Source organism: Perca fluviatilis, chromosome 10 (genome assembly GCF_010015445.1).
Source record: "Perca fluviatilis chromosome 10, GENO_Pfluv_1.0, whole genome shotgun sequence".
NCBI lineage: Eukaryota > Metazoa > Chordata > Actinopteri > Perciformes > Percidae > Perca > Perca fluviatilis.
In genome coordinates, this window is record NC_053121.1 from 17,723,317 (window position 1) to 17,795,405 (window position 72,089).

The 72,089-nt window shown below is 40.1% G+C and overlaps 3 protein-coding genes across 4 annotated transcripts; all 3 read right to left on the reverse strand.

Annotated features, from left to right (window-relative positions):
- Window positions 1–6,236: 6,236 nt before the first annotated feature.
- kif3a (kinesin family member 3A) lies at window positions 6,237–25,231 on the reverse strand. The gene is made up of 20 exons (XM_039813689.1): window positions 25,042–25,231; window positions 23,963–24,245; window positions 23,606–23,750; window positions 22,832–22,916; window positions 22,527–22,632; window positions 21,796–21,935; window positions 21,460–21,657; window positions 21,082–21,256; window positions 20,878–20,976; window positions 20,080–20,172; window positions 14,719–14,727; window positions 12,385–12,541; window positions 12,063–12,243; window positions 10,735–10,845; window positions 10,338–10,463; window positions 8,950–9,003; window positions 8,746–8,814; window positions 8,556–8,614; window positions 8,435–8,496; window positions 6,237–7,382 (listed from the first exon to the last, which is right to left on the reverse strand). The coding sequence occupies exons 1-20, from the start codon at window positions 25,045–25,047 to the stop codon at window positions 7,324–7,326; spliced, it is 2,217 nt and encodes a 738-aa protein (XP_039669623.1). The 5' UTR covers window positions 25,048–25,231; the 3' UTR covers window positions 6,237–7,323.
- Window positions 25,232–26,346: 1,115 nt separating this feature from the next.
- On the reverse strand, window positions 26,347–45,951 carry sh3rf2 (SH3 domain containing ring finger 2). 2 transcript variants are annotated; one of them, XM_039813834.1, is made up of 11 exons: window positions 45,722–45,951; window positions 44,944–45,391; window positions 40,159–40,449; window positions 38,653–38,748; window positions 37,195–37,590; window positions 28,715–28,833; window positions 28,360–28,530; window positions 27,862–28,136; window positions 27,463–27,767; window positions 27,056–27,351; window positions 26,347–26,938 (listed from the first exon to the last, which is right to left on the reverse strand). In XM_039813834.1, exons 2-11 carry the CDS (start codon window positions 45,322–45,324, stop codon window positions 26,758–26,760), a joined length of 2,511 nt encoding a protein of 836 aa, XP_039669768.1. In that variant the 5' UTR covers window positions 45,325–45,391; window positions 45,722–45,951; the 3' UTR covers window positions 26,347–26,757. The 2 variants fall into 2 exon arrangements, with proteins under 2 accessions (XP_039669768.1, XP_039669769.1); XM_039813835.1 differs by lacking the exon at window positions 44,944–45,391 and having other exon boundaries at window positions 45,722–45,948.
- A 14,292-nt stretch (window positions 45,952–60,243) lies between these two features.
- Window positions 60,244–72,075, reverse strand: LOC120567448 (BTB/POZ domain-containing protein KCTD16-like). Its single transcript, XM_039814419.1, has 2 exons — window positions 70,258–72,075; window positions 60,244–61,486 (listed from the first exon to the last, which is right to left on the reverse strand). The coding sequence occupies exons 1-2, from the start codon at window positions 71,066–71,068 to the stop codon at window positions 61,035–61,037; spliced, it is 1,263 nt and encodes a 420-aa protein (XP_039670353.1). The 5' UTR covers window positions 71,069–72,075; the 3' UTR covers window positions 60,244–61,034.
- Window positions 72,076–72,089: the final 14 nt, after the last annotated feature.

Genomic DNA, 72,089 nt, shown 5'->3' on the forward strand with positions numbered 1-72,089 from the left:
ATTATCTAAACAAAATGTCTCTGTTTCTTAAAGTATAGTTGGGCAGTCGCAGCTTCAGTAAAGTTTCTCAACGTGATGTAGCAAAATTGATAAATAGATTTAAAAAAAAAAAAAAAAAAAACAAAAATAATCAGTGGTGGAAGAAGTATTCAAATAATTTTAAGTATGAACACAACATTGTAAAGAAAAAAAATTAATTAATTAATAAAAAAAATCATCAGATGTATTGCCAAAGTAAGTTTTCACTTGCAAGGAATTTCCCTTGGTGTGTTTGTGCATACAATAAACATATTAAAAAAGAAATAATCAATAAAGCAAAGTAGAACATAAATAGGCATATAGAATAAAAATATTGCAATATAAAATATCTAAAAGACACAATAACAACTGTTTTAGAAAGGAAAAGAAGGCTGTTCTGTTTTGTGCAGGGTGTGCAAAAATATTGCTGATGTGCAAAAGTTCACAGTATATATAGGCCTACTGTATATAATATGCAATGGTCAGGGATATTGATGTGCGTTATTGTCACATTTGGTTAAGAGTCCGTGTCATCGGGGGTTCCGGGCCTTATTGATGGGGCTCACTGCAGTCGGCAAGAAAGTGTTTTTGTGACATGAGGTTATGGTCCCTCTTGCCGGAGGGGAAAAGTTATTTCAAAAAGTGTGTCCAGGGTGGGAGGGGGCGGCCACAATCTTTCCTGCCAACCTCAAGGTCCTGGAGGGCCGGCAGATTGCAGCCAATCACCTTGTCAGCGGAGCGAATGATATGCTGCAGTCTGCCCTTGTCCTTGTCAGTGGCAGCAGCGTATCAGATGGTGATGGAGGAGGAGGTGAGAACGGACTCGATGGTGGCAGTGTAGAAGTGCACCATCATGGTCTTTGGTAGGATGACCTTCTGCAGCTGCCGCAGGAAGAACATCTGAAGAACCGCTGTTGTGCTTTAGATGAGAGAGCTGATGTCCAGCTCCCACTTGGGGCACTGGGAGATGATGGAGCCCAGGAAGTGGAAGGACAACAGCCTTGACTTGGGAGTCATCTAGTATTAAAGTATCAAAAGTACTCATTATGCAGAAAAATGGCACTATATGACTGATAGCCTGTATACTATATGCAATTATTAGATTGTTAATACTTATGTATCAGTGTGTAAACAGCAGTGGTGGAAAGTAAGTTTACTCAAATACTGTAGGCCTACTGAAGTACAATTTTGAGGTAGGCTACTTTCACTTTACTTGAGTATTTCTGTTTTCTGCTACTTTATTGACCCATCCACTTTTAGTGGAACTGCTAACAACTCGTGGTAGACATGACAAGTGGCCTCCGCCAAACAGCTTTTTCGTAAGGACTCACAAGCCAAAACGTTTGGGAACCTCTGGTTTTATTTTATTTATGTATTTCATTAGGTTATACATTTTTATGAACATTTGTATTATAAAGTTTACCATTACAACTTTCTAATTGCAAAGAACATAATTATTTGGAGCATAGATAAACTGCACTGTGAATGTTGTGAATAAGTTACAAATATCACCTAAAGATGGAGCTCTTCTTCAAAGGTTGTCAGTGTATGCAGAGATGTGGAGATGTGATTATGAAGTTCAGCTAAAACTGCCAGTCACTTTCCTACTCTGCAATCTTATCTTATTAACAATTAGTGTTCAAACTGAGCTTCTGACTTGTCTAATGACCAGTTTTATTAGACAGTTAACTAAATATGCTGCAATTTCAATTAAGTACTCTTCAACTGGTCTGTCTTTGAAATTATTGGTATGATGCTGGCAGCCATCACCTGTACTAGTTTACTTAAATTATTTTATGCAATATTATCTTGATAAAGTAATCGTCTTTTTTTATTATGTTACTGTTTCATTTGTTTTATTTCAATAACAACACAATTCTTCTGTATTTTAAGAATGACAGACGAGCAGGCGTAACTTAAACAGCTGTTTTGGGGTCTTGTCACCCAGAGTAAAAAGGAAACGAAAGCTGGCAGGATAACAGTCAGTCACATTTTCCTCTCCCTGATGTGTGGGATAATGCTAAAAGCTTGACTCAAACTATTTTCCTTGTGCCTACTCACCACAGTCATTTTGACATGTTGGAACAGAAAAAGCACAGCTTATTTCTAAATATATTAATGATAATGACTGCCTGCAAGCTCACTGTCACACACTTTAATATCTCAATATATTGACTAAGTATCCCAGAATATTGACTAAGAATCTCCAAGTAATGAGAAACTTTAAAATATTGACTTAGTATCTTAAAATATGGACTTAATATCTCAAAATATTGACATAGAATCTCAATATATTGACTATGTCAGAACATTGACTAAGAATCATAAAGTAATGACATACTTTAAAATATTGACTTATATCGTAATAAGAAACTTTAATCATCATTTCCACCTGTGCTTTTCTGATGCAACAAGTAAAAAAATATCCAGAGTAATATCTCTGTTTCCCAGCAGGCTGTTCAATTCAGCTTTAAGGACACAGCCATTATAAAATACACTTGATAAAACTTGAATAGAACAGTTGAAATGATAGTATTTGATCAGATTTGGTTAGATGTTCTGTGCCATTTTCCTTACACATTAGGACATTCATAGGATGTTAACACAAGGTGATGACCATGGCGCGAGTTTTGCTGATAAAGGATTAGCAGGTAATTGCTTAGTCATAGACAACTCCATGCACCTAGTGGAAATTTGATAGTAAAGTTGATACACATCAAACCTTATTTGGTTTCTTCCTCCTCTGACGTGTTTGTATACTGTGGTCTTAGAGTGTTAAGAGTGTCAGCATGATGACAAGTATAAGTAGCAACAGTAGCGTATGTAGGTTATTATTCTGCTCAACCTGACAGTGCTCGCTCGCGGTCTCTTTTAACGACATGAAGAACTTTCAAATTCTCACACTGATGATCATGTGTGTGATGGTCTACGCAGCATCCCTACATTGTAAGGAGCCCTCCCATGAAAAGAAAAATGAGCTGAAACAGCTACTAGATGATATTCTTGAACGTGCCACGTCCCTGGAGATACTGGCCAAAGAATCGGTAAGAAAACCACAAAAATACATGTGGTGTGCTTGTTTCTTTGATTGTTTTATGATATACTGACTTATATTTCTTATCTTGTCAGAAGAGTAGTGGAACAGTGATCAAGATATCAGATAGTGGCTCAACATGTGTGGTATGTTGGACATCTTTTTCTGATTATTGTTATTATTGTACATTAAGTTTGTCTGACATAGTAGATGCACAACTTGTGAACTTCGCAAGATGATGTTAAGCCTGTTTCTCTAAACTGATTAAATCATAACTTCAGCTTATTAAATAACATTCATAATTGTGCCTTTCTCTACACAGAAGGGCTTCTTCTGTTTGGCTGAGAAGGCTCTGGAGCATTACAATAATACACAAGCCAACAATAAACTACATGCAGAATACCTCATCCGTGTGTTGCATCAATTCAACAAAGAGGTAAAGAGGAATTCAATGTTATTGAACATGCTTATTAGTCCTGAACTAAACCAAAAATGAATGAATGAAATTTCAAATTGCTTACAGTGACTCTAAAAGGCATCTGTTCTAACAATGAATACGCTCTTTAATGTAAAACATATTCTCTATCACTTTGTGTGTTCAGATCTTTGTGCGCTTAAAACTAAAATTGTCATCATGATTTTGTTTCAGTGTGGGAATAACAACAATTGTTCCCTGCCCACAACTGGATCCAACCAAACCCTATTAGAATTTCTCAGAGACATCAACCACTGCACACCGCTATGCAAGATCCATCTCAGCCAATGTTTGAATCATTAGGAGTGATCATATGTATTATTTAACACATGTCATATATATGTAACTTATTTCTATTTATTGTAAATGTAATATTTATTTTCCTACATATCTTATTTTTGTAGTGTTTGTATTTATACATCAATAAATTATAATGGCACATTGGTTTGTCGTTTGGAGTCAATATTGTTCACAGCATGCCTGCTGGTGTTTTAGGTATCAGCGATCTATCCTCATCTTTCAAATAAAACAGTAACAGCTGTTTCACACTGAAGAATGTTTTAACATGACTATTTTTTCATTTTTTTGAACATGATTTTACTTTTTAAGACACCAATTACTTACTGGGTTTACAGATTCTCCAACAGTAGGACATGCAATTAAAAAGTATATTTGTATGGCTCTTATTTGCCATCATAACCTTTTTATTTATTTAAATCCGACCAATAAACATGAAACCAAGAAAGAGCAACAAAAATGTGAGATAAAATGTGTAAAATCAATTAATAAATAGAAAATCCCGGGGTTTGGTGGATGTAAACATTTGACATAAATTATGATACAAAATAAAACTCCACTACAGAATATCATAAAATGAAATCATCGCTCTCAACATCATACTAGTGCATTAAACTAAGGCATACAGTATGTATAGTGTAAATTAATGTAACAGTTGAAATGATAGTATTTGATCAGATTTGGTTAGATGTTCTGTGCCATTTTCCTTACACATTAGGACAACCTTCATAGGATGTTAACACAAGGTGATGACCATGGCGCGAGTTTTGCTGATAAAGGGTTAGCAGGTAATTGCTTAGTCATAGACAACTCCATGCACCTAGTGGAACTTTGATAGTAAAGTTGATACACATCAAACCTTATTTGGTTTCTTCCTCCTCTGACGTGTTTGTATACTGTGGTCTTAGAGTGTTAAGAGTGTCAGCATGATGACAAGTATAAGTAGCAACAGTAGCGTATGTAGGTTATTCAGCTATTCTGCTCAACCTGACAGTGCTCGCTCGCGATCTCATTTAACGACATGAAGAACTTTCAAATTCAAACACTGATGATCATGTGTGTGATGGTCTACGCAGCATCCCTACATTGTAAGGAGCCCTCCCATGAAAAGAAAAATGAGCTGATACAGCTACTAGATGATATTCGTGATCATGCCTCGTCCCTGGAGCGACTGGCCAAAGAATCGGTAAGAAAACCACAAAAATACATGTGGTTTGCTTGTTTTTTTTGTTTTATGATATACTGACTTATATTTCTTATCTCGTCAGAAGAGTAGTGGAACAGTGACCAAGACATCAGATAGTGGCCCAACATGTGTGGTATGTTGGACATCTTTTTCGGATTATTGTTATTATTGTACATTAAGTTTGTCTGACATAGTAGATGCACAACTTGTGAACTTCTCAAGATGATGTTAAGCCTGTTTCTCTAAACTGATTTAAGTCATAACTTCAGCTTGTTAAATAACATTCATAATTGTGCCTTTCTCTACACAGAAGGGCTTCTTCTGTTTGGCTGAGAAGGCTCTGAAGCATGCTACTATATCAGCCAATACAAAACCAGCTGCACAAAACCTCAGCCGTGTGTTGCATCAATTCAACAAAGAGGTAAAGAGGAATTCAATGTTATTGAACATGCTTATTAGTCCTAAACTAAACCAAAAATTAATGAATGCAATTTCAAATTGCTTACAGTGACTCTAAAAGGCATCTGTTCTAACAATGAATACGCTCTTTAATGTAAAACATATTCTCTATCACTTTGTGTGTTCAGATCTTTGTGCGATTAAAACTAAAATTGTCATCATGATTTTGTTTCAGTGTGGGAATAACAACAATTGTTCCCTGCCCACAACTGGATCCAACCAAACCCTATTAGAATTTCTCAGAGACATCAAGCGCTGCATACCGCTGTGCAAGATCCATCTCAGCCAATGTTTGAATCATTAGGAGTGATCATATGTATTATTTAACACGTCATATATATATATATATATGTAACTTATTTCTATTTATTGCAAATGTAATATTTATTTTCCTACATATCTTATTTTTGTAGTGTTTGTATTTATACATCAATAAATTATAATGGCACATTGGTTTGTCGTTTGGAGTCAATATTGTTCACAGCATGCCTGCTGGTGTTTTAGGTATCAGCGATCTATCCTCATCTTTCAAATAAAACAGTAACAGCTGTTTCACACTGAAGAATGTTTTAACATGACTATTTTTTCATTTTTTGAACATGATTTTACTTTTTAAGACACCAATTACTTACTGGGTTTACATATTCTCCAACAGTAGGACATGCAATTAAAAAGTATATTTTTATGGCTCTTATTTGCCATCATAACCTTTTTATTTATTTAAATCCGAGCAATAAACATGAAACCAAGAAAGAGCAACAAAAATGTGAGATAAAATGTGTAAAATAATTTAATAAATAGAATATCCAGGGGTTTGGTGGATGTAAACATTTGACATAAATTATGATACAAAATAAAACTCCACTACAGTTTGCCTCCACTACAGAATATCATAAAATGAAATCATCACCCACAAAAACCTCATACTAGTGCATTAAACTAAGGCATACAGTATGTTTAGTGGAAATGAATGTAACACAAAGGGTTCGGATATTTGACAATAAATAAAAAGACTTGCTTAGAATAGCGAATGGCACTAACATAAGAGCTGGCTGGCATGCATGCCCCTATGCTTCATAAGGGAGAAAAAGTATAAAATGCATTATTCAGTTACATACTTGATACTACATATCCCCCTCTACTTGTTCCCTCCACATTAGTGTTTGTATCTTTTTTCCGCTTTCATGTTAATGATTTCTTTTATTTAATACCACTAAGGCTACAACTCGTGCTCAGAGTATAATCATTTCCTGTAATTTAAGTGAAAATAAACCATTAATTAGAATTCAATTATAATGTGTTCATATCAGAATGGGCTGTTTAGTATGAAAGCAGGAAATCAGTAATACAGAAGTTACAACTTAACTAAAGTGGTGTTCATTGCGAAACACTTAGTGTGTTCAATACACTCAACCCATTTCAGAGCATATGAACGCAGTTTATAGGTCCACAATTTCTATTTTCAACATCTTATTTCAGAGTGTTGCTCATTTGAAAAACCAATGAATTTGCAAGTGAAATGTTTATGCTTGATTCCTCCTTAATGCTAGAGGTGCTAAGGTAAAAGAGCTTTATTCGAACAGAAGCTGCTGCCACCGAAATGCGTTCCAGAGCGACATTAAAATGACATCCAGTCTTACACTATAATACAAATAACAGGTCCCCTTGGCCAAGAGGTCTTAATCCTATCATAGGTGCAGCTCATTCACATTTAAAACCATACCAGCTATACAGTGTATTCAGTTAATCTTTTAAATAATGTTGAACAATAAATTCTTCAGACTCGACTAATGAATTTGTTTCCTAAAGTAACATGGAAGTTGCAGTGAAACCAAGGTGTCCTCTGCGCTGTCTTCACTGCAGAAGGGATTCGATCACAGCATCTGGCTTTGCAGATCTTTTCCTGTGAGGAGATTAAGTCTTATCAACTTCAGAGAACTTTCAGCGCTCTCATTTCTCAGAATAACAGTATATCACGATAACAGCAAATACCATCATGTTCACGCTTCATATCGACAGTCTATAAAGAGACTAATAATACAGAGCAGCCAAACATCCACAGCCAATAACTTTTCTCTTTACTCATTGGAGCAGGATCTGAAATGAACTTTCTTCACTGCCTGCCACTGGGGAAGGGCACGTATTTCTTTTGTCTGCCACTCTGAAATTGTATCTGTCACTTTTGAAATGTATGGGCAGATGAAAGACGAAAGAATGATGCCAGTCAATGTTCAAAGCATAGTAAATTCACAGTGTTTTAATAACACTGAGGCTTTGGGGAAGCCCTATTTTCCAGGGGTGGGCTGTACACATGCGTTTACATGAATGCATGAATTGATGTGTCACTAAAGTGCAGATGAAAAACTGTTAAACAACAAGCTGAAATGGCAAAAGGGCTAAACTTTTATGAACAAGTTGCAGATTACCAGCTAAGAGTGTGAACAAATTACCACAGAATCAGGGTTATCAGATCAAGATCTGATGTGAGAAAGGCAGAGTGAAAATGCAAACCAAGAAGCATTAGAGATGGATTGGAATTGATGTTGAAAAGGTGTAAATGCAGCAGTGTCTCCAAGACCCATATACAATCATTCCTCCCAATAGTAACTAACTAACTGCCGGTGAACAGTCAGTGGAACTGGACATTCGCAAGATGCCTACTAAACTGTTATTGTTGCAACTTAACTGCTAAGCTGCACAAGTTGCTGTGCTTGCATTTTTCAGGTGCATAACCACCACCCTCTGGGCTGACCTCAATCTAGCACGTAGACCGGGGAAACCAAAATAGAAAAAAAAAAAAAAAAAAAAAAAAAAAAAAAAAAAAGGAAAAAAAAAAAAAAAAAAAAAAAAAAAACAAAAAAAAAAAAGAAAAAAAAAAAAAAAAAAAAAAAAAAAAAAAAAACAAAAAAAAAAGAAGAAGGGGGGGGGGGGTGTGGGGTGTTTATTAAAAAGACCTCCTTTTCCTTTTTTTGGGGGGCCCCTTTTCCCTTTTTTTGGGTTCTTTGTTTTTTGAGTTTCATCAGTGACTACATGCTTTTTTTTTTTTTTTTTTTTTCTTTTTTCTCTTTTTTTTTTTATTTTTTTTAAATCCCATGCTTTCCTCTGTGTAGGCCAGATACACATGGGACAAATCCACCTCAAATGGCTACAGCAGGCAGGGACAGAAGACAAGAGAAGTCAACAATACATTGTCAAGAGAGAAAATATCAGGAACATTATTCATTACACAAAACCATCACATGAAGGAACAAAAAAAAAAACATGCAAAAAACTCACATCTTTTTCTTTTTTGTCTGGAGCAGGGGTCTGTTTTCTCATATTGTTGCCAGTGTATGCCACACATTTCTGAAAGTTATAAAGATACAGTACAAAGACACACATTACTAAGAAGTGTTCCTTAACTCAAGAGTCTGAACCTTGACAGTGATGTCGATCAAACTGCAAACCACAGAGTGTGCTTGAAATAAGCAGTGAGCTCACCAGCTGCCATTCTCCAATGTCTTCATTCCAGTGCACGTAATTCTCTATCATCTCCTACACAGGAAACATGAGAAAATATAAAAACTGGAAGCAAAGACAGACATTATTACTGATGCAAAGCTCCCTAAACTAGCTAAGCTACCAGCAGGTTTATGCAGGTGGAGAAACCTAAAAGGTAAAGACAAGTAACAGTTTATGCACTTCTTATGTTTTGTTTAAACCAAATGCAAAGCACATTTTTGCCTCGCCTTACTTGGGAAAAGTCTGAATTCATGCTTTGTCAGGTCTGTTGAAGCAGACAGCTTTTGAAATGCTTGTTTTCTGAATGGAGTTCAGATTGATCAGGGCAATGCTGTGCAGGATATTCTCAACACTGATAGGCCTTCGCCCCACGCCAATTTCGCGCCCAAGGTAAAAAAAATTACCTACCGTAATTTGCATCGCCCGGCACAAATTCAAGTCTTTGCTTTGACTTTGTTAGAGCATCAAAGATTAATCAAATAAAAGTGAACTATTAAATTAATCGCCAACTATTTTTTAAATTGATTAATTGGTTTGGGACATTTTTTTATTGAAAAAATTCTCAGTTTTCAGCTTTTTAAATGTGAATATTTTCTAGTTTCTTCACTCCTCTATGACAGGAAACTGAATATCTTTGAGTTGTGGACAAAACAAGACTTGAGGTTTTTATCTTAGGCTTTGGATAACACTGATCAACATTTTCTGACATTTTATAGACCAAACAACTAATGGATGAATCGAGAAAATAATTGACAATGAAAATAATCGTTAGTTGCAGCCCTAGACTTTGTATGTAATGGTGCTGTGCGAAAAGTTTGCATCAAGTTTGTTGTGTAGAGCTGTTTTTTATAGTTTGTTTGTGTGTGCATTTTGAGCTCTTCTTATTTACATTTAAACCCTGCAAAATCTCAACATGGTGTTAACTGAAGCATATTCTGTGTCACTGTGTGCCTTCTCTGCCTCTTCTCTGTTCATGATTCGGTAGGTTTGTGAGGTTGTGAGCTTTGTACACGCCAGGTCCATGAGGTTCTTCACTTAGAAGAAAAAAACCTAAGCATATGTTACTACATGAATCTCATAATGCATTAATAATAATAAATGCATCTTCTGTATTGGCTGATTTTCTGCTTGTGTCAGGTTATTATACACAGAATAGATAAAACAGCTATATGGATGAAAAGTAACTGTTCCAACACAACCTAAATAAAGTCAAAGTCTGCCAGTGACCAAGGCAGATTTTTATTTGATGCCTCTTCTTTGTGCGTACTGATGTGAGGAACAATATAAGTGATAAGAGGTATTAAGCAAAGGCAAAATACTGAAAACCAGTGCTACAAATGTAAGTACACAAACACAAACATACACACCTGGTATTCCTGGGGAATAAAGTTGTCTATGATGAGCATCTGGAGACGCAGCTCTCGACTCAGCTGGCGGATGTTCTCCAGGAGGCCCTCAATCTCTCTGTGATGCTCTTGCTGCAGATCTGCCATCTAACGGGGAAAAAAACAACCACCACTGTGGATCAATTTGTTTATTTTCCCTGATCAATTAAGACTAATTTCAACCATGTTTCATAACTTATCAGTTTAAGCTTGATTGAAAAAGTATATTATAAAATTTTCTATAGGAATTCGGGCTTTCATAATGATGGGGCAAATGACCCTACGTGCTGTACTGTGCTGTGTCTCTACACACTACACCACCCTGCGGCCCTGACAGGGCATGTATGATCTCTCAGTGTTACTTTTAGGTTTAGCTTACTTCTGATTTGGCAGCCATCAGCATGGTCCATACTTTCTTCAGCTTCTTGGTCTTTCCTTGAGCCTCCTCCTGCAGACTAGTGTACTTCTCTTCTATGTCCAGACGTTCTTGCTGTTTTAAGAGGGAGAGGCAGAGGGATCAGTGATTATGCAGAAGCAATCAAGCAGTCTGTGGTCATGCCAGTTAAATACCCTAAATAGATGGAGGCAGAAGTCAAAATAACGTCCTAAAAACGGTCTTTTGTGTATGTTAAGAAGTTGTTTTCAAATCCTGACGTTTGCATCACTTCAAACTGAAAGGACACAACTCCCCTTGGTATTTCTCTGAACAGTGCTTGTACACAAAGAAAGTGAGAGAGTGAGTATTTTCCAACCACAATGATGCAGCCATTTCAATGTAAATCAAGCCAACGTTGCGACTGACACATTTAGAGTATGTGGTAGCTAATGTCACACCTTGCCACCCACTGTGTCCCATGGAAGAGATGCAGACAGCTGATGTCACATGTGTCTTATTTATTTGGGTGGTTTAGTCATTTGTTAATTTAAGATATCTTAGAAAGAAAAAAAAAAAAAAAGTCTTAACTCCAGGATGATCGGTAGATGATTACAACTTTAACTTCAGTATAGTTACAGCATGACAGTGGTTGGCGTTATCAATTTGATGTAACTAATGCACACATTCATGTAATAATTTCAGTTCATACTGACAACTGCATGAATAACTAACTACTCATCAGCTGATTCACTTAGTAAAGTATTTTTTTATTCTTTAGTTCCCACATCAATATAATTTGTACATAGTAACGAATCCATCATAAAAACATGTGCAAGGAAGACAAGAAACCCCAAGGGGCTTATAAAGGGTCTCCCTTTAAAGTGTATGATAACAGTTTAATATGTAACAACAACGTAGGAGACAAAAGAAAAATCAAATAACAGAACTAAACACATCAATAAGTTTATATGTAGGAAAAAAGAAGACAAAAAACAAACAATGAAGACAAGAATATAAAAGAGAGAAATAAAATGATAAAAATACATAAAAGACCATAAACAAACCATAAAAGAAGATAGAGACAAATATAAAAGTTGAAAGAAAGTGCTTTGCCTACATTAAATAATCAGATTAAACAAGAAGTGACAGCAGTGCAATCGTGATTAAGAAAAAGATACCGCTTGACACCGTTTTTTAAACCTGTTAGGTGAAAGGTAGAAAAAACGCAAAGAAAATTAAAAACTTTAGCTCCTCTGAAATGAAGACTAAACTGAGACAAGGATGTACGAGGTATTTGGTAGTTGGATTGGGTTTTAGTCATCTACACTTACCTCTTTCTCCTCCAGCTCCCTTCGCAGCCGCTCCGCTCTCCTGCGACGTTCTTCCAGTTCATTGTTGGACTCCTGCAAAAGCTTCTCCTGCTCCTCAGCCTTGGCCAAGAGATCCACCCCACCCACGATCACCTTCTTCTCCAAGGCCGACAATTTATCCAGCAAAAGGTGATGCTCCTGCCTAAGGGGTTAGAGATGGAGCAGACTTCAAATGAGTGTTTACCACATCCACTAACAATTGAACTGATGAATACCAGTTTTATGAATACCACATTTAAAAGGTTCATCAAAAATTCAAATATTTCTCTTTTCATGGACTCACTGAGCTTTAAGTAGGTCCTTCTCCCTCTTCTCCAGCTCTGCCCTTGCCTTGTTCCTCTCCTCCTCCTCCATGTCCAGCTTGGCCTCCAACGCCTTCCTTTCCTCTTCAATCTTTGCCTGCATCTCCACCATCTTGTCTGGAGAAACCTTCTTCCTCCCTTAAGAGCGACACACAGGGAACCATGGGGTCTTTAATTGACAGGTTGTTTTAGATGTATCTTCCTATTATACATGCCAAGTTACTTTTCAGTGTATAGGTTACAATTTCAATGCAGTACATTCTATACTGTGGTTTTTAAATCAGCATTAGTAATATTAGTATGTGCCAGTTCAGACCAAAGATTTGCATCTACAAAGTTCTAAAACCTGCCAGTTTACACCACTGAATCGAGATGGTGTATCATCTCCATAGCAACGACTCTTTGTACTTCCCTTTTAACTTCCAGGCTTTTTGTATTGCCGGATATTTATAGCGTCTCAAAATATGAATGTAGATAGTGATAGTGAGATACTTGCTACAGTTGCATTTCTAGTAGTGATAAAACAGCGAAAACATTGTTTCATTTCTCTGATTCACTGCTTTGTTCTAACACCACCCCCTCTCTTCAGTCACTCTCCAGCTCCCTCGACCACATAACATGCTCGCGGGCTGTCATTCGGCCTCCGTATAAAACGCTGCCATTTCGACCAGCTGTTTGTAACAGGTTTTTTTAAGATTATTTTTTGGGGCTTTTCTTGGCTTTATTTATAGGACAGATTAAATCAGGAAAGTGGGAAAAAAAAGGGGGATGACATGCAGCAAAAGGTCAAAACCGAACCCACGGCCGCTGCGACAAGGACTGAGCCACAGTACATGGGGCGCACGCTCAACCAAGTTTGCTAACCAGGCGCCCCGGATGATTTTATTACTATAGTTTGTAGCTGACTTTGCTATTGGCTGTTGAAACCGGTGACGTCCCTTACGTTCTAAAATCAGCCTCTGGCGACTTGACAAGCTGAGTGGCAGGCGACGCCATCAGCCAGCGAGCTACATCCTTTCCCTGCAATGTTCGCGAATCTTTGGCCTGAACTGGGCTTAAGGAACCTTAGTCCTAAGATTATAGAATGCCATTTTATTCAATATAAAATAAATGAATATATACATAAATAAATATGCCTATGAAATACATCCTGGAATAATTAAATGAAGAAATAAATGTATAAATAAATGTAAATATAAATATAAAAATGATTCAATATAGTACAATAAATAAATAGGTTTTACTTTTATTTATTTCATGGACTTTTATTTCATAAGTACACATTTATTTATTTTAGGAGAATTTTGTGTCATGTCACATTTATTTATTTCCCTATCTCTTTATTCCTACTTGTTATATTCAAATGAAGGGGCGTGGCTATCTCTCAGATTCAGACCAGACAAAAGTAACTTGTGCTCCCTCTCCCTGCCTCCCTCCGACTCTCTGTCTCTCCCCACTGCCAAGAGAAAACTTTGCCATGAAGTGAGCGGATACCAGCAACACCGATAAACTTTGCTAATCCAATTAAGATTGCATGACCCCGCTCTCCTTCTTGCGAATCAATCTCAGCTGTGGGGACCACACTAGTTAGTTAGCCAGGTAACCAGACGAACCTGCCAGGCTCATGTTTCATTTCCTCTGGCAGATAGTAATATGCTGGCAATGCCACGCTACTAGCTAGTTGCTTTCAGTCTGAGGCTGTGAGATAGCCACGCCCCTTCATTTGAATATAAGAAGTGGAAATAAATAGAGAGGGAAATAAATAAACAAAATAATATCCCCTGAAATAAATAAATGTGGACTCATGAAATAAAAGTCCATGAAATAAATAAAAGTAAAACCTATTTATCAAACTATATTGCCTCATTTATATATCAACATGAATTTATATATTTATTGCCTCATTTATTTATTTTTATGTATTTATTAATATTAAATATAATATTATTAAATATGGAATAAAAACATAATTCCATATAAGAGTGAGTACCAGTGAGATATGTTTTGACTTGTTAATGCACAGTATACAATTATGGTTAGTATAAGCCAAATTTGAAAATAAGGGAAACTTTATTAAGTGCAAGATTGTCGTAATGATATGGTAACTATGTGAATGGAGAGCATGAGGCACATGGGTGGTAGTCATATATGGACAGACAGAAAAAATGTTAACGCGAATTATACAAAAACCGGTTATCAAATTAGTCTGAATTAATGAAATAGCTACTGAAAACACAGCTGCCATCTGGATAATCTGTGCGAGTAGAGTCACCATTGCTTCAGGACAGTAGGACTATGTAGATTCTTACACCAACCTCTTTCTTCTTGAATTAAGTGGTGTATAGCAAGTCAGACAGGCGGCATTTGCACCAGGAGGATAGAGAGAGAGAGAGAGAGAGAGAGAGAGAGAGAGAGAGAGAAGATGAGCCACATATTACAGAGTGAAGTCGAAAGTCTTATGACTTTACAGAGCGGAAAACCACATACGCCGTGTTCCAAATTATTATGCAAATTATATTTTTCACAAATTTTCCTAAATAGTCGATGCAAATGACAGTGTCATGAATGAAAATGAAAACTGTATTTTTTTTATATTTAAAAATAAAAAATTCAAAATGCACTGTTCCAAATTATTATGCACAACAGAGTTTCAAAGCATTTTATAGGTTGTAAAGAACTGAAAATGGTCATTTGCTGAATTTGCAGTATTAGGAGGTATATTTACTGAAATCAAAAGCAATTTCAATCAAACACATCTTAACAGGGCAAGTTACATGTTAACATAGGACCCCTTCTTTGATATCACCTTCACAATTCTTGCATCCATTGTGAGTTTATGGAGTTCCTGCTAGAATTTCTTTGCAGGATGTCAGAATAGCCTCCCAGAGCTGCTGTTTTGATGCAAACTGCCTCTCACCCTCATAGATCTTTTGCTTGAGGGTGCTCCAAAGGTTCTCAATAGGGTTGAGGTCAGGGGAAGATGTGGGCCACACCATGAGTTTCTCTCCTTTTATGCCCATAGCAGCCTATGACACAGCGGTATTCTTTGCAGCATGAGATGGTGCATTGTCATGCATGAAAATGATTTTTCTATGGAAGGCCCGGTTCTTCTTTTTGTAAAATGGAAGAAAGTGGTCAGTCAGAAACTCTACATACTTTGCCAAGGTCATTTTCACACCTGCAGGGACCCTAAAGGGGCCTACCAGCTCTCTCCCCATGATTCCGGACCAAAAAATGACTCTGCCACCTCCTTGCTGACGTCGCAGCCTTATTGGGACATGGTGGCCATCCACCAACCATCCACTACTCCATCCATCTGGACCATCCAAGGTTGCACGGCACTCATCAGTAAACAAGACTGTTTGAAAATTAGTCTTCATGTATTTCTGGGCCCACTGCAACAGTTTCTGCTTGTAAGGAGAGAAACTCATGGTGTGGCCTCCATCCTCCCCTGACCTCAACCCTATTGAGAACCTTTGGAGCACCCTCAGGTAAAGATCTATGAGGGTGGGAGGCAGTTTGCATCAAAACAGCAGCTCTGGGAGGCTATTCTGACATCCTGCAAAGAAATTCAAGCAGGAACTCCATAAACTCACAATGGATGCAAGAATTGTGAAGGTGATATCAAAGAAGGGGTCTTGTGTAACTTGCCCTGTTAAGATGCGTTTGATTGAAATAGCTTTTGATTTCAGTAAATATGACCTAATGCTGCAAATTCAGCAAATGACCATTTTCAGTTCTTGACAACCTATAAAATGCTTTGAAACTCTGTTGTGCATAATAATTTGGAACAGTGCATTTTGAATTTGTTTTTTTTAAATACTGTTTTCATTGGGTGGTTCGTTCAATGAAATTCGACTTATACCCTAACAGTTGGTGACTTGAAAATTATACTGACTGTCATTTGCATCGACTATTTAGGAAAATCAGTGAAAAATGTCATTTGCATAATAATTCGGAACACAGTGTATAGAAAAGTGGGACAAGTCAAACAAGAGAAAGCAAAGTTTCAGTAGGAATAACAAAATGTCGTAGGCAAAGTGACGGTGGATAGACATGAGACAAAAAAAACATCACTTCAGACAATGAAACATGATGTGGGTGATTTACGCCTTTAAGGGACAGGAGTTACAAATTATACACAAAGCCTGGCAGAGGTCACGTGTTAACTAGTCTGGATCAACAGAAGTACATTTCCAGAATAAAGCCTGACATCCATCAAAAAGGTGTCCACTTAGGTCATGCATGGAAAATATTTAAAAATGTAACTTTGGATTGTGCCCTTTTAAATTCATGGATCTGTCCCAAGACATCCTTATCAACACACCAGGAACCTTTGCAATCAATTGCATGTAAAAACAATATGTGGGACATGGTCAGTAGCAGTGGGGGGGAGGGGGTCTGGGCTGTAAGTCAACAGGAGTGGCACAGAAATAGGGAAAGTATAAAGCCCCTTTCACACATGCACTGTAATCCATAAATGCTCTGGGTAAACTTACTCTGGCAATTTGCCTACTCAGGGCCTTAAACAGCTCAGGTGTCAATTAAATGAACAACATTAACAGAGAAGGTTACCATAAAGTTGATTTACTTCGGTTTAATAAAAAACTCTACTGTGAAATCCTGAATCAATAATATAATGCAAACTAGAAAGAGTTCACATGCACAAGTTGTTAATTCAAAATTTTCTGTTTTGATAATAAGTAGGAATTTTAATTTGCATTTGGATCTGTATTATAAACACATAGTGGCAGATAGAATGTGTGATAAGTATAAAAGATGTTAAGAAATCCTTTAAAGGGGAGTACCGGTGGTCTAGTGCTTAAGGCGCATGTCCCCAGTTCATGTCCGACCGGGGACCTTTGTTGCATGTCACTCCTCATCTCTCTCTTCCCTCATTTATATACACTAGTGCAGTGCCCATTCCAAACATGCCTGTTTGGAATGGGCCGATTGCTTGTCCTCCTGTATTGCGGCTTGTAGCTTTCTCCAGAACCGTTGTACTCCGAAATAACTTATAGAAAGCCTCCAAAGCACTTAATAACCCAAATGTAGGCCTACACTACTAACGTACTGTGTTCTTGTACTTCAGAAGAAAACATACATTTACCTGACAGAGAACGTTGCAGATTAAGATTCTACTCACAAAATACCACCATTAAAATATGATGCATTAAACTATCCTGCATTATATTAGAGTTGAAAATCTCCACCTTGAAGTACATTGTGCTGAATGATAATGCCTCTCTTTTCACTTTAACCAAACATTTGAAAGCAGAACTTGCACTGTGCGGTCACAGGCGGTTTTATATAGCATAAGTAAAGCACCTCCTGAATGTGAGTTTTTTTGTAATTGTGTTTTTTTTTGTAAAACTCAACCTGTAACACATGTTGCAGGTTCAATCAGCCGCGGTTCAGCTGCGGCCCATTTAGAGATTCAACGTGTCTGCTTTTTTTGCGTAGCAGTTACACATCGTGGTAGTTTTAGGCGATGTGGCCCGGGCGGTGGAATTCATTTGACTAGAGATTCAGCGTGCCTTCTCCAGGTAGGGAATGAGTCCTTACCCCAAGTGAAGGAGTTCAAGTACCTTGGGGTTTTGTTCGCGAGTGAGGGGACAATGGAGCGGGAGATTGGTCGGAGAATCGGCGCAGCGGGTGCGGTATTACATTCCATCTATCGCACCGTTGTGACGAAAAGAGAGCTGAGCCAGAAGGCAAAGCTCTCGATCTACCGGTCAGTTTTCGTTCCTACCTACTACCTATGGTCATGAAGGCTGGCGTCATGACCGAAAGAACGAGATCCAGGGTGCAAGCGCGCCGAAATGGGTTTCCTTCAGGAGGGTGGCTGGCGTCTCCCTTAGATAGAAGAGTGTGCTAGAAAGCTCAGTCATCCGTGAGGAGCTTCGAGTAGAGCCGCTGCTCCTTGCGCCGAAAGGGAGCCAGTTGAGGTGGTCGGGCATCTGGTAAGGATGCCCCTGGGCGCCCCCTAGGGAGGTGTTCCAGGCACGTCCAGCTGGGAGGAGGCCTCGGGGAAGACCCAGGACTAGGTGGAGGGATTATATCTCCAACCTGGCCTGGGCACACGCTCGGGATCCCCGGAGTCGGAGCTAGTTAATGTTCGGCTTTCGAAAAGGAAAAGAAGTTTGGGGGTCCCCTGCTGAGCGGCTCTCCCGCCGACCGACACGGATAAAGCGGACGAAGATGGATGGATGGATGGATGGATAGAGATTCAGCGTGTCCCCTATTTCATTCATTTCCATGTAGGGTAGACAGCAATGAGTTTTTGGCAGATGATAAGTTTTTGGCAAGACACCTGTAGCCGGTGAACCGCAATCAACGAGCCATGTAGGGATTCATCAACTCCCCGCTGCTGTACTGGGCATGTGTGGGGACACCGAGATATCTAGATGTATGTATGTACACACACGCGTAGAAATGGTTGTGCGTGAAAATCCCAGTAACTGAGCAGATTGTGAAATACTCAGACCAGCCCGTCTGGCAACAACAACCATGCCATGCTCAAAGTTGCTTAGATCACATTTCTTTCCCATTCTGACATTCAGTTTGGAGTTCAGGAGAGTGTCTAGACCTGGACCACACCCCTAAATGCATTGAAGCAGCTGCCATGTGATTGGTTGATTAGATAATTGCATTAATGAGAAATTTAACAGGTGTTCCTAATAATCCTTTAGGTTAGTGTATAGTCAAACTCACTTTAGATAATACCTTAGATAATCTTAACAGAGGTAAAAAAAAAGAAAATTGGGTTTTCTGATGTTAAAATTTCCATGCAGTCCTGTTGAGAATGTGCGAGAAGATGTGAATAATGTGCGCCCATCTACAGACAGCTTTGCAATTTCACACTATGATGATAACAAAAGGATAAAAAACATATCAAGCCAACCACTAAAGAGGAAACACTATGAATGACTCAAGCGGTATATGAGACAAGTCATCAGGAAAAACCCTATGAAAATCACCTACATATACAGTGCAAACATAAAAAAGACCACACTGAAACACATCAGTTAAGTAACCTTAATTTTCAGCTTTCACTCATGCCAACTGTTTTTTAAAATATAAACAGAAACATGTTAAAGCTACAAACAGCATGCAAGCAAATCAGGAATTAAAGAGAGAAAAACAAACTTTGAAATATTTTCCATTTTTAAGTACAGTAGTGTGGCTGCTGACAAGACTGCAAATCCTCTGTCAAATTTCATTTAGGACTAAACTGACAAGGAGCATTTCTCGAGGGGAGCTACAGGGTGTTTTAACAACTATTGGGGATGCTTAAGAGGAGGCAAGCCTCCCAAAGCACTGCCTGTGGTCAGCAATCAAGTCATGGAGATAAACAACCAATCAGCCGCAAAATCATTAAGAAAGCCTGTAAGGTATGATAACGAATACGCTCTTAATCCTCGATGGATATTTTATTTTTTTGTAAACTGACATGCTACGGCAGTGATTCCACCATGGTGTCAAAACAATCTGGATTGTTCACAAGTTACCGACTCAGCATGGAATTATTTTAAGTATAGAGGAGCTCAGTGTAAATGCCAAAAACACTTCTTTACATTAATATTCCAACGAGAATTTGTATGGAATCCATGTGTGAAAAGGGCTCAAGTTTGTGGGCAGGTGGGTTGGTAGAGCAGAGTGCTGCTCCAACTCACTATTCTGAGGTTTATCCTCTGTCTCAGTGGGTGGTGGCACTGAGGAGGAGCAGGCAAATTCTGAGCTATTGCTGCTGCTGCTGCTGCCACTGTCTGGAAAAGAAGCAGAGGAAGCACCCCTCCCACCAAAGCCCACAGTGAGAAACAGGTAGAGCTTAAAGCAAAATGTAGGTTCTTTATGTAGATCCAACAAATCAGGGGGCTGCAACTGCACACATGCAAAGTGCAGATACAGCACAGCACCATACTCACAGAAGCTGAATGATTTGGTTATTAATTCAGAGTAACCTAATGACACAGTATTAGAATGAAAAATAATAATATCTGGAAATTATAAAAGACATATCCATAGAAATAAAATGTTTATTTCGTTGGAGATACCAATAGAAAATCATCATGGAACATGACCTCACATAGTGTGAGCACTGCAACATATTGTGGTGACCTAATGATGTTCTTTTCATCTATATTTAACACTAAACTAAAAAACTGAAAAGAGTAGAATGTGACGATACAAGGGAAACTCCTAAATGAGAAAGGGGTTATGTTTATGGAAGCCTGGTAACAAACAGTAGAACCTAACTAGTGACCTAAAAGCAACTTCAGCTCAATAAGTATCTAAGGAACTGAATGCTGACTCATATTACAATTAATATGCTGACAAGAGATTAAACTGATGTATATCCAACAACTTACAAAAACCACTCTCTACAGGCTTATGAAGATTGCAACAACAGATTTTCAGTCATTTGCACTCATGCACACTTGCATCTGTGTAAGTTAATAACAAATTCTTACCTCTTCTTTTTCTGCGGCCTTCTCCTGCCACCCCTCCTTCATCATCACCCTCATCCATCTCTTCTGATCCACTTCCCTCTGATCCAGATATCTCTTCACCTAGAATTGCACAAAAACACAGGTAAAAAAAAAAGACAAGTCAGTCTTGAAAAAAATACTTGTAATAAAAACAGCATGATTACTTTTTACTGTGCGGCTTATTACCTTCCACCAGTTTCTTCTTTAGCTCCTCAATCTCCTTCTGAAACTGGCGCAAAAGGGCATCCTTTGGATCCTCATTGATCCTGGCTTTGTTCTTGATGTTTTTAGCCCTATTAGCGTAGCGCAGGGTACTGATGGTCTCATCATAGTTATAGTCTGCAGGTCCTATATTTGCACACTGGTGGGGAGAAGTATGCCATTTAAAAAGTGTGGCAAAAACTGTGATGTCAAAGTCAAGTATATAAAAATGCTCAGAATTTATAAATGCTTCGGAAATGCACATTTATAGCTCTCTGAAATTAAGCATTTGTTGCTTTGATCACTTAATGTTTAAAAAGAGTTTGTTTCTGCTTCTAGTACAATTTTCAACTTTCACTCTACCATCATGGTCTTGGAGTTTCCTCCTAGTGAATCCTGCAGCAGACGGGTTAGTTTAGAGTTCCTGTAGGGCACGTGTGTACTCTTGCCGTCCACCAGGGCAGAGATGACGTTACCCAGCGTGGAGAGAGAGAGATTAATCTTTGTCGCTTCCTTTAAACGCTGACCTGTTGCTCCAGTCTTGCCCTGTCTTTCCGAGCCCTGTAGGGGTAGAGGGGCAGATTAATTGGTGGTGGTCAGACGGATTGCAGGCAATTATATCTTAGTTACGTCCGTATCATCTCATTTTCTTGGAAGTAGTTTATTTTCACTGAGAAATTTCTGGCTGCAGATACATACCGCAAGATCAACCAGATGAAGCTTTCCCATGCGCACATGCTGGTTTCCATCCACACCCTTCTCGCTGCACTCGATGGTGATGGTGAAGATAGCATGAGAACGGGAGCTGTGTTCATTCATGTTTGTGGCCCCGACAGAACCTAAATGCAGTGAAATATCATTTGATCAGACAACAGGACTAATTTTTTTTATAAAAAAGTATAAAAACGTGCAATGGACTTGGAATTGAACGATTATCTGGAAGATGGCAAAAGCACATTGCAATAAAGTATAAAAAAATACAACATGACTCATGAGTATTATGTACCTAAAATCTTTAAAAGTTAGGCTGATTATTATATGGGAATGACTATCTCAGCACTTTATAAAATTTCTATTCAAGCTTTTTCTGACGTCCAACAGAACATAAAGTATGCACAAGTAGTCTTTGCACATAAGCCCATTGCTTAATGGTTTGCATGCATTGCATTTTAAATAAAGAAACAAATACAGAGATTTTATTTTATGTATATCAATTAACTAAATCCACACAATGTTGTATATAATGCAAGACTGAAACATTGCTTCAGCCTCTTTAAAGTTTGTCTATATTTCCATTTCTTGCAAGCAAGGCCCTTCTTATGTGGTTTCATTACATATTGCACAGATAAATATCTCAGTGAAAAACATCAATGTTTGATTTTTTGGGGGGTAACGTTTCCCTTCTTCATGCTGTCAATGTTTCTGCTCACGGTTTTTGTGGCCCATGGTCATAATCCTGTCCATGTCATCTGCATTGTTCACGACGTAACCAGAGAGGTCTTTGATATACACGCCAACATCTGGTCTTTCTTTGACCTGTGAGGAAAAAATTTTACTTTATCAACTGCTGTCAGCATCAAAAAAGTTAATACAAGCAAATCTAATCAGCCATCTTCTACAAGTTTTCCTGTTAGGTAAAATGACTGTAATGCCCTTTATGACAGGTCCTCCAAGACAGTTTTGAGATGAATCACTGAACTCTATGTTTTAGTGTTGGTTTTAAATATCCTTTTACCTCTAGCCTCTGCATCTGGTCCTTGCCCAACAGGTCTCGCACTTCCTCATTGTAAATCTCCAGGTATGAAACACGAACCAAAAACCTGTGAAAGTGAAATGTGTATTCAAATGCTGAAATGTACAGCTGCAAATGGCAACAGGCTCTGTTTACATGTAGCCTTTTTATTCTGCTAATAAAAAATGCCTTCCATAAGCAATCTAATCAGAATAAATATCTGAAAGAAATTAAATTCCTTTTGTTAAGGGATGGTCTAAACTTTCATAATCGGTTAACCAGATGGATTTTTTTCTTTAAATGCTTTGCCAAAATAAGTTTTATTTTCTGAATATGCATGAGCTCCCTCATTAAAATTAGAAATGCACAACCCTCACCACCAATATTTGTTATATTTCAAGTTTCTTTCTTAAAGAAACCATCTTTGAATAGGTGTTTTTACTTGCAGGGCGGTAAACAAAAAGCTTGCCTTGTTTTAAATTCAGTAAGACTCATAACAGTTCGTTCAGATAAAACTATTGCTTCCGTAAAAAACCAATGTGGTTACCAGTTAAAAAGCCCTGTCCATAGATTACTTTATTTCAAATGATTGCTTATGGTGGAGTATGCATATTAGAAAACTAAAACAAGACTAAAAATAAAACAAGACACCAAAGATTTCACTTAATTTGACGCTGATGTACACTGGGAATTGTCAGCTGGACTAATTATGCGTGTAGACAAAATGTGTTTTTTTGCTGATTTTACTGAATGTCTGCCTAATGATTGCTTTCTTACCTTGTGTCACCCTCTGCCTTGGCAATGTGACCAAAAACATGAGCAAAGGAGTTTGGGATTATCCCTCGGAGTTCTGGCACTGCTCTCACACCCTCCATGGTGAACGTTTTTCCTGTGCCAGTTTGCCCATATGCAAAAATCGTGCCTGAAATGAACAGCAGAGCATAAAGTCCTATATATATTAGTTCTATATTACAGTTAAAAAAACACAAATTTGAGGATTAGATTTAATACAGGCTACAAAGTGCACGTTTGAGTGGCTGTATTAAAATACCTCTAACAGTTAATGCAGTCATTACAATGATTGATGATGCACATTTTATAGCAATGGTTTATAAATAAAAAATAAAATTTTACCATTGTATCCCTCTAATACGGAGTCAATTATGGGGCGGGCAGTGAGATTGTAGACATCCAGCTGTTTGCTGTCTGGTCCAAACACAGTGTCAAATGTGAAAGTCTTAGGAGGCTCATGGGGCGTCTCCAGTTTGTTAACCGTTATGGTCCCACGATTCTCGTCCACAATGACGGCCTGTTTGTGGCTCATCATCTTCTCTTTCTGGTTGAAGGGACGACATCTCACCACCACCTTGACATTATCATTGACCTCCTGCTTGTCAGGTTTCTCAAGCTTATTGCTCTGAAAAAAGTAATGAGAGATAGATATGCCACAGGATATAACGTTAAGACATTATGTAACGTTAGTGACAATTAACAAGCAAACCTAAAATTTCAGTTAACCGACATGGACATAAGGGCAAAGCTGTCAAGCTGTTTAAAGTAAATAACACCAAGTAGTCAGTGTTAGACTAGCTAGCTATATATATATATATATATATATATATATATATATATATATATATATATATATATAGCTATATATATATATATATATATAGCTAGCTATATATATATATATATATATATATATATATATATATAAAAAATATGAGCGTGCAGCTAGCTTAGCTAAGTGACTCGTTCAAAAAGAAGCTAGCTAACGGTATCTGCATTGCATTTGCTGGGTTGCTAACGTTAGGCAGGCAATATGGGCAAACGTTACTAGCTAATGTTGAAGATAAGGTTTGCTGGGTTGCTAGCTAATATATCCATGGTTGCTAGGCAGGCTAACGTTACTAACTAGCTAACTGAAGATACCGTTAGCTAACTAGCACGATAAATGGACAATAGCAATTTTGGAAACAACTATTTTATGTCAAACCACCACACTGTTAACACTTCGTGCTAATTGATTTGTGGTGACTGGGAAAACCGAACGTCGAAAACAGTGTACCATTTCCTTGTTTCCTAGCTACTACACGAACGACAACTGGTAAGCTAACGATGCTAACCGGTTAGCATCACATCAGGGAGGTCGGAGGAAGGGAGGAACCCCTTTGCAAACAAAACCAATACAAACAGGCGTGTCGACTTACCGGCATAGTGAGAATACAGAAAGGCGATTATAGCATCTAAAATTGACAATTCAATATTTGTAAGGCGTTGTTCATTTGACTCTAGCTAGGTAGCTAATCCGAAGAATTGAAATGCCAGCGCAATGCCCATATCATCAAGGGCTCTCACATCCGATAGCTTGTTGTCAGGTCTATGTCAGACTGCGCATGCGCAGGGGTAGGTGGAAGGAGGGGGGGTCTTCTTCAGTTGTTTGGTTACAGTATCTACTAAATGGCATCTTTGTGATCATAATATCTAACATATCGATATCGGGCACACACAAAGGTGGAAAATGTATACATTTACTGTAGCACTTACTGTAGGTGATGCAGTGCAGTGTAATAAAAGTACAGAAGTACAAAACTCCAAACATTAGTTGCTGGGCCCCATTAACCCCCCATTCCACCCACTCTCTGTGCATTGTGTTTGACATTCCTATGCTAGAATACTGCCTGACCCCAAGTTTACTGTGTGTTAATTTGATTATACACACATTCATTTGGCACATACCCTTTGTGCACAATACTGAATTAATGAAGGTCTTAAAACTAGATTTTGACTAGCGCTAGGCTGATAAATAGCAGATAATAAAATCGGCCAGGCCGATATTAGCTTTTTGCAGATATACTGGTATCAGAGGCTATATGTCGGCAGATAAGTATCATCAAATTGCAGTAAAGACATTCCAAAGAAATGCTTGATGTTTTTTTAGGAACAGTGTCTTCATTACATAAAATTAAGACAAAATAATTACAAGTTAATTTTTCAACTATATGTCCCACTAAGCACAAACTATTTTATAACCACATTTAAGGGGTCCCTATCAAACATGTTTGGTTCGTATGTGTTTATGTGCCTCTTATTAGCTCCTTATTATGTGATATTGTGCTTTAGTGGTACATATTCCCAGTCATTTTGAGTATTTAAATTACCACATGTGACCAACCGTAAATTAGTGGGGCCCCTAGGCATGTAGATAATCCAGTTTTTCTTATGCCTGTAGCCACAGATTGCAGAATAAGGTTTAACATGTAGAATATAGGGTAGCTCCGAAAACATAATATGGAGTTGTTAACTCAGTTGCCATACTAAAATAGTCCTTGCATGAGTATTTAAACATGCTGCAAGAGCAGGTTGGCCTACTTTTGCTTACTTACATATCCTAATTTGCAGTTGAAGTTACGAATGCAGGACTTTTGCAGTTAATCTCAGATTTCGCCATTATGATAGTATTGTTAGTTAAAAAATATACTTTAAATCTGAAGTAAGACACCAAACTACAAACGTTCTGGAAGTATAGTTTATTACCACATAAGCAGTACATATATTTTACCTCATCATTTCACTAAATATATTTAAATATAGTTTGTTTCTTTGTGGGTTATGACAAAGGCACTCACCAATGCGTGTAACATGGGTATCAAACAAGGAACAGTCATTAGGTGGGATTTTGTGCAAATCTTATAATAGTACATGTGTAACAAACATGCACATACATTGAACAACACACAATATGTCTCTGGGAAATTTAACCACACTCTCATATGCACTCAGGATCAAAATAAACAGCTTCTTCAAAGGATTGTCAATGGCAGTATTAACCTTGAATCTCAACACCTCAGTAGGTTAGTCAAGTCATTTGTCAGTTATAACACATGGAATATAGTAATATACACTACTACAGTAGTACTACACAGTCAGCTGAGCTTCTCGAGGGCTTGAAGAACGATGCTGTGAAATAAGCCTGTCTGCCCACTGCTCTCCTGAGTAATTAGAACCCGTCCATCAGGTCGAGGTCTGTGGACAAGGACCAACTCTCCTTGAAGCAGACTAAGCTCTGAGTCTGTCTGGGCTAAATGTGTTGTCGTCACTCTGTGTCTGGAAAACAAAAACAAAAGATGCCATAGGTTTTTGTCCAGTACGTCAAATCAAGCAGCCCTACTGATAAGCAATGTGTTTTTTATTTTCAAGGACAAACAGACAAATCCAACGTACCTGCTGGGGCTAAACTGAGCTGACACGGCTGATAGCGACGGCTGTGACAACATTGGTTTTTGCGGGTTAGAATTTAGATCTGAGGTGGCAGTTTCGTTGCCTTTTCTGAGAATAGGAGCTTTTCCTTCTTTGAGAATGATCCCCGGTCCGTCTCTTCCCAGCGTGAGCGATGGGGCCCACACTTCTAACGCAGGGTGGGAGTTGGAGGGAACATGATTTCCTGATGACCAGGAGGAGGTCCGAGGTCTTGGAGGAGGGGAGTCTTCATCTGTGAAGAACCGCACTGACTTTGCTCGCTATGGGAACAGTGATCATAAAAATAGTGTAAAAACAATGCACACAGAGTACTTAACTTCAGACAAATGCATGCTAATGCCTCTCGCAAGACATCATCAGTATGACATTACCTTCTCTGTATTATTCTTGTGTGAGTCAGGTCTGACTAGAATAGAGTGAGGCCCATTGGGAGGCTGTCTGTCCTGCTGAAACGTTGCCTCATGTGAAGCAGTGAAGTCCCTGTCCTTAAAGATTGCAGCAGCAGAGGGCGCTGCTGGCTCAGTCATCCAGCCCCGTGGTCTGCCAGAGTTTGACAGGATGCTGCTGTATTTCTTTCTCTGCAGGGCAGGTGAGTAGCCGGATGCCTGAACTTGTGCAAAGTGCTGTGAGTTGGACAGGGTGTTCAGATTGGACGTATGGGAGAAATGGTTTGAGCCTGAAAAACATGTAATAGGCATTTATTGACAACATAGCAAACTCTCTAATTTAATCAAGCAATTAGAAGGTAGATGTGGTTGTTTAGCACTCACCTCTATGAGGGTTAAAGATGCGCCTTACAGTGTCCCAACCTTGTGAACCCCCATAAAGGGACGGTTTCCCAGCACCAGTGGATGACATTGCATGCTGTGCTCCATTTGGCACAGATGGGACCTGTCCTGTTGAGTATATCGCTCCATCAGAGTTTACCCTATCAAGAGCAAGGACCACAGCAGGATTCTTAGCAGCTGTGGGTTTCTTTCCAGCCACTGTGTTGTACTGTGAGGATCCATTAGCTGCTTTGGTCTCCAGAAGTCTGGCCGAGGTTCTGCAGTGAGGCAATGAGACACTTTAGTACATACTGAAGTACCTAGTTAATATCACTGTTAAGTTTCTACGAACCACACACCAGCCTCAGTGTTTTATTTCTGCTTTGTGATTCATTTAAATGTGTGCATGATGACCTGTCGTCCTGCCCACACTAAATTACTGTCCAAATCCAAATGTCATTTAGCTCCCACTTTCTGCAGTAAGGGATCACAGCCTCTCACCTGAGCACAGGCGTGATGTAGTTGCTGGGCAGAATGCCCACTTTGCCTGTTCTGAGCGATAACCCACGCAGCCAGCCTTCTTTGAACTTTCCGTACACTCCCACCATCTCTCCTTTCCTCAGCTCCAGCTCCTCAGGCCGCCGTGGTTTGTAGGAGTACAGGACGGCACACCTGAGGAGTCACACAGGGGGTTTGTATATGTTACTACCACACTTTGTACAATATATATTATATCCAGATTATGCTACCTTTTTATGGGTATTTGAGTGGTTCTTGTGTCTTTTTCTATTTATATCTTGCACCTTCGATCTGACATTATCATATCATCAATATAATGTCGAAAACAGTGACTCACACACTGATGGAGAGCTGCTGTGTGGAGTTTTTGCTGTCTGCAGAGGCAGAGGACATTTGGGGGTTTACCAGAGCCATAGCGATGTTGGGTGGAGTCTCACTGGTCATCTTCTTCTCACTCTGTAATGGATGGAAATCATTATATGGAATGCAAATGGTGATGCACTTATTATTTAATTACAATTATTTAAGAATTTCTTGTATTTCTGTTTGCCTCAAATTTCCCCTTTAAATGGATACTTCACCGATTAGCATTAAGCTTTGTATCAGTAGAAACCCGGTAGTATTTTCGAATGACCGTGCTTCCCTCTCTCATGTCCCCCTGAGACTAAATTTCTCTATATTGTGGGTCTGGAAAAAAGCCTCTGATGATGCAAAAATCGTTTTTGTCAAGAGGCTATGGCCTACAGCCAGCTAGTTCCGCATGTTTTCAACCCCCGCTAGGGGTGGGACTGTCACTACCGATGCGAGTCGAGTGTCAGCCATCTTGAAGCTAAGCTAAACAGGCTCTCTCTTTTCAGCAGCAAACTTTTACAACAATTATGTGCATTCAAACTACTGCACATCTGTACCACCGGTATACATTGGTACAGATCGGAGAATATGCAGGAAACTTTATTACAGACGGAAAACTCAACACACTACGCGAGCTTCGCCTGCTACGGAGACCCGCACCTCAGCCAGAATTCCGTGAAATGATCACAAATTGTTAACAGCGCATTACGTGGTGGTGGCACGCAATGTGTGAAAAATCCATGTGGCCGCCACGGAAAACAATGCCAATGTAAAGTCAATAAGAAGATGACGTAGCATTAAGAGCGACTATGGTAGCGAGTAGTATGTAAGGCCGAAATTCCGTGTAAGGAGGTTGGCTGGGGTGGTGGATGGGTCAAACACAGGACTTTCACCCAGGAGACCGGGTTTCTTGTCCTGCATGTCAAGTTTCCTAAAGTCGCTTTCTTCTTTTCCGTCCTGTAGTTCCCACGTGTCATGGAACCGTAAGCCCACCCATGACCTTTTCCTTAACTTAATGGGCCGTGTTTATTTAACGGAATTCTTCTGCGGGCCCATCACAGAATTTTCGGCGATCCGTGTTCATTTCACGGAATTCTTCCGTGGGCCCATCACAGAATGTTTTGTGATTCCGTGAAACTGCCACAGATTATGAGTTAAGAGGCTGTGTTCATTTCACGGAATTCTGTGAGATCAGGTTGGTACCAGACTCCGCTATCCAGCGACCAGGTCTGCTAGCCTTCCGAGCAGATGCTGCTCTGTCGGGTAAGACTTGTGGAGGTGGGCTGTGTTAACACGGACACAGACTGTTGCAGAAATGGGGTACTTTTATCCAACTACTGCTAACCGCTGGTCAAGTTTCCATCCATCCATCCATCTTCGTCCGCTTATTCGGGGTCACGGGGGTCAGCAGTTCCAGCAGGGGACCCCAAACTTCCCTTTCCCAAGCCACATTAACCAGCTCCGACTGGGGGATCCTGAGGCGTTCCCAGGCCAGGTTGGGGATATAATCCCTCCACCTAGTCCTGGGTCTTCCCCGAGGCCTCCTCCCAGCTGGACGTGCCTAGGGAGGCGCCCAGGGGGCATCCTTACCAGATGCCCAAACCACCTCAACTGGCTCCTTTCGACGCAAAGGAGCAGCGGCTCTACTCCGAGCTCCTCACGGATGATTGAGCTTCTCACCCTATCTCTAAGGGAGACGCCAGCCACCCTCCTGAGGAAACCCATTTTGGCCGCTTGTACCCTGGATCTCGTTCTTTCGGTCATGACCCAGCCTTCATGACCATAGGCGAGGGTAGGAATGATAATTGACCGGTAGATCGGGAGCTTTGCCTTCTGGCTCAGCTCTTTTTCGTCTACAACGTTGGCGATAAATTGAATGTAATACGCACTCCGCTTCTATTCTCCGACCAATCCTCCTGCACCATTGTCCCTCAATCGCCCCCCAAGACCCATGTGCGATGTACCTGCAAAAATTGCGGAAACTGTGTAAAATTGGGGGGAAATTGCAAAATTGTACGGAACGTTGCAAAACCTGCGGTTTTTTGAAAAGAGACAAAAAAGTGTTTCCCCAACACCCTGCCTTTTGATGATGTTCACGGCCAACGTTCGTGCCGTTGGCGCAGCAGTAAATGCAACATTTTTCAACTTTCTGCTAAAAGATATATGTGATTTTGCAATATTTTTTTTCGCAATTGTATAACGCCAATTTATCGCGCAATTTATAATTTGTTTGTTTTTTTTTTTTTTAATAGTGGGGGGGTTTTTAAAAAATCGGCGCCCGCGATAAATATGCAGACTTTGGCTGATTATTGAATTATGCTATCACATAATCGTGTTTTTCAGGAGGGACTGGTATATGGTTGAAATGACAATAAAACACACTTGAGTTGACTTGACTGCCTCACTGTCTATGTCTGTAACCGGTAGGCGTGGCTTGGGAGTGGACTCGTAGGGAAGCGAAGCAAGTGCATTCTAGGAGTTGTTGTCTTTCATCCACATGAGCCAAAAATACATTTTCTGGCTTTTCTCGGTCTAGAAGGCACAAACTTCTAAAAAAAATTCACATTTCTACTACATAAATGAACCAATTTATACATAGATAATACATATTAATCTTTCCAGCGGTCAAATATACCTTTAAGCGACAAATAGAAAAAAAGTATTTTATATTAAATAATTTGGCACAGCCATGCTTTGAATGCTAATGTCAACATGATAACATGCTTATAATGCTAGAATGTGTAGGTTTTGCAGTCAGGGGATCAGTAAAGTCATTAGCATTCAGCATCTCATAGTTGAGATATTTCAGTCTGGACCAAAGTGGTGTAGTGACCAGAGATGTCTGTACTGAAAAGACAGTAACTTCAAAAGATATTCACTTGATTTATCTAACGCAGACTGCTGAAGCCTCATACTAACTTCAGATAAACTTTGGAATATATTTCTGCACGGAACCAGGATTGTGGATTTTTTTCCCCAATCAGGAAAGAAAAATGTAATGGCCAGTATGAAAGGGAGGAATGATTACAGCAAGCAAAAACTATTTCAAAAGGAAATATGTGTATTGTTTTAAGACAAAAAGTAAAACATCATTTCATTTTCATCTTTTAAAGGTCCCATGAGGTTTTTTATGAGGTTTTATGAGGTTTTTTAACATTAATATGTGTTCCCCCAGTCTGCCTATGGTCCCCCAGTGGCTTGAAATGGCGATAGGTGTAAACCGAGCCCTGGGTATCCTTCTCTGCCTTTGAGAAAATGAAAGCTCAGATGGGCCGATCTGGAATCTTGCTCCTTATGAGGTCATAAGGAGAAAGGTTACCTCCCCTTTCTCTGCTTTGCCCACCCAGAGAATTTAGCCCACCCATGAGAGAGAGACATCATGGCTTTCAAACGAGCAAAGTGGCAGTTGGTCAAGGCCACACCCCCACCCTCCACCTTTCCCCCCCCTCGCTCCTCCTCAATAGCTACAGACACAGAAATGGCACATACTAAGGAAAGCTCATTGTGTGACTGGCTCTAATGGCTGTAAAGACGTCTGCCAGGCGATCGATCGATCGATAGATAGATAGATAGATAGATAGATAGATAGATAGATAGATCGATAGATCGATAGATCGATAGATAGCCTGGCAGACTTCTTTTGCATGTTATCTTCATAGATCCAAACTGCTCTTTTTAAAGCTGAGAAACTCTGACAGTCTGTGAGTCAGGCCAGTGACTAGCAGGGAGTGACACTGAGGTGTGTCTCTCAACTGTTAACATCACAGTATGAAACTTAATCCCTAATTACTTAATTGTCAAACTGAAATGGGTCTTTTAGTGAGATCTTCATTATTTACTTTGTATATTCTCCTCTGTTCAAACACACCCCACATACATCATGTTTTCTTATATTGTTACAGAGAGGCAGAGATAACTTTACCCCTGCCTCTTATCTCCACAGTGACTTCTACAGAGTGTTGCTGCTATTTATAGCACTACCACTCAACCTATGCTTAAAGCATTAATGGTGGCCAGTAGGCCCGAGGTACACTCTATACAGCATGTGCCTGGATCCTGCAGCTATGCCACCATTAAGCTGCAATGCATTCACACTATATCTCAAATAAGCACAAAAGAAGTGCTAATTAAGGGGCAGCCATTGCTATAAGCACAGCCTCACTTGTCAAAGACAGTGCTATGAGGCAGAAGTAAAGCCAGATAAAGTCAGAACAGGAGAGTGGATGGATGAGCCTTACTGCCATCTAAAGTTGTCTTGTCTATGTGTCCTTTGTGACTTTCATATGACATTTACACTAAAAGCAACTTCCTGTCCTTGCTGTGATTTCTCTGTCACGTTTTTTCGAGGGGAATGCGTAAAGGCAGAAGCACCAGGATGGACATGCAGAAAGGAGCAGACATCTCAATGTGCAATTAAGCACCATCTTTTACCAGCAAAGCACTATCATCTTCTTACATTGTTGTGTAATGCAACAAGAAAAAAAGCCCAACAACTATTTTGTTTATGCATTAAATTATTTACTTCTTTTCATAACTCTGTGTCCTTTTTCTATTCTTGGTTTGTGTTTTATGAGATACTGCTTCAGTTATGCTGCAGTCACGCAATGGACAGGTGCAGTGACCCAGCAGTGGCAGTGGCTATATTTACATGGAGAGACTAATTCTGCTTTTGTTCATGCAGTAAATAAAGTCTTATTTTGTGTAAATGGTTGACATGCTTTTGCAGCCAGAATCACTGCTGCCATAAATAAACCAACTAACAGAATATTAATTTATCACATCATATTCATATACAATATCTTATTTTATTTTCACTACTATGTAACTAGTGTTACTTAAAGGGGTGGTATCTTTTGAAGCCTTTTCTTGGCTTCTTACCTCCCCTGCACAATGTTTTTACTTTGTATCAAGCCTCATTGTTTTTTTTTTTTTTTTTTTTTTTAAATGTGCTAATATACTAAATTAACTAAACGTAATTAATGTCCACCTTTTGGTGTCCTCCTGCCAGCAGAACGGTCAACCAGCAACCTTTCACCCCACATAACAAAAGTAGGGTGGGTTAATGAGAGGATTTCATAGTTATGCTAGATATGTTATTTGTATTTATTGTTTATTTTATAATGTCTAATATATTTATTTAATTTTGAACCCTTTGAGTCTCCGTAGATTTTGGTCATGCCAACTGATCGGCTGATGCACTGAAAGACCGTCAGCCGATGTCAGGTTCCTTAGTTATCATTTTAAGAACATAATTCCCCCTGCATATCCAAACCTATGGTCCAAACTCTGTACACAGAAATATAAAAATGTCTAGTTTTCAATGTTGCCCCCGTTAGCAAAAAAGTAAAACACCCTATAGTATCAGAAATCTTAACATTTTTGTTACCTGTCGTATCACAAAGACAGAGACAGCAATATTTACTTTTGAAAGCAGTGGATGAAAAATCCACAAATCCCACCCAAAAAAGATAAGCAGATATATTTGTAAAACTCAACACTAGCTCACAATGTGAAAGTGTAAAATTAAGACAAAAGTTTACTTTGCAAATGTAAATAAATGTGGTTTTGGACACAAAAGATAGCCAATAATGTTTCTGTGAGATGGACACAAAGTGAAAATTTGCCAGAATCAATTACTGACGTAAAGGCCCTGCACAGCCACAGACACAGGTGTTTTCAATTTCTTTAATTGACCGCTTACAAGTGGTCCAAAATGCTGCTAAACCTTTGACCAGGTCCTCTAAACTGTTTTAGGTGGCACCAATCTCTATTTCTCTGCACTGGCTCATTGGTCATTGTTTCACATTTGTCACTTTGTTTTGTATTGTGAAGCATTTTATGGTGTTCTGCACTTGAGAGGTGCTATATAAATACATAAAAAAAGCCTACTTACTTACTAATCAAATATCAAGATTGACTGCTGAATTATTTTCTGTCCATCAACTAATAGTTTGTTCAACTCATAATTTCAGGTTGATTCTAGCCAATTGACAGGCTTCAAGGGGAACTAACTACAAATAAGCTTTTTGTAACGTTTCCAGCCACACGTTTTTATCCGAATTAAGTGATATCGAATAAAAAATGCCTTATGGAAACGGTAAAATTTGATTGAATTTCATGAATATCAACTCAAAAGAAATACGTTCGGTCTCATCGGATTTTATCTTGATCGATATACGGCTTATGCGATAAACGCTGATGGAAACGTTATTTGCCGAATAAATTAATGAATTGTGATTAAGTTTTAGGTCATTTTATGGTTGCAACCCGCCACAAAACGAAGAAGAAGAAGTTTTAGTTCATTTCCGCCCAGTATTTCAGCTCTGTTTGCACACATGACAGGTGTCAACAAAGACAAATGTAAGTGGACGTACGAGGAGACAAGAGACTTTTTGAATTTAATTTACGAGCAAAATATAACAGCTATTTTAGATAGCAACAATCTAAGAAATGCCATAATTTATCAGGAACTCGCGAAGGAGATGACCAACAAACAGCATGTGACGTCATTACTCACAGGTTTTTATTCGCTTTAAAGCTGTTGGATGGAAACACACTTTCACCAGCTTTATTCGCATGAGTTTTTTTACCGAACTTCAGATAATTCGATTGACAAGTGGATGGAAACTTAGCTAATGACATCAGGTGTTTTGGTGTACCAAATATAATGTGGAATCGAACTTTTCTATGTTGCAATTGAAGATGTTTTTGATTTTTGGCTTGTATCCATTCTTAATATTTCTCTTACATAACCATGCCAATATTCAAACTAAAACACATCTTATCCTCCACAGTCAGTGGGAAGAAGCATCTCTCTGTGAAACAGTGTAGCCAGAGGTGAGAGTTGATGGGATGCAGAACTAAGAATAGCATGTGCTGGCTTGGTCAGTAGAGAGCTCAGACCCGGCTTTAGGGACAGAGCCCTCCTCTCCTTTAAAAAGGGTGCGTGGCTTGTCTGCTATTACTGGCCCACTGATATAAGAGTGAGTGTTACCTGCTTAGTGAAGAGGAAGGAGTTTGAAGGCAGGGGAGAGAGGGGCCTGTTATGTAACTTCACCAGTGACTCATCATCATCAGCATGAGAGAGATAAGCAGACACACTGAGGGACTCTCCAAGCCTCCCACTCTCTTCATCTATCCCTCATTTTTCCTCCTCCTAGTTTCTACTTCTTGTGTTTAGCCTTTTTGCAGTTTGTTTCTCTTCACAGCTCTATGTCATCTTTTTTTTTCAGGATTTCCTCTCACATTTTCCTCGTCCTGTCTTATCTCTTCCCTTTTCCTGCTTTTTTTATCTTGTTCTCAAGTCGCCGCCAACTCCCTTACGCTCCCAGTTTTTCTCCGACCTGCATGAGGTTTAGCATTTATATGCTCTGACATGTATAATTGCAGGGTAGAGCTGTGAAATTCAAACTGGATAGAAGGAAATCATTATCTCAGAGGGCAGGGTTACATAGTAAACCGTTAGCACTGCACTCAGACTGTAGCTGGCTATGACTTTATACAGTATTCACAGTATCTTATATAAAAACATTGTTTCTTATGTAAATGAATGGCAATGTGTCCGACTGCAAACATAAAAAGTTTATATGAAATATATCCATGAAAACGTGCTGCCATGCAATATAGACTGTATAAAATATGCAGCGGGTATCATGTTGGTGGGTTAGTAATTCATCCTGATAGCTTGAGAACGAAATGTTCCTTTATTATAATCAGAGGTTTAATTCATCTATGACAAAGGCAGCCCTGAACGAGCCTCAAGAAACACTGAAAAAAACTGAAAAAATTGTTTCAAGAGTCAGATTCAGAGCATTTGAGACTTTGTCACACACACTCTTCTTGTGAGTAATATAGACGACACGATAGCAGTACAGGCTCCGTTTTTCACTAGCATTGTGCTTCCTATTCCTATAAGTTAATAGAATGAGCTTTTAGACATAATAAAACAATTTCACAACTTCCCTCAAGTACTATATTTCCCTGAGCTGAAGAAAGACACACGCCCTGTTCGACTTCTATTTATCTATGAGGGGAAACCCTGGCTTATATCCCAGGACTCTTGATTAAAGACCTTTCAAAGTTTCTGTCCACTCACCTCCAGTCCTCACTCCTTTCATATCTAGCCCTTTTCCATATTTGTGTTGTCTTAATGGGAGCCACTTAATCATGTAGCAGCCTACATAAGGGCGATGCATCTCTCTCATTCATTCCTGAAGCTTAGTGTCATGGTTCCCTGAGGACAACTTGATCCCGTAGTGCTTTAAATGAAAAAATCTATTACCTCACAGAAAACCCTCATGCCTTTTGCCAACCACATGCTTTCTGTTAAAACAAATCACTGCAAACAAAACCAAGCCAAACACCGTTTAGCTCAAAGATGATGAGAAAGAGAAATCTGATAAAACTAAGAAGCTTCTCACATCACTATAGCACGCATAAAGGCAGATATGTTGGCATATGACTCACCTGTAACAGGTGTCTGTGTGTAGTGTCAGAGTGGCGTCTAATTCGCTGAGAGTTTACTCTAGATGGATGAGAGTGGCCCCGGGCAGCAAGAGACACAGAGCGGTGGTGTGGCTGACCCTGACGGTCGAAGCTGTTGAAGGTGCTGATATTGGTTGTCTCTCCTTTGGTAGTTGGATAAAAGTTGATGCTGCTGGCTGCGGGCTGTTTCCGCTGGTTGGAGAGGGGAAGAGCATTGATCATGGGTGTCTTTGCTGGGACTTGAAGGACTCGGTAATGGGTGGTCCTATTGGATACGTCAGTGGTCTTGTCTTTGCCCCCACTCCCAGTCCGAGTCAATTCTGAGTCACTCTTCCTCCGATTCTTTCCCTCTAGCAGTTTGGCTGCCACTGGGTTTGGCTGAAAGAGATGAACACATTAAGAGAAACCACAGAGAATAGTCAATCCTCAGTCAACTCTCTCCTACCTGCTACTAGCGCCTGTGAACCTCTGCTCCTGCTGATCAGCGAAACGGCTGTCTAAATACACCCACTTATCACTACTCCACTCACCCCTATAACTTGTTGGACAGGCAGGCAGGCAGGAGCATAAGTACCAGCCAATAAGCTAGGAAGGGTTGACTGGTGCTGAGAGAGATGCTGCACAGACAGGCAGACAGACAGACATGGCAAGGTTAATGCTTTCACTCCCCACAGTGATGTGCTGTTATGTCACCCAAGCAGGGAAAGCATTACTGTGTTCTCACGCCTGGCTGCACGACACGAGAAGAGAAGTCTCAGAGAGAGGAGAGGGGAGGAGAAAAGAGGAGGATGAAAGAATACAGGAGTAGAAAAAGATGAAGAGCACAACTGAGGCGGGGCTTTAGGAGAAGAAATGGGTGGACAGGAGACGAAAAGAGGGGGAGAGGACTAATAGGAGTGGAAGAGATACAAAATATTAGAAAAAAACTAAAAGCAAAACAGATGACAAGTGAGGGAAGTAAACAAGAACTGAATGAGGCACCAAATTAACCCCACTGTAGGAACAAATACAATTTCCCCCGGCACGGATGAAGTTAATTCCTGGAGGCAGAAAGTACAGACGAAAACAAATGACAGTCAGGTAGCTAAGCAAGCGCTGCCAACCTGAGTAAGCCACATAGTCACACACTAATGAGCAGCTGCAGACACAGCACGGCTTCACAGATTAGCTCTCTTAGCTCTGCCTCAGCACTTTGCAGCGCAGGAGTGACATTTATGGATGAATCAAAGATTTGAATGAAAGTCAACGTAGCACCCTGGCAGTGACCTGGAATTAATGACATCCAGCGATGACATCTATGGTTTAATTCATTACAAGAGCTACACCATCAGACCAAAGTGCCAAACAGCAGGTGTCAACCTTGATCACGCTGAAAAGGCCACGACCCACATTCAAACAATGATGGAAGGGTAAAGAAACTGAGTGCTAAGAAGAACTCACCTCTGTAAACTGCAGAGGGAAAATTCCAACTTTCTCACCAAGCTTGGCTTCAATCCAGTGTTCATCCACCCGTCGGATGACAGTAAGGATGTCTCCCTGTAAACCAGAAATAACTGACTTAGAGAAAGTGTTAAAAATGTGAGAGGCAGAGAGACCGCTGTAAGAAAAAAAAAACAGGATGCCAGGTGCTTATAACAGAGTGTGCTCGCCCTGGAGACTGAGCACTCAGCTCAGAAACTCTCCGAGCTCTACATTTCTCGGGCAGCATGTGACATCAACTGCCTTTGTGTCTGCCGGCCCAGTCCTTTCTGCGGCCAGCCTCGCTCTCAAAACCATTTAAAAAAATAAGCTAAGCTGAGCGCAAGTGTGCTTTAATGGAGAGCACACAAGTACTGAGGCCCTTATATAACTGCCTCAGAAATCTTTCAGGGTTAGTAACAACCACTGCAGCAGAGGTCTGAGCCTCCAGCTCCACAAGTCTCTCAAAGCAGTGAAAAGAACAAAAAGCATTGATATTAGGGAGATCTAGCTAATTTTAGAATCCATGAAACTGTAGAAAGTAAATATTTTAGAGCAGCAAAGATTAGTCATTTTAAAGCTGAAATGGAAAAACCTTTCTGGTTCCAGTTTTGCACATGTGAATAGTTTCTGATTTTCTTACACTGTACATTGAATATTTCCGGGTCTTGGACCATTGACGACATCACCTTAGCTCACTTATAAACCCAATGACGAATAACCGAGAAAATAATCGGCACAATATAAAATAATTTGGTATTTTTTCTCCATACATGACTGAAATGATCTATCACTTGACATTTTAGCACGAGGGTACAATTAGCACCAGCTAATGGTTTACCAGAGGTAGTTAGCCACCCAGACCCTTAAGCATCACATCTTAAGGGGATAGTTTCCCTTGATCTTAAAAATATATTTTGCTGATTTAAATCCAGCTATAGGTTATCTTTTGTTTATGATTAACATTTTTATTTTATTTATTTTAACAAAACATACAATACCCCCCCCCATCATTACCACCCACCCAGAAAAAAAAAAAAGATGATACATTAATAACTACAATATTCAAGAAGCTCTGTGTTATTTTTATGTGGACAGTGGGTTTGAACAGGAGTGTTTGGCCACAAAGGGAGGCCAAACACTGTTCATGTAAACACACTGCCCACACTGCCATGACATAGAGCTGGATTTATATCAGCAAAATACCTCTTTAAGATCAATTTAGTTAGTAGATGATGGCCTAAACAACAGCACCACTCATTACATACAGTATAATTAAGGTGAAATAGCACATTTTACCCTGAAGGTTAATGCATTATTATTCCCTGAAGGTTAAAGTTAAGTGTAATCATTATTTTGTGTGCGTTAATTAAAAAGTAGAAAACCCTGCGAGTATTTTAAAAGATCAAGTATACACATACACCACTGAACCCCATGAAAGTAAGAACGTTTTCCTGCTGTGTAAAGTCAGTAGTTTGAGAGTCAGACCTTGAGGAAGCTGAGACAATATTTACTGTCTTCCAGATTCCTCTCTTCGGGGTTAAAGTCATGCAGCGCCCTGCAGAGAGCTGGAGGTTGGGACTGCTGGAGGGGCTGTGGCATCTGGCTGACAGCCTGCAGCGTACTGGCAGTGACGGATGCACTGCTACTCTCACCGGTGTTTCCGTGGTTCCAGCTCTCATCCACTTTGTGTTTTGGGGTGATCCTGTTACCAGGCGTGAGGACCGGCTCTTCTGACGAATCACCTCGTTGGTTTTGCATGAAAGCTCTGAGAGCAAGCTGAAGAACAGACAAAAAAACATCACATATCAACTACTGGATGTTCAAATGAAGTGGTGAATTTATTTAACATGATATACATTTATGAAGATGGTGACATCAATAAAGATGTTGGGGGTGTAAAGGCCCTCTAGGCTGCACTCTCTTTGGAAGATAAAAAATATTGTGACTGAGTTGCAAATCACACACACTTTTTCTTCTTGCTTTTGTACTGCAGCTGCCCTTACAAAGTATGTATTGTTGCATACAGCATGCATATAATTGGGACATACTACTTCTTCAAAACATTGCACCTTGAACTTTGGCCCTCTTGAACATATATGTTGCGCAAAGGATTCTGGGTCAGAATGGCCAGAAAAGCATGCTGGCTTGCATACTGCAAAATCCGACCGGATGCAGTAGGACATCCTTGACATTTCTGGCATACTAAATTTTACATACTCTATATTGGGACATACTAAATATTGTTCTGGGAAACTAAATAGTATGGTAGTATGGGTATTGAAACGCAGTTTATGTCTTGCCAATACAACTGCATTTTCAGGAGGTGAAACGTGATGCTATTTATTTTGTCTTTTACTTTAACTGTGACTTTGCTGCAGTCATTGTCTAAAAAGAGATACAAAAGGCTAAAATATCTGAAATGCTGCAGTCCAGACACACGTTACAGGCTCTCAGCTGTTGTGTCTCATACAGTTCAACACACGCTGGTTTTAGTTTTCAGGACATTTATTAACAAGAGTGCGGGCTGACAAACCTCTGCATACAGATTTTGTGCTGAACAGACATACAAACCCCAATTCCAATGAAGTTGGGATGTTGTGTAAAACGTAAATAAAAACATATACAATGATGAATACAATGATTTGCAAATCCTTTTCAACCTATATTCAATTGAATACACTACAAAGACAAGATATTTAATGTTTAAACTGATAAACTTTATTGTTTTTTTTGCAAATATTCAGTTATTTTGAATTTGATGCCTGCAACACGTTCCAAAAAAGGTGGGACAAAAAAAGACTACGAAAGTTGAGGAATGCTCAAAAAACATCTGTTTGGAACATTCCACAGGTGAACAGGTTAATTGGAAACAGGTGAGTGTCAGGATTGGGTATAAAAGGAGCTTCCCCAAAAGGCTCAGTCGTTCTCCAAAGATGGGGCGAGGTTTACCACTTTGTGAACAACTGCGTGAGCAAATAGTCCAACAGTTGAAGAACGTTTTTCTCAATGTACAATTGCATGGAATTTAGGGATTTCGTCATCTACAGTCCATAATATCATCAAAAGATCCAGAAAATCTGGAGAAATCTCTGCACGTACGCGGCAAGGCCGAAAACCAACATTGAATTCCCGTGACCTTCGATCCCTCAGATGGCACTGCATTCAAAACCGACATCATTATGTAAAGGATGTTACCACGTGGGCTCAGGAACACTTTGGAAAACCATTGTCAGTTAACACAGTTTGTCGCTACATCTACAAGTGCAAGTAAAAACTCTACCATGCAAAGCGAAAGCCATATATCAACAAGACCTGGAAACACCGGCGGCTTCTCTGGGCTCCGAACTCATCTGAGATGGACTGATGCATGTATGTATCATGCATCAGTAAGTATGCTGTGGTCTGACAAGTCCACATTTCAAATTGTTTTTGGAAATCAAGGATGCCATGTCCTCTGGGCCAAAGAGGAAAAGGACCATCCTGATTGTTATCAGTGCAAAGTTCAGTTTTTTCAGTTACACCGAGAGACACTAAATTATTTCCTGAAAATGTAATAAAGAACATTTTATAACTTTTCACAAAATTAATTGTAATTCTTTTGCTCCCTAGATTTCCACAGTCTTACATGTATTTTGGGCTTTTCCCTTTATTTTGAAAGTGGATAGACCAGAAAGGGGGAGAGAGATGGGGGATGACACGCAGCAAAGGGCAGCAGGTCGGATTCGAACCCCGCGCCGCTGCAGCACTCAGCCAACATGGGGCTCTTACTGGGTGAGCTAGAGATCACCCCCACAGTCTTACATGTTAACTGAAGATGCAGATACGTTTTTTCAAAGAATTATGCATACTGCTTTATATAATTAGAAATGGGTGATAACGCCAATAAAAAAAAAAAAACACCTACATCCATATATTTTTCCTTCTTAGTATTAGGCCAAGCTTACTTTTTATCAGGTTCCTCCTCATAAATGTATCTAAAGACCACATGTTGTTTTTGCTTTTCAGATAAGCACACTGAAATGAACTGTTGTGATACCTGGCCTTAGTGAAAGCATGATTTAGGAGGACATTACAGTATACTACATTGTTTAGCACTGGAGGTTTCTGAAGTACGCGTTTAAACTGCAGAATGATCACAAACTCACCCTCATGAACTTGGCTGCACTTTTTAAACTGTGGCTGAACTCAAGCTACGGATTACAAGTAAACTCTTAAATGCTCTGAGCAGTTGATGCACAGGAATAGAGAAGACGGTTTCTGTGTTTCTCACCACCTCAGAGAATAAAACACCAGCATCAAATGAAAACTGCATAATGATTTACGGACTGTGTAGTACCTTTATGATCATCAGATCTCTGTTGGGTTTAAATTAAATGACAGTGCAGGATGTTTTGCACAGACCTGCTTTATACAGATAAATGGATTTTAAAAATGCACCTTAAAGAAGTCTTATTTTATCATTATCCATACAGACCTTAAGTTTTCTGACAATAATATAAATCTGTAAAATAGTATTATTGTTTATTACTAAACAACAATAATACGCATTGGGCATGGTGTGATTCCGTTTAATTTATCAAATCATAGTTTTATAGACTGGCTGAAGTTAATGACAGACACAGCCTCATTTAAAGATCTTATTGCAAGACTGAATGATCGTAGGGGTAAATTCTACCAGGTCTAGTCTCATTTCCTGCATTTTATTCAATTTGAACTGACTAGTGCCCCATAATTAATATTATTATCAAGCCAAATTCGATCTCAGCTAACACCCCCCCATCTTATTTTTATTTTATTTATCCTATTTTATTGATTATTTAGGTGTATGTGTTTTAATTGTGAATTTGTGTTGCCCAGATTGCTGTATAGTGTTTGTTTAGTGTTGTTACATGTTGTTAAATGTGGTGTGTTTCTCACATGGAAAAACAATAAAAACTTGAATTATAAAAAAAAGTTATCAAATCATTACTCCGATGACAAATGAAGTGAAATCTATTAATCAGTGAGCGATCTAATACAATCTGTGAGTCCCTTATGTTATAGATGTTACAATTTGGTTTCTCTGGGTCTTTTGTTTTAGTCCTGTCCTCCTTTAGTTAACTTTTGATCTTTACAATTTGAATCTTTGTGCGTAACACACTAATTTCTTCCAGTACATTCATTTTGTTTCGTCATATACGGAAAACCCCTAATGCATGGTCTTCCTACACCTATTGATCAGTATAGTAGGTGTTTGACGTTATAATAGAGCTCTTCTTAGATGGGTCGTTTCTGAGGAAAAGGAAAAGACTATTGTGGTTTCCTATGTTCTCTATGATGTGTCTTAAATGTGCCTGAAGAGTGATGACAGACACTATTCATACAGGTTTGATTTGATCTCATCACTTTAGGTCCGGAGGAACACTAACTTACACTTCATCAGAGGAAACATTTTGGAAGGTCAGATCACACTCCAGCTCTTATGCACCATAATCTCATACAGTGAACAATGCTGTTTAAGTTTGTTGAACACACAGCGGTGAGTAAGTAATTCAATAGGTCAGAGATGAGACACACGGTCCTATTCCACAAAGTGCAAAGGAATAAATCAATCAATGAGACATCATAGGGCTGGGCGAAAAGACAATAAATACAATGAGGAAATATACGTTTCTCAACCTTCAGAGATTTCACCACAATGTCTGATCTCTCCCTTTAACATGCGTGGGATTACTAGGACATTGTGGGAAATGTTGCAAATCAATGAGCAGGATTGCTTAATGGCAATATTGTATTTTTTTTTTATTACTTTATGCATCAATGTAATAAAATACTTTGATTTGTCTGGTATTTAATTTACTGGATTAGCCAAAAAAAGATATTCATATCTTTGATTGATTTTCCAGAAATTTCTCACTTTAACAATATACGGTATATCAATATTGTGATGGAAGATTACTGTACACATATACATTGTGGGATACCCAAGGAGGCCATGTTTAAAATCCAAAGTAAGGAAGGATAAATTAATTCAAAATCAAAAAAATATTGGGCTTTGAAAAATGGTCAGCATTCATGTAGGCCTACTGTTTGAATAACAATAGTTTTAATCCTTGTTTTAAATAGGTTTAACCAAGTCACAAACACTAGTATTTTTGGTAATCACTGAGGCAGCAACTTATTCTTTGTTGTTGTTTGCTAAAATGGTCACCCAAAGTAGAGGCAAAGTTGTTTATGTTAGGTTATGTTTCTTATAGATATGCAGAGGATTAGGCCGGCTCGTGCACTGACCTCATGGTGCCCTTGCTTCTCTCTGTGTTGACTCTCCTGCTGCTGCTGCTGCTGCTGCTGCTGACCCTCCCTAACTCTCAAGCCTCCCCTGACCGAGGGCACTGCGTAACGGGCTGTCTGTCTGTCCCTGCTGGGCCCCTGTGAGCCCCGGAGCCCCTCCAGGAGCTGCACTAGCAGCAAGTTAGCAGGAAGCTCCTCCACCGTCCTGGCCGGTACAGGAGCGCGACACTCTGGGCAGAGCAGCTGGGAGTGCGCTGTCTCCTGCATCTGGAGGCAGGACATACAAAATGTGTGCTGGCAGGGCAGCACCTTGGCTGACACATCTAGTGGCTCAAAACACAGAGGACATTCCAGCAAGGCACTTAGAGCCAGCTCCTCCATTTTAAAAGAGCCACCTCTCTTTGGGACTAGGGCTCCTGCTGCCTCTGACACACTGTAATCCACTATACTGAGAGAGAAAAGAATGAGAAGCTAGTTAATGTCAGAAGGTATTGTCAGAAATGTTACAGTGAATGAGTTACAACATTACTGAACAAAGTCGTCATCAACTGTATAACAGTCAATCATAGTGTAAGATACTAGCCTACCATAAAAAATGGTTTGATAAGGTGAAAATACTAAGATAAGACGCTTTGTAGTAAACACTAGACGCTGCTTGCTTACAGGTGTTAGCACACCTGGCTGCACAGGTAAGACAGCAACAGGAACTATCCGCAGAAGACGAACTATTCCCATATTTGCCTCAATAACACAGAGTACATAAACATTAAGTACTTACACATGTATGTGCTGACTGCCACAGTAATACGCCGCACAGTCCGGTTAGGAAATGCGTAACTTTTTCACCGCCGTCGCCATGACGCAGTGCGCTGAGGACGCCACAGTATGACGCAGGACAGGCGCGTGAGCTTTACATTCGCCGACACAATTTATGACGACACGAATTCCACCTGGGGAAATTAGAGTTAAAAGGTGTTAACGAGGTCTCAACCGCAACCAGACTGCTTCATCAGGAACTGAATCAGATTTCACTGTCATGTCCGACTCAGTTAACCCTTCACAGCTGATCAGCTCTTAAATTTACAATATCATTAACTTACATGACAGGAAAATTTGTAAAAAATGTTATATATGTCAAGACAACAGTTTAGGAATTGCTAAACTAGCGTTTAAAATGGGATTAATTAAAAAAGTTATATTACACAAAGTAGGCTAAATTATTCAGTTTTATAATTGTTTAGGGATATTTATATCTCCTTATTTCAATAATTTTTCTGTGAGTAGGCTACCACTTTTATTGATTAAAAGGTGTAGAAAAAGGGGTGAAAAAGCAGAGCAGTGTTTACAGCACTGCCATGTGGCATGGTCTCCCTCTGCTGGTGCATTCACTGACCAACTCTGCAGTTTCACTTACAAGTGCCGGCACAGTCCACATCAGTTATGAGCAAAAGAAAATCAAATAAACCTAAAGCATTGGGGCATTGCGGTCATTACATATATTATTCTTTGCTGGACATGGAAAGCAGTCACAGTTCTTGCTGAAGATGATAATGATGGTGCACTGGTTTTATCCATTTTTTTTTGTTATCATTGTTTGGATTTCATTTACACAGTCCCAAATCCCACATTCCCTTTCTGGCATCCCAAGACTAAATAATTCATCCATATTGGCTATGTACCGAAAGTTCAGGACATCTGTTTGAATTTTTTAAACAAGCATAAATCTTTGATTTCTTTCTTCACGTCAGCAGAACTCGGGGAATTCTAAAAATGTGCATATGGCTTTTACAGAGAGAGTGAGAGCAACAGAGAGAGATAAAGAGAGAGAGAGAGAGAGAGAGAGAGAGGGAGAAAGACAGAGAGAGACGGGTAGAGAGAGGGAGTGGGAGAGAGAGAGAGAGGGAGAGAGAGAGAGAGGAGAGAGGAGAGAGAGAGAGAGAGAGATAGAGAGAGAGAGAGAGAGAGAGAGAGAGAGAGAGAGGGAGATTAGCCATTACTTATTTATTTCCTATCAATGTTGATACAGGCCTTTCCTCTTAAGCCTCTCACAGTTTAATGGCTCTGGTAGAGAAAAGGGGAGCCTAAACAGAACTTGATTTTATTTCATGTCTGGGAAATGTTTTTTTCTGGATTGGAAGTTATATTATTGATGGTAGTGCTTCCATCTGTTAGTGATGGATATTCTGTCATCCAATCAAAGATGCAGAGGAGGGATGCGCAGAGGAAGTCAGCGCATATGTGCTTAACATCTTCCCACAGCCCCGACGGTCAGTCTGACCTCCACTGAGGAGCCTCCGATGTTGAGGGATGATGGTCCATGTTTGATGGTTCTGATACACAGTCTATCTGATGAAGAGGGAAGGGTCTCCCCAGGGATTGCTCTGAGCTCGGTTTGCTATCTCTCAGAATATCATGGCTCGTCACAAGCTGCTTCTCCAGCTTTCATGTTTTATTGAAATAATCTGAGAGTGCTGCTAACTCATTGATTGTGATCTGTCTCAACATTGCCTTTCCCTCTTTTTCGGGTCTCTTTCCCCCTATGTATGGGGCTGTGTTTGCTCATTTGATTATATGCGCAGATTTGCTTTAAAGTGTATGAGGATGTGTTTCCGGAGTTTAATTTGAACAAGGTGTCAGTCAAAATGCATAATCCTTGTGCAGCAGTTTGATGAGGATTAACCACAAAGTGAACAGCACTTTAGGTGCATCGAAAGCCACGTAATTAACTTCTCCCTTTCAGAGGGAACTAATCCTTCACCCAAAACTTTGTCACTGTCATAGTTGCAGAAGTTCCCAGGTACTGATTAGGTGACTCATTATTGTTGTTTGTCTTTCTTTTCTGAAAGATGTGTTGAGTGTCGAATAAAGCCAACTTTCTCTCACAAAGTAGACAGGTGAGGTGGGGCCTTGTGTGTTTTTGTGTTTGGAGGAAACTCCAGTCAAACTGGTTCAACAGGAACATCTGCAGTTTACTGGATAACCGTGCTTATGAATATACAGACGCCTGACCTTTTATGCAGGTAAGGTGTCCACTCCCATTGTCTGACAGACAAAGTCCAGCTGACAAAAGAGTGGTATGTTAATGGCCTGCAGTGTGTTGTCACTCAAGGTCAACTGTCTCAGGCGTGACTGGCTGAAAGCCTTTTAAATGTAATTTTGTACAAAAATGTATGCAGAGCAGCAGGCAGCCTCCACCAGATGCTGTCATTAACATCCATCCATAAAGCAACTTTGCGATTCTTCCACCCACAGTTTGTTCTGCCTGAGCCTCCTCTGCCAGCACATTGAAACTTATAAATATTTCATGTTTGATAAATAAATGAAACAACCTCTTTTCTTACTCCTGGGTAGCTACTAAGTTGCTCCCCTACCTACATATGGAGGAGCTTATTATCACAGTTCTGACATTGTTTCAGTCATTTTCTGAATGAGGTTTGGCTCAGGGACATTTTCATTCATTTTTCAAAAATGCACCAGATACATTCGTTGTGTACATTTAAGATTTCCTAAAGCATTTCATGAATTCAATATTTTGTAACCATAACATTGTCTCAGTGTTTCTTTAGGAAAATAAATATGCTATTCTCTCATTTCTCTGCAGCCTACAAAATAAACTACATGCATTTCTCCTTTTCCAGAAGACACCAGAGTGACATCTTAGCCCATCATGTCATTGTGACCTCCTTTGACTGCACTCTCAGCCTGTCGTGTCCCTCCATACATTACTCCCATGGACCTATACTATCTACAGCTGTCTTACTTGTCAGACTGCAGGCAGTGCACATCAGCAGCACTCATGTGACTTTAAGCTAGACCTCACCTTTGTGTTCATGTGTAAAAGTAACTCAACTAAAAACACAACCTGAGGGAAGCAGTGCTGAGGGGTGGGCCCTCAGCTTTGAGCTGAAACACCTGAGCCAGTGTCAAGTTTAAGCTTTTCTGTTGCAGGAACAATAGTGCCGAAGTCTTTTGGTGTGCAAATGCTCTAGCAGCTGTTTGAGTTGGAGATGTGCATGAGGGAAACTAAAAATAGGAATGCACACCTCTGAGCCAGCTGCCTCTTCACTGCCTTTGGGACTGCCTTTGCGTCTCCCCTCTCTCCTCTTTCAGGCCTCTTGCTCTCCTCCCTCTTGCAAAGGGGCTGTAACCCCTCTCTCTCTTTTTTTCTACTTTCTTAGTCCCTGAATCAGGCCTTGTTTGTCTGGCCAGTCTTGTGCTGGCATGAAAGAACTGCAACAGGACACTGCTTCCCCTCACTATGGTCCATTATCCAACCTGATGGGAAACTAGAACACTGTGGCGCAGTCCTAAAAATATGAAGTCGCTCTCCCATGAGTTGCATCCAATTATTTGAGAAGCACACATAAGTTTATATTTATTCCAAATGAAGAAGACATGTTGGTAAAAAAGCATATTAATGTAAAAAAACGTGCGTTTGAAAGTTGGAGCCATATCTCTGTACTCTTTTCCTGCTTTTTAATAGGAATGCCCAATTTCAACAGACATCTGATATCTGACAATGGTCATTTTGGCATTGTCTATAAATATTGTTTTGGTACAACAGTGTAAAAGAAAAAAAGACTAGTCTTGCCTGTGTAGCCAAAGATTGAGCTTTGATCATCTGTTGTTCGAAAACTACTCACCATTGCCGCATTAAATTGGTGACATGTCCATTCCAACCATATCAATTTATATTCAATACCAACCTTTAAAAGTTAAAGTGCTTGCGTTTTGCAATATGCATGGCAAATACAGTGTGGTTCATATTAGGGAAATATTGTGGTTATGGCAAATTAAATATGGTTATGGTATGGTTAGGGTTAGCAACTACAACACTTGGTTAAGATGAAGGAAATATCTCTGATCAAACTCCAGTCTCCTTAATGCGACCAGATCCTTCCTTTCGCCTCGCTAAAGGACACACTACTTCCTGCATTGGTACTGAATGTTGGCATTGGATGTACATTTTGAGGTGCAGAATTGTCCAATGTGGACATTTGCTGTGGTATATTTCCATAGGCACCAAATGTTTATTAATCCTCGCTGAAAATAGTCCCCGGCAAATACACTTTTTTTGTTTGAGTAACATTTGCTAAAACCTACAATTCCCAGATGTTTAAGAAATTACACTTTCAAAATAATTAAAACTATACATGTGTGACCCATTTTTAAAGATTTATGTCAAGAGGAACAAATGGGCTTGGGACTGAGCAACACTCTTTGTTGGTGTTGTTTTTTAGGTCGAACAACACACCAAAAAGCTTTTGTACTTGTAATTCTGCAACGCATCAATTCAAAGGTGAAGCAGCATTGCAGACAAAGATTCCAAAATCAAGCAGGCCTGTACGCATGTATGCTGCATGGCCTATGAATAAGGAAGTAGCCTCTTTTTATCGTCCCTCCAGACTCTGTGAACAGGCAAATTCTCTTTCACAAAGTAAACACAGTAACATGATTATTATGGCCTGCTGTATGTGTGCGGATGATGAAAGTAATTCACATCTGAAATGACTGGCCAAGTTTATTTCACTCATCTCCTGTGGAACAAACCCCCTCAGTCACCCTTTGATGTGCGCCTATGTGTGTCTAATTCCCATTCAGTAGGCAGATACATGTGTCACACTGTTTGCTTGGTATCAATTTTGGAGAAAGACTGGGAGCATTCAAAATAAGTTATGCAACCTCTTCCTTTCTCTTTCTGTCTCGTTGTTATTCAAGCATGTCCATTACAAAAACACATCTGTGATACAGCACTCCAACTAAATTATTGCTCAGGACATTACCTGTTAGGCCAACCTACATTGGGTGATTGGGAAAAATTATGCAAGAAAAGGTAAATATATATGTGAAAATATAAGTTGAAAATATTAAAATACTAGTAAAGCTCTTCTGTCAGTCAAGCATCACTATCCTGTGACATTCTTCGATAGACAGTGGATGCGGTCATGGCAGTGATGAAAAGTGTGTCAGAAGTGATTAAGGTGAATGCCATCTAGAGGCCATATCACAACTCCTGTTAAACCGTGGATATAATCTGTATTGCGCACAAAACTGAGAAATGTCACCAGTCCCTTGGAGGGGTTTTGAATATGCTCCCGGCTTTCACACACACACACACACACACACACACACACACACACACACACACACACACACACACACACACACACACACACACACACACACACACACACACACACAGACAAACACACACGCACACACAGACAAACCGACACAGCAGCAGTATCTGAATTCTGTTTTGCCATACTCACTTTCTATGATGATTTGAGTGTTTTAGCAACAGTTCTGCAAAGTATATCTAGCACAAGCCTGAAACATGGGTTTCTAAACACTCCATGTGTTTTTTTCCTAAGGAAGCTCCTGTGGAATAAAGTGTTCTTCGTCCTGTATGTAGGTCTCGTCTCCATTTCTTCGAGGATCTCTGATCCTGCTTGGCCAGGTCTGTAGTCTCCTTTATCTAAAGTTAATCACTCAGCAGACCTGTCCCTGACTCATGGCTGGCACCCAAACTGTGGATTTATTACACACACACACACACACACACACACACACACACACACACACACACACGCATGCAGGGCAGCTCATTCACCCAGCGCCTGCACCCCATCCTTAAAACATTCGACCTTCCTCCTCTCTCACCTTGACTTCACTTTCTTGAGCCTGACCACTTGTAACTTTGAAAAGAAAAACTGTCTGTCTGAGGCATTAAAACAAATGATAGACAGAGCTGTACTGCAGATTTACAGTAATCACTGTTACTTTTGAGGCTTTGCTTCAGCTTTGTAAGAAGCTTGTAGGTTCAAACCACACGAGTAAGCTCTTTGATTGTGCGATACACTGTGACGGACCTCGTCTTCATGAGGGTGACTAATTACCAGTGCCCTAATTTGGAAATCAGTCATTCTTTGGTGTAGAAGAAGGTCGTGATGTAATACCACAATCAAAATCAAACCCAATCACCCAGGCTTTCAGGGTCTGCAGGATTATTTTTGAGTTTGTTACCATGGCAATCAAATCCATCCTATCGTGGCGTTTCTAGCGTGTCGTGAAGGATTAGATGGTGATGTCAGACATCTGTGTCAAATCCTTCTCCAGCTCATTTCAGCCATTTGTCATGTTCTCAGATGACAGATGACAGCCTGACACTGGCAGAGGAAGTGAATGCACTGCAGCTCCATGATGAGTTTCAAACTCTTGTTTATACCCCACTTCCTTTTCCAGTGTCTTGGCTTCCTAGCTTCGTATCCCTCTCTCCCCCTGAGGTAATATGGCCTTTGAGGTAAATATCATTTGTTTTGTGGCTTTCCTATGATGGCTGAATAATGGCTTGAAGCATGTGGCTAAATGAGAGTCTGAGGCCTGGGATGGGAGTAATCTCGCCTTTCTTTCTAAGTGGTGACAAAGGCCAATAGAGATTAATGAGAGTGCAGGGGCCTTAACACTTTCATTGCTACAAGAGAAACAGCATTTGCTCGGCTCTTTTTTTTTATACCCACAAACAGCCATTTACTCACCCTACATTGTTGCACTATATTAGCATCAACACTACACAAGACCAAAAGACCGGAGTACAGATAATACTGTTACAAGTTTATAGAAATACTTTTAGGTCAGGAATCTAAGTCCCCCATCACGACTTTACTATCCCATACGGTCAGTAAACTTTTATTTTAAATATTGTATAATATTTTTTTTGCCATGCTTGTGGCATAGCTCTGAGAATGGCAATGATGGTCCACCACTTTGGTTTAGACTGAAATATCTGGATTAAAATTTTTGACGTTCTTGGTCTCCAGAGGATGTATCTTACTGACTTTTGCTGTTCTGCCACCAGCAAGTCAAAGCTTTTACTAATCCTGTGAAATATCTGGACATTTACTGGATGGATTTTCACAATTTTGTACAGACAGTCGTGGTTCCTAGACGATGTGTCCTAATTCCTTTGGCGATCCTCTGACCTCTCCTCTACTGCCAACAGCAGGTTGACATTTATGGCTACAGTATGAGTGAAATGTCTCCACAAATGTTGGATGGATTGCTTCAAAATATTGTACAAACATTCTCCAAACGTTCCCCGTTCACGATAAACTGTATACACTTTGGTGATCCCTCAACTTTTATTTTGTGCCACCGTCAGAGCAAAAGTTAAATGTTTCCAGTACTTTGGCTCATGACCAAACTATTCCCATTAACCTCAGCTGTAATTTGTGTTTATTACTATTTAGCAAATGTTACTCATGATGCTAGCACACTAAACTAAGATGGTTAAGATGGTACATGTCATCATCCTACTGGGGACAAGGTACTGCTTAATACTGAACCCTTTATTCTTAGTTGGCTTCAAAAAATACTGAAATCAGTCTGTAAAATACCCCCCAAGTGTGTATAAGTGGCATGACCTCTAAAAAGCAATTGTTTGTAAGAGTCTATGTTAAATAATATGTCTTTATTTCCACAGTCTCTATTTTAGTTTACACACCACATCTCTATCTATCTATTTGGCCATGTTCATTGTTGTTTTTATTTCTGTCATAATCTGACTCGGGAACGTTAATGCTTTATTTTAACTCACCAAAACAACCACTAGAATATTCGTGTGCAACATTTTTTCCCTGAATTTCTTGTGTTCAGGCCTAATATGTTTTAAGTAATCTGTGCAGATATGTTTAGTGCACTGTTGATATTACAGAGCAATGGTATCAGGTCAGCCGATGTGGATGCAACATGCCCACCATCTGTGTGCTGCGTTTAATCTCTGGGAGGATTAATCTGGTACTCCATGGGTAACATGAGGGGTTTCTAACATGCATAATGCACTCAGCTTTGTAAAAAAATACTCAATGCCACATCTCAAGAATACACGCTGCATTCCTACACTGGAAGGTGACAATGAGATAATTACTTCTCCGTAAAAAAAGAATTATTTTTAATAATAAATGTATTTGGCATTAATATGCAGCTTCTATTGTGTAGTGCTTTACCCCACCATCCTTTAAAACAACAGATTACCACTGAAAATAGATTGGATTGCATTCAAAGATTTGTGTCAGAAACAGAGAATCTTCCTGTGTGCCATATAATAGTCACCTTCCAGTCGAGAGACTGATTTGCTCCAATATAAATCAGTTTTAAGCTCAGATTTGTTTTATTAAACCTGAAGCCTCTTTATCGCCTTGGAGTCAAACTAAATGCTCAAATTTAATACTGCGATTATTTGGTTATACAGTAATAGCTCTGTAATGCATTCAGAGCAGGGTTTCTCCCTAGGCCCTTGTTAAAAGGCATGAAATAAATTAACAGCTCGCTATCTCGCTTATATGCTAAAAAGGGTTACACATACAAGGAAAAGTGCTCTGAAGCTATTTGAGGATGTTTTATAAAGCAACAACACCTCAAGGTATGGTCCGGACATGCAATTCTAATTGCACAGCGCTGGGAAAATGTTGAGAGGAATTAAGACAATGTTCCCCAACTGATTTTTTAATAGGCCGACACATTAGCTGAGAACAGCAATTTTGACAGTACAAAATCTGGCTGACAAAAACAGAAAAGTGAAATATTCATTTTCTCTACTGTACAACAAACTCCATAGAAGTATAAAGGTTTTGCCATAATTTCAGCCTCCCTACAGCCGTAAGAAAGGGAGTAAGTCCCTGTCCATTGTCCCATAACATCATAACTGTTTACCTGTCCTGCTGTATTCATTGTCTGATATCCCAGCTCACAGACAATCTGTGATTATTTTCCAGATTTACGATACAATGTTCTACAGTATTTTATCCTTTGCAATATACTCTATACTCTGCCTTTGATTTATAATAGCCACTGCCCTGCTCGGCAGCACACACCGCTGTGAGCTCCTTTACATTACACTGTGGTGTAGCAGTGCTGATCAGTAGCCCTTGGAGGTGATTTATGAGCAATGGGATTTCCGGTCAGAACAGCTTAACTCAGCCTGTATATTCTCCAGAGCAGTCCTTGAGAAAGGGATAAGGTAATAAGGGGGAAAATGACGAGTGGAAGTCACTATGGCTGTAAATCAGTTTTCCTACAGCTGCCAAGAGGAAACCTTTTAAAAAAAAAAAAAAACATTAAGTACACCTGCACAAATTCTGTGGAGCTTCAAGTTCACTTGACTGACCTCATAACAAGGCAGTGGAGTGGCCTCTCTATTGCACCACCATTTTTCTCCCTTTTTTTTTACTACCGGTGGACTCTTTTTCCCAGGGGGGGCCCAAGTGAGCATGGGTAGGTGCCCAGCTCGCGCTCTCCCTCACTTGTTGCTCAGAACCTTTGGATATTTTGCCTAATTATGAGCTTTGCAGAACCTTTATTTTGTGCAGTGCATGAATCTGGATGGATCCCAGAGGATCCAAGAATGTGTAGAGCTGCACAGTCAGATAATACATGTAACTAACTGTATTGCTGACAGTGGTTGTCCACGGAAATTAATGATTGTGTGTTTGTTGCTCTACCTTAGTGCTGGCGCCAGAGCAGTGAGCTGATAGCTGAGATAGGGCGCCAAAGGAGTGTAAAAGTAGACTCACTGTGGACTCAATGCTTGCCGAAGTCAGCACTATTGACTGACACCTGTCACGGCAGTATTTATAGCCTATATATGTGTGTGTGTGTGTGTGTGTGTGTGTGTGTGTGTGTGTGTGTGTGTGTGTGTGTGTGTGTGTGTGTGTGTGTGTGTGTGTGTGTGTGTGTGTGTGTGTGCCTTTTAATGGTGAGGACAGGCCTTCTGTCAACAGGGCCTAATTTGAAGGAAGACAACTGTAGTTTTTGGTCCTCAAGTGTGTATTCATTAATGAATAAAGAGACTCAGCTGCCAGGCCTGCAATAAATCCTACCTTCTTGAGTTAAATTTTATTATACTGTGAGGTGTTTCTGATTTTGTTTACCCTCGCTGTGTGGACAAAATATATTGTATTGCTTGTATTAGATTCAGCTTGTTAAAAACTGCCAACTGAGTGGACTGTATATTATAATTTTTTCACACTTCTAAGGTTTTGAAACGCTTTTTACGGTCTACAAAATTGCAAATAAGCACAGATTTAAAAAAATAAAATATCACGGGTGCCTGGGAAGCTCACCTGGTAGAGCGCACACCCATATATAGCAGCCGCGGGTTTGACTCCAACCTGCGGCCCTTTGCTGCATGTCATTCTCCCTCTCTCTCCCCTTTAATGTCTTCAGCTGTCCTAAAAACATAAAGGCCTAAAATGTCCCAAAAAGAATTCATGGACCACCAGAAATTACGGAGTGGGTTCACCCAAATTCCAAGAAAACATTTTTTCTAGCCATGAACGTGTTATCTAGCCATGCAGATGCTTTGGTTTTACTTTCCCAGGTACTTTCCCTATGAGATTTTGGAGCCCACCTCTATGCAATGTAGGTAAATGGAATTCTGTTTGTGGTGCTCACAGCACAAAAAAATCAATAACTCGCATCTCTTTTCAGAAGTCAGTCTCTCGTTATCCTGAATAATCCACAAACCTGACTGTCAACAGTTTTTTAAGGCACTATTTCGTTCAGTGGAAAGTAGTTCTTAAGAAACCTGTTCAGAGTCTGTCGATTTTCCAGAGTAACTAGGACACTGTTTTGGGGAAGGAATTTCTGTTGTATTTTTAAACAGCATTTTTTTATGTTTTAAGCAAAAACACAAACAAAAACTTTATTCACCTTTGTTGTGGCAGCAGAAAACTTAGAGACCAATATCTCAAAGCCAGGATAGGATAAAACAAAAACTTGTGCATGACTTACAGTAATACCACCAGAAGTAAGTGAAAATGTATGTTTTTTGTGTGATTTGGGGAAACTGTCCCTTTTTTCTCTGCACAGACTCCCCTTGTTTGAAGTAGAGGACAGCATGGTAATGGCACGGTCAAATTAAATGTTTAAAAGACTAAATTTGATGATTTGATGATAATGGCTAAGGCATAAAAACGGTGAAGTGGGGGATAAAATGTAAGGTGATGGGGGGCCCACAGACTTAATGTGCATGTTTTGTACATCCTTAGTGAGCCTGTGTTGTGTCCACATGTGTGTATTGCATCAGGGAAGTCCCACCATGCAGGGTATTACTCCCAATTTTCTGCAAGGGGTGATGATGACATTCACTGAGATTTTGTCATTTATTCCCCTGGACTTATTTATTATATGTTTCACTGGTATTTCCACGTATGAGACTTGGCAGAATCAGGCCAGAGTAAGACACCAAATGTGCTCTAGGGCTGTAAATTGGCTCCTATTTCTCAAACTACGTCCCTGCAGGCTCCGCATGAATAAGCACAGTGTGTAGGTTTAGTATAAGCAAAGCTCTGAGCACAATGTGGCTTAAAAGGGAGAGATTGAGCCTGTTAACAGTCATAAAGGTCCATGCAATATGTTTTTAACAAATAAATAAATGATGTGACACTAATGGGAAAACTGGGCCCCAGGGTTTTAACGCAAATATGTTTTGCTGTGACTAAGCCATCTTCCCATTTAAAAAAAATAATTCATGCAAGTATCTTCTGGGCAAACCAGTTTCAGCCACTGTAAGATTTTTAGTGAGCCAAAAGCATTTGCACATCATCAATATCTGTCCTTTTACAAATATAGTAGCAAAGGGAATACCTTTTTTTGCCATCATGATAAACAAATATACAAATGACAAAGATGTAATCGTCAGGAGAAAGACCTTAAGTCTCCCAGTTAGTCCACCAGATTTCTATTCACATCCTGAGATGTCAGTCATCTAAAATGAGATGAGTGAGCAGAAAAACATGTTGGTCTTAGATATTTATGGCAACAAGACCTCTCCCAGGAAGAGTCTGGGTATTTTTTCAGAAGAAACAGATAAATTGCACGTTTCATCTTTCTATTCCGAATGTCAAGCTTAACCGAAATGATTGTGCGCCTGCCTTGATGTATAGCTCCAGACATCTTCCACGTTGCTACAATAACAATCTCACCTCGGATTTATAACATTACAACAAAAGTGAATTCCAGTCCCTCTCCAAACCTTGTAGTCTAATCCTCATATTCATTGTATGAAAAATGAAATCCTGTTTGCTTGGCTTTATATCATGCCTCTATTATTCCATGTGTGAATAACACATTTCAATTTTCTGGGGGCGCCTAATATCTGATAAGCAGGGTAATTCTCCCACTCTCAGGCTTTGCAGTAATTTTCTAATACAAGAGCAGTAATCATGCTGTCAGTCTCATGCTAAAGAAAGCTTTTGTGGGAAATGTAAGGCCTGCAGGCAACCCTGCCAGATAATTGAGGGCAGTTAGCGGTGGCAGTGATGTTTTTTGATTGAAGATTTAATGTTACTTTGCATCCTAGAGGAGGATGTTGGTTATCGACCGTCTATAAAGACTGTAAGGCCAGGGCCAGGATCTGAGGCTATTGATCTGTAAGGAAAGCAGAGTGGCAACGGCTGCATTCAGGTGGTTCTGTGGGATAGGCCAGCAAGGTCACCTAGGCCTGGCCAGGCCAGGCCAGGCCAGGCCAGGCCAGGCCAGGCCAGGCAATGCCGTGACGTTGTGCATATTTGATATGCAAGAACAGATTCATTGATTTTTTCATTTGGGTATTAGAATTCAGATCGTGCTAAGTGCCAGGCGAAACGCCATCCAAAGCGGATCTGTTTTTCAAAGACAGGAAAAGGGGCATTGGATTTCAAACTGAGAGATTTCATGCTGTGTTACTATTGAATGGAAGCTGAAAGGAAGAGATATGGGTCCTAGTGCAGAATGGAGGAGATGCCAGTGTATCTCTGACAAATTCATTATGTTACTCTCCCCTTCCAGGTTTTTGCTATTTTATTCTCTGCTGGAGTATAAAGATTCCTTTTTTATGAGTTTCTGGAAGTCCATTCACATCCTGACCCATATCTCTTCTTAGTTAAATAGCAGCTAAATAGAGACTTAAAAGCTGAGATATTTTTAACTTTCTTTTTTGTAACATATGGTTGTAGGCTGCTGTCTTTTTCTGACCAGGATTATTGGTTTCAGTTTGCATTTGTGCCTAAACTGACAAAGGTAGCAGGGCCTTTGGGGAATATGTCTTATAATTTTGTTAATGTCATATGCATTTTTGCACATGGAGTAAATGTAACACAGAGCCTTAACAAAGTGTTTTCCTTTGAACTTGTTGTAGGACACCCACTGTCCCAAGAGAGAAGCAGTTCTTCTTCATCTATCATCACACAGGCTGTTTTTGGGGTTGCAGTGATGCAGTCCCTAAGCCTTGTTCCTTATGGATGCAATGTGGCAGTACTGCAAAAATCTGTTTGCTAAAAATAGTGCTCTCTATAAATGGTGCTTGTGATGCACAGCTATGGATCTCTTCTCATTTCCTTGAGATCATCCCAAGAGGATGAGGCACACACTGAAATGTCAACAAGGGGGGATCTATTTCAAGTCTTCAAGAAGCCAGTTTTGTAAGGGGTTGGTTGGCTGGTGATGGTGAATGCAACACAAACGAAGACACTTTTGTTTTCAGTCCTGCACAATCTTATAGCTTAAACCTAATTATTGTGCGTACATGCAAAATCATGTCACCTCTGACCAGAGAAACATGGGAACATACTGCTGTCAGTATAGGATATTTTTTAACCTGAGTCTTGTTCTAATAATTATAGCATTTTTTACTATAAGTCATGCTGACTTTGCACCCGCCACTTCGGTTGTAGAGATTCGAAAGACGTGACTCAAGCAAAGCACTGGGTTAGTTTCTACAGTAAGCTTTTAGCCAGACATGCTAATGTTTGCAGGTTATGTTTGATCAGATAATTACACACTTTTCTCTTTAATCTTTGGCTTTGTAAATGCTAAACAAGATTCCAAACTCTTTAGAGAATCACTATAACTATAGCCCTTTGCACAGCACACCACTTCAGAATGTAGCCTTGGTAAGCGAAAGCTAAACCAAAAGCTTGTTAGGCAGCAGTACCAGAGGCTTAAAATTATCATATTTTGAGGAAAATTATCGTACAGGAGTCATAACCACGAGAACAAATAGATGTAATGTGTAATTTTACAAAACAACGACTTTTTGACACGCCAACAAATCACATCAGAGTTTTTGTTAACGCAAGTTGACGTAGCCATGATGTGTGGGTATGTGTCCATCAGTCGGACTATTTTTGTGATAGATAACATTAAATTACAAGACAGCACGACTGGGAGAAATTTAGTGATTGGTCATTAAGGCTCTAAAATCTGAATTTCTGTGTTAATCTTAATTAACTGAAGATCACAAGAAGGTCAATTAAGAATCAATACAATTCAAACCCATTTATTAGTTTTTTTGCACATTTACAATCAAGGATTAGTCAAATATCCATTGACATTACTCTATCTCCTACACAACATCATCTATCCAACACATAATGACAACATTGGACAAAACGTTTTACAATGGCAAACAGGTCTAGGCAGTGCTTTCCTCATTTAAGTTAGCCCCAGTCACAACACACCATTTTTACCCATCACACAAAACAGTGAATTTAAAGTTTGTTTGATATTGCATAATTATGCTAAGGGTGAAATGACATGCAGTGCCGATATCAAAGCCTTGTTTAAGTATATGTGTTATCAGTGGAGTAGGCTATAGTGATATTCCATTGCTAACTCTCAGCACCATATGGGTACATCCATTTTAAAAAATTCGCTATTGTGGGCAATTGCACATAAAGTATGTGATAGGTTGATGATTTGAAATGATGTTGCCCCTGAGGTTGCTTTGTTGCTTCAACTAGTGATATAATAGTAGTTAGTACACTGTCTGCTATCTGAAGTGAGAACAGGGTCAGTGATGTAAGCCCCAACAGGAGTAACCTGATTTACACATGTGCATATCATCCACAACACTGTGCATACTTTACAAATCAATGACTCACACTGCCTTGTACTTTGTGTGCTCAGCTAGTCATGCTGGCGGGAAAGTGGCCATAGTTTTTTTCTAATACAGTATGTGCCTTAGAGAGTGCAGTCTATTGCCTAAGCAGTTAATACTCTCCATTGATGGTGACATGATACTTCCATCTCTTTCTTCTTCTTCCCACTCATATTTAGAGACGGTACTTTCTCAGGAGCTCTGATTGCCACATGTACTTCCTCTCCGGAAAGCGATCAGGAATTCTGATGCGCCGGAACTCCTGGATGCATTTCTCCAGCTCCTGCTCTGGAGTCATCTTCTCCTTGTTGGCTTTCCTTTTTGCGGCCTCTCGTTCTCGGACCCCGAAGGTTCTCACTCGTAGCATGTCAGTCTTGCGGCGCATCTCTGCCTGCTGCAGCATGTGAACTGGTCCTTTGGGCATGGGACGGTCCAGCGTCTGGACATTGGCGCGCCGGCTCACGGGACCACAGATCACGGTTCCTTGAGGGGAACTGGCCTCCGACTGGGTCTCAGAACAGGAAGTGGAGAGCTCATTGAAGGAAGTGCCGCTCTCTCCTTCACGCTCACTTTTGTGGCTCTTGCAGCAGCAGTCACAGTGTGATGACAACCACCTTGAGGACCCACCTGGAAAACACACACACACACACACACAAACACATTTGTCACTTGTTTTGACCACATGCAGTACATTTTCTGTTGCGGCAAGACCATCTCTCATGCAGAACCACACTGTAAACTATGTCCCAGCTGTCTGTATCGTGACAGATTCAAGCTGTAATCAAAAGAAACAGTTGCACTGATCAAGCAAATGCTGACAAATGCCTACACAGCACTTTCAATGTCGTACAAATATCTTTAAACGAATACCAAATGAGTGTGTGTGGGTATTTGGGGGGTACAGATGTAAGAACATGCATTTTGACATTTAATTGCTGAATTTCAAAGAGCTTGCGGGCTGTGCATATTGCTTTTTTTCCGATAAGGAGAGGCCCCAGAGCTCGGCGTGATTCAGTACAGCTCCCTAAAAGACCTTTCCCATTTCCCAAGGCAAAGCTTGTCTCAGAGCCAAAACAATCTGCTTTGCTGTCGCAGTTTCTTAATAGAACTGTAACCTGACTGGCTTGTATTAAGAAGATGGTGTATTATATTTGTGTTTTCAGATCACTAGATAAGTTGCGTTCTACCTTTAGGCAACAAGGTACAAAAGACAGATAAACACAACGTATAATTCATCTTGGGTGGTAACAGAACTGGGTCAGTGAATAGATGTACCTGCAGGTGTCCTGATCACCTGTCATGAAGTCCGGACAGGCAGTGAACCAGATAGAAACAAAAGATTTTAGTAGTCTTCATTCTTCCTCTTATTCTCACATCCTCCTACACTGCTAATTATGAACCAGAAATACAGTGCTGCACTGCCCGCTGGCTTGTGAAGTGTTCAAGTAAAGACAGTAAACACTGTAGCTGTCTTTCATTTCCAAAAATACCCTTGAACTATGGTCTCTTTTAGACGTACTAACAGGTAGAAATGTACAGTGTTGAAAGCTGCTGGTGCTCTAGAGTCTATGTAATATAAATAACAGTGTATGAGAAATAAACTCATGCAAACAGACTAAAAACCTCTTAATGGCTTTTTCCAATATGATGATACAGACTCAAAAGCAATGATATCTCAGAGGGAGCAATGATTTATCCATTACCTCCTTCCAGTGCATGCACCAATTTATACTGAACAGAGTTCAAGAGGGATTTTAACCTCTCTGCGCACACTGTAATAATGACCTTATCTCTAGTGAGATGATTGCATTGAGCTGATAGTGAGAGAGTCACTAACAGCTTTTTAATGGCTAATCCATGAGTAAAGGGGCCAATCAGTGCACCAATTTCCCCCCGCAGAAAATGAATCTAGCTGAATCCAGCAGACAAGCAGCACCAGGCAAATGGATGCAGGCGCTTTAGTGAGGAGGATCAGGAGGAGGGAGGCTGAGCATTGTTTCTAAATGGATGGATGGATGCTGTAGTCCAGAGGGGCAATCCGTTTAGGAAACTCGCCAACTGCCAATAATAGCTTTATAACATTTGCAGCCCATGCAGGAGAATAAATTATATTAAAGCCACTGACAGGCTCAATGCACCTGGGCTTGCATTTTGTTTTATACAATCATTTGTCTAAATGAAGCGTGGACATGGACAACCTCATAATGCAAAAACATCTGCATGTGTCAGAACACAACCACAAACTGTGTGTCTTGGATAAAGGGGTGTAGTGTCAAGCTTTGATGCCCCCTTCAGAGCCAAGAAAGGAAACGACTAAGTCATTCTCGGATACATTTAAACACACGCTACATTTAAGTCGCTGTGTGATACTCTTTGGTATCTTTTCAGGGAAGCTATTGATTGCATTTTTTTTTCTCATATCAATATAGCCTGTCTAAGAGATCATATTCCAAACACATTAAACGACTGGGCCTGGTCCTCAGATCAGACTCCGGCTGTGTCTGCACTTCTCATAAATGAGACGGAGAGAGGGAGTCGAGTTCGGCATAGAGGCATGCAGGCGTGTCACACGGGGTATCCTCCAACTCCTTTCCATCTCTAATGAAAGCTGGGATGTTTGTCCTCGTGCCTGAAAGAGGTCAGAGTTTTATGGAAATTCAACTGCCTGGATATTGGATTAAAATTACACGATTTTACCCATTAAGAGGTTTTAAATGGCAGAAAAGTAGGACATGGTGGGGGCGAAAGGAAGAGGGCTCTGACAAACTATAATTCAAATGTCAGTGGCTTTCTTGCCAGACAGTGTGTTTGTTTTCATCTGTGCCTCTAAACTGACTCATCAAGGGTGTGTGATGATGATTATTCCTTTAACAGCAGAGCAGCTTTGTGCTTTGGTCTTGTAATTGTAATCTGAGTGGCAAAAAAATAAATAAAGAGGGACAAGAAAGACTCATCACTCAGCAATTTCATATTGTTATAACAATCAACCAGGAGGCCATATCGCAATTTATTTCAGATTTGCACTTGATTGACGCGAAGCTGTCTGCTTTTTAAATGTGGATGTCAGCAGTGATGTGAACTGTGCCCTCAATCTAAATAAATAAAAATAAGCTTTGAACACAAAGCAGCGGTTTAAATACAAGCTGTCGAAGTCAGGCCAAAAAGACACTTAACTTTTGAATTTCTGTAATTAACATACTTGCTTTCTTTGCCAAACCACATCAAACTCCTGCGAGGCTGAGTGGTGTGAATCATCTTCAGATGCTTTAGTTGCTGCTTGGTTCTAGTATAACATTCTCTGGCCAAGACTTTGGGCGTGAAAAAACACAATAGGGAGAAAAAAAGGGAGTCCTGATTAGTTTGGTGAAAAAAAGCTATAAGTATTAGCGGTAATATTCTCTGGCAGGTTAAATATGCATATTCATGCAGCCAGTCAGGGAGTTAAGCTCATATGAGCAGAGGCGCTCTGATCTTAGACACACTCTTATATTCTCCAGCTCCCATATCCAGTCACACACAAATATGTTTTACTCTGCCACTGCCTCAGGAGGAGTGTAGTTTACATGCTTGTTAGCTCACAAATTAGGCCAGCGTGTCCTTGCAGCTGAAAAAAGGCTTGTCTTGCAAAGGCAGTGACAGTAGGGTGAGGGAAATCCATTTCACAGAGATAGTCCTATTTGCTGCAAAAGTATCACTTCAGCAGTTTGTGTCCAGCCTAACTGATGGCTATAGCCATCCTCTATAATAATGTCAGTAATATCTCCATACAATTGAATTTGTCAATATTAATTACCTCCACCCAGCCAGCTCTACTTTGCTAAAACAACCCTCATCAGCAGCAGTGATGAGAAAGAGCTGGAGAGGAATAGTCGGGGTAACCCAACAAGCTTTACATGATAATTCAAGGACACTCGCGCTCTCTCATAGACCCATTACTGCCCTGGCCCAAATTATCTGTTTTCCATGGGGAGAATGACAGCTTCATTGGCTGATTGTTAATGACAAGGGGGAGCTGTCCTCTCCCAGAGTCAGAGGGTGGCTGCCACGCTGAGTGTCTCCCTGACAGCGAGATGATCAAGCAACTCAGACAGATTCAAACGTCTATATCAGCCTCTCCCTGTGGGGCCGTGTCTTGACCCAGAGCCACACCCCCACTGCACAAGCACGGATGAAGCAAGATGAGGCGATGAGAAAGCGAAGAAGGTGTCCTGAGCATTCATCGAGCTCTTGTCATCACCTAAATAAAGCCTCAAGAAGCGTGTGGAAAGACGAGAGGCGATTCTGGTCCTTCACCCTGTCAAGTAGGTGATATTCAAAGAGTCACGTCTAAGGTCAAGCATCAGCTCCTTATTTAATTCCTCAATCACTGAATTAAAATGAATCAATTATTTGGAGAAAAAAAAGACACACATATGTTTATGTTGACACCCAAACATGCTTTCATTTGCTCTTTAAACAGGCTACCCACTCTTAGAAAACTCTCAGCCCCGCCCACAATGTGAGCTTCATCATCCATGTAGCCGTTAGTGTTTCTGGAGGGATCATTAAGGTGTTGGATGTCAGATGGTAAGAGCTGTTATACCTGTTCTCCAACAGCTACAGAGCACAGAAGTAACAGAACCAGGGATTTAAAAAAAAGACAATATTGAAATGATGATGAATTATTATTAAGTCAGTTCTTGGTTTCAAAAGGAACATACTGGAGGTTTTAAGTTTGTATGTTTACCTGTAATGCAGTCATTGCATTCACTCTTTTTAATATGGAAACTGCAAATTGCTTAATTTGGGTAATCTATCAAAGTCCATATTCAGTCTTTTTAATTGTCAAAATTGTATATAAACACCACTTGGTAATGAAGTTACCAGCAGGGACGTTTTTGAAAACTCTCCTTGTTGTGATTTGTGAGTCAGCAGTCATTACAGGATATTGTTGGAAGATCCAATACAGAAGACGATCAATAAGCATCAGAACGACAGCGTGAGAGGGTTAGTGTGTGCTTCAAACTTTGACAAACAAAAAAGATCATTATAACAGATATTTTATATAACCTATTTTATACATGTTCTACGTCTCTGCAAGTTTATTAAAATGCTATAGTGAGAAGAGATGGAAACTAACAGCTGTATTAATCAATATAAAAGCTTGTAGTAAGATTTAGAAAACATACGGCAAGTGCTGTGAAGAATACTATTTGCATTTTATGACCTAAAACATGAAAAACCACCAGCATGGTCCTTCAAAATTCAGTGCTTTAAAAAATGATTGATTTCAAAAATATATTTTCCTTTTGCATCTGCAGCTTTTCAATAAGCTCAGGTTTGCTCCCAAGGTGAGCCAGATTGTCTACTTGAACTGATGAAGTGCGCAAGGTGCTGCAATCATTGTGAGAAATAATGGCACAAGCACACACCCGCGCCTTATTTCTGACCATCTTTCTGCCCAGGTGCTTTTTAAGACGTATATGAGTTATTCATGGTAGCACCATCCATCTCTTGTAGGCACTGCCAATCCATCCAGACTCCAAACAGGCTCTCTGGGAGCTTGGGGACGGCCCAATCTTTGCCTCCATTACACCCAAGCAATTGATTACTCCCCCCTCCATTCAACTCTCTTCTTTCCGCCATTGTTCAGGAGCCATTATGGCCACACATCATCTCATTCCCAGCCCAAATGAAGAATGCACATTAACAGAGCACACCTGGCAAGTATAATCATTCTCCATCTTTACTGTACGTGTTTCCCATTTTGACAAGGCACTTCTGCACAGCCCTTTCAGATGGGGAAAGATGAAACTGTCTCTAATGTTCAATGATGGTTTGCTCTGCCTGTGTGATGTGGAAGCAGTAATGTCAAATCAGGCTGTGACTTTATTGTATCCATGATGATAGCTAATTCTCATCTATAAATTGACTCATATTTTGAAATATAATATAAAAATAAAACTTATATTTCAAATTGCCTATAAAATAGGTTAGAAATTATCTTTCTAAAATTGCATCTCCATCCTGCATGACTGGAGACGCTGGAAATACTTTGGGATTACAGATTGCTTTTTAATTAGCCAGCACTCTCCTCTCTCCCCAGAGATGATAAGCAATAATAAGACTGGTCCCAAACGCCAACTGGGAGGTTAGAGTTGTTAATCACTACAACAATAATGTTGTCACTGCCAATCGAAAAAACTAAATGTCCCTACATGTCTGCTTGACACATACGCTCTACATCAGAAGCAGAGGAACAGAGGCAAGCGTGAAGGAATTGAACACCAGCTGTGACTTCTCTGTGACTTCGGTGAGCTGGACTCCGTGCCTGCGTTGGTTTCCAGCGTGATGTCGCGAGCTGTGACTTGGCTGGATACTGGAGAGCTGGTGCCATTCAACCGGGTAACTCTTTTTCTGTGTGCCAATCTGACGGCCACATTCTGCTTTATGATGAATCATCCACAAGTTAAAGGAGCTGATGGGATTACATTTCAGTTGAATTGTGCCTCGTAAGATTTCATTTGACAAATAAAAATGGTTTGTTTGATTGATTGATTGATTGATTTATTGATTGATTGATTGACTGATTGATTGATTGATTGATTGATTGATTGATTACCTGACAGGATCATGTGTCACCAGGATAAGTTAAAATTTTGACTTACTAAGCAGAGTTGTATAGTCCAGGTGCCAGAAAGTAGAAATCCTGTCCAGCAGCTGTCCCAACCATCACTAAACCAGCTCCTCTACCAGGTAGATGAGCTCGTTAGTGAAAACACCTGTTCTAGATGTAGAGGCAGATCCAAAAACATGGCAGGATTTTTACTTTCTGGCACCTGGACTATACACCTCTGTTACTAAGTAATTATTATTTTTTATTTTTTTTTTATCTCATAATTATGACTTTAATGTCATAATTTTGACTTGCATCTTATAGTTTTTATATCATAATTATGACTTTGTATCTATTAATTTGGACTTTTTATATATAATTTTTCCATGACTATTTATGTGCTTCCATATACATATGTATCCCCCACTTAATGCAATACAATGCAAGATGCTGCAACCAGCTGTCCTCTGTCCCATTTACTCTAATGTGTGGTGGCTATCTGTTTTAATATATGCTCTGGTTCAGTTGTTTATTCAAAGGGTGAACACGTCATACCTGATGGCCATAACATCACCGTGACCATCAGGAGCAAAAACTCTTGTTCATGATGAACCCTCGGACACTGCGGACTCCTGGGGAGAGTGCCCTTTTCCTGAAAGAATCATTTGTTTTAGTCTGTGGGGAAACCAGCAGCATATATCCTACTGAGCTGGAGTGGATGACAATAATTGAGAGTAGAGTGTCTTAACGTTTTGAGTGAACGAGTCCCCTGACTCTTAATACAGATGATTCCATGCAGTAAAATGATGAATATCTACTGTTGGCAATTTGGAGACTGGAGTCTACTATTACTGAGAGTCAGTGGAGCCTGTAGAAAACAACTGACGCATTTAACAAGAAGAGTAACATGGATGATGCTCAGGAACTGACAGGCTGGGAGAATTTCTCTCAATTTATTAACTGCGCCGGATTGCTCTTTTTACATTCTGAACAAAAACCCAGCATCCCCGTTTCACTCCATATGAGCCTGTGATTGGATGGGAGGGGGGGCTGGGGGTAGAAGGAAAGCAGTGAAATGTTCTGCTGAAAACAACAAACAACAATAAAACACATCTGTTTCGTGCCCACCCCAAAAGTGCACTTGTCTACATGCATTCTTAGTTTAGGACTACCTGCCCTAGGCCAGTCAGTGTCCCACATTCAGAATCAGGTTATAGTTAGTTAGAAAGTAGATGCGGGCCGCTGTGCTGCTGTGAAGCAAGGGCTCTCACGCATGTCTGCTTCTGATGTGTCTATCTATCATCCTGACTAGGCCTCTGTCTCCTAACAACTGCTATATATATATATATATATATATATATATATATGTGAGCGAATATATATAATATGTGTGTGTGTGTGTGTGTGTTTCCTTTCACCCTCACCTTGTCTACTCTCTTTTAGTGAAAACCCTCTCTCCCTCTTCTTCTGCATCTTCCTCTCTGCTCCTTCAGACCCAATGAACTTTCCTGTCTATACTTACTTTAATCTATTTTTGCTCCTCGCTCCCCCTCTCTTCTTTCTGCCTCAGTTCTTTCTCCCCATGGCCAGGTCTCATGCAACTTTTACTCCCTCATCCCTTTTGCTCCGTCGCTCTGCCCTCCATCTGCTCGCCTCCCCCTTTCAGCTTGCTTTCATAAAGTCCCTCTCTTCCTTTCTGCGCTTTTCTTACTCTGCATCATCTTTCCTTCCATGCTGTATTTATTGGAGTTTCTCCCGTGTCTCTAACCTCCTTCTCATCCTCCTCCCACTGTTCTGTGTCTTCGTCCTAGCCTAGGGTAGTGTCTGTTAATGGGGAAGAGGGTGAACACCAACGCCATATGTTGTGCTCCAGAAAGTTGAATGACTAAGGAAAATCCTACCTGGCTGGACGCTCATGCGGGTCAAGGCAGACCCCTCTTTTATAATTAGTCTATATTAACAACACTATTGGTAAATCATTAGCAAACCATATGTCATGTCTTCCTCAGCCCACCCTCCTGCACCTCCAACCTTGACCCACCAACTGGGTTTTCTTCAGCTCTTCCAAAGGGAGCCATTCAGAATAATAAACAAAGTGCTTTTTAACTGGCCATATGGTCCAACTCATCCCTCTGCAGAGAGTGGAATGAACCATATTTGCAGCTAATTAAGGCATTTGCTGATAAACAAATGTTGTCTTCAAGTGAAAAGCAAAGCTGATTCAAGAGAATGCAGCAGCATTCATGTGAATTTTGTGCTGCCCACTGGTGCTTTATTCTCAACCCATCAGATCCAGACCCATCTGAGCTATAGTGTGTGTTTACGCATGGCGCACATATACGTATTTGAAGTATAGCAGCATTATGACTCAATTCCCCTGAGGACCGAAGGCATGTTTGCCTCTTATCTAGGCCCCAAAACAGAAGTTTAAAGTCAGCGACTGCAAGGGATGCAAAGATTCAAGAAGTATGTATGTACCCCACCATGCCTCCAGGTGGCATGAGCTAACACACACCAGTTTCTGCACATCACTTCTAAATCTAGACCATTGGAAACAAATCGCATGGGATTTCTTATGGAAAGCTATGTGGGTAAACTTTTTACAACTTTTAATGAGGAAAAACGCCCTTTTTGATGAACATCATGCAATATCATTCTGATGTAGGGAGGGGCACTTGGGTTTTGTTACGAATGTTTGTATTTAACTTGGCTGTTTGCATTCTAATTATTTCTGGAGGTCGAAGCCACCATCTTATCTCACATCACCTCTGAAAGAATAGAGTAGGAATAAATCTACACTCACGGTAGAAGATGTACTGTGCGTAATTGGACCAGACCCTGTCATCCGCGTAATGAGCGATGGAGGACGCAGTCAGGGACGAATTGCAGGCCACAATGTGAAAGCCGCTCTCTGACAGCATGTCAAATGCTCTCTCCAGGTGCCTGAACTTGAGGTAAAACCTGGAGGTGTAACGGTCCGGTGGTCTGTCCGAGTCCCTGTTCTCATTCAGGGCGTCTCCAAATACCTCTTTCGCCAAGCCAATTCTACTGCTGATGAAGATCCTCGGTAACTTTTTGGCCTTGACATCAATTTGACTTTCTCTGCCTCCGTCAGCGCAAGCGCTTTTGAAAGTGACCGTTATGTAGCCATACCTCCTGTCCAGTGAGTAAGGGGGGTAAAACCTCTGGTCGCTGCCCTGCGACTCATCATCAAAATCACTGTAGCACAAGTCGTCTGGAAATAGTTTAGAATCATCGGAAGATAAAAGTTTGGCCAAATCTGGCAGCTGGAAGTATTCCGCCTCTCGTTTCAACCTTCCTCTCTCGGGGAAGTGGTCAGGGAGGACAACTTGCTTGTCTCTAAGATAATCCAATACATACCGAAACAAAAAGCCATCTCTGTCAATAAAATAACGTCCTCTGAGGTCCCGGGACAAGTCATTTGAGGACCCCTTCTTGTTAGAGAACAGATTCCCAAGTAAGGAATTTGGAAAGCTTGTCAAGGTGGCATGGCGAGTGTAATACACCTGTCCACCTACGTTTAGCTCAATAACATCCGATGGAGGGGTTTGCCCCGTTGCAGGTTGCGTTTTGCAGTTTTCGCTCAGTGCCATTTTTTTTTCAGCACGAAATCTGAGCTTCGATCACGGAGCGCAAACGTCCCAGAAGTTCAGGGTGTGGGATGCAGCTGCATGGTGTTAATGCCCTCAGACCCAAAGCATAGTGTTGATTCAAGCTGCAGTCCTTGCATACAATGTCTTATGACAAACAATCCCAATGTGGGCCTACAGTATATCCTTTAACTCCATGCGTAAATGTGCCTGTCCACGGTGCATGCTTTTTGAACAGAATCGATTATCCTAAGTGAGCGCATCATGTAACACACATCCACTGCAATGGGTCATTACTGTGACTTCAAAGAAATACAATCCTCACGTCACTCTCAAATTTCCCTCCATCAAAAAAAGTCAAACAAACCTTTTTTTGTTTTTTGTTTTAAGTTTTCTGTGGAAAGGTCTTGCGTCTGGCTTCTGGTTCAGTCACATCAGTCCAGGAGCAACTGAATAATGTGCATGCATCCCATCATTCTGCTACTAAGCGTCGCTCTTGACAACTGGGATGCTGAAACATTCTCCGAGGTTGCTCGCAGAGAGGAGGATGGAAGTGGGACTCCTGTGCGCACCCATCTCTCCAAACTGCTGAGTGCGGAAACGTTTGGCCCGGCAGAAGCTTTAAGATAATGTTGCTCCAAGCTGTTCTCTTGCAGAGAGAGAGAGAGAGAGAGAGAGAGAGAGAGAGAGAGAGAGAAATCGTCCCATGAAGTAATGTCTTACATCATCTTAAAGGAAAATGACATTTGCAGACGATCGACACAAAGCGGACTGATGTTGGTTCATCTGTACAGTTTTTCATGAAAATCTAGTCACGGGCGGCGTGCAGCTGGCGGAGAGGATTCAGGTCTAATGCAGTTTTAACATCCAGCGTTGCGGATTTTAATCCCTTCTTCTGAGTCTTCACAGAGGCTTTCGCATTTACATTTAACGCTTTTAGCTGACGCGCTTATCCCGAGAGACGGGTGAGGGGTTAGGTCCCATGCAGTGTCTTGCTCAGAGACTCATCGGCAGTGACAGCTAC

What these genes read in the sequence shown, in the direction of transcription:
- kif3a (XM_039813689.1), bottom strand. An exon ending in TTCATCTGGTTGATCTTGCG is followed by an intron (nt 21,658 to 21,795) that starts GTATGTATCTGC and finishes CTACCCCTACAG; the next exon opens with GGCTCGGAAAGACAGGGCAA. An exon ending in ACAGAGGAAAGCATGGGATT is followed by an intron (nt 8,497 to 8,555) that starts TAAAAAAAATAA and finishes AAAAAGCATGTA; the next exon opens with GTCACTGATGAAACTCAAAA.
- sh3rf2 (XM_039813834.1), bottom strand. Translation starts at nt 45,324, where the DNA reads ATGGAGGAGCTGGCTCTAAGTGCCTTGCTGGAATGTCCTCTGTGTTTT. An exon ending in AGAAGCAAGGGCACCATGAG is followed by an intron (nt 40,450 to 44,943) that starts GTCAGTGCACGA and finishes TCTGTTCTTCAG; the next exon opens with CTTGCTCTCAGAGCTTTCAT. An exon ending in TACATCACGCCTGTGCTCAG is followed by an intron (nt 28,137 to 28,359) that starts GTGAGAGGCTGT and finishes GCCTCACTGCAG; the next exon opens with AACCTCGGCCAGACTTCTGG.
- LOC120567448 (XM_039814419.1), bottom strand. Translation starts at nt 71,068, where the DNA reads ATGGCACTGAGCGAAAACTGCAAAACGCAACCTGCAACGGGGCAAACC. An exon ending in CGCACAGTACATCTTCTACC is followed by an intron (nt 61,487 to 70,257) that starts GTGAGTGTAGAT and finishes TGTGTTTTCCAG; the next exon opens with GTGGGTCCTCAAGGTGGTTG.